Raw genomic sequence first — 72,089 nt, forward strand, 5'->3', positions numbered from 1 at the left:
ATCATGGTTTCCACAAAAACATTAAGCAGCTCAACTGTTTTCTACATTGATAATCTTAAGAAATGTTTCTTGAGCACCAAATCAGCCTCTAGAATGATTTGTAATATTAAAATTAGAATGATTTCTGAAGACTTCTGAAGACTTGAGTAATGTCTGCTGAACAAAATAAATTTTTAAAGATATTAAAATAAACAGTTTATTATTGTTTATTTATTTGATAGTTTTTACTGTATTTTTGATCAAATAAATGTAGCCTTGGTGAGCATAAGAGACTTTGATGTTCATATTCTTAATGTTTAATGTTCAAAAACATTCAGAAATCGTACTGACCCCAAACTCTTCAATGGTGATGTATGTGGCTGTAGTTTGCTTTGTGATCTTATTGTCTGAATGACTCCCATTTTCTTTGTGTTTCATTTTACGCCCACTGAAGGAGAACACAAACATTGAGGTGGCAGCTAAATGTCTGGTGGATCACATTTTAGCCCATGAGGAGAACATCACCAGCAACACAGACCCAGATGTGGTGGCCCTTCCCGGGTACAACAACAACACCACCAAAGAACGGGTCCGAGCCAGATGCAAGGCGTGTTCTAAATCTTGAATACAGGAGGATGAAAGTCAGTGAAAAAGAAATGAAAATATGTAGCAGTTTAAGGGGACTAAACCCAAAACAATGAGATTCATCTTCAAGATACAAGAAAAGCAACAAAATGGCGGGGACTGTGAAGAAGGATTGTGCTGAGTGTGAAATCTCACATCATTAGATGCATTGTGTTGGTGGTGCTTCAATTTTGAACGATTTCACTCATCAGTGTTCTGTTTACAGGTGCATGCTCTGCGATTTTAGCCAGGTACCAGCTTTTTTACGACACAAGTCCAGTTAAATAATATGCATTTCTTGCTGTTTTGTGTGCGGACTCTTTGAAAGCAATATTTAAGTAATATTTATTAAAAGTGGCCTCTGATTCAGTTATAAAAGACTAAAAAACTATTGTGCACACAAAATGCCTTAATACTTGCACAGCTACATTATCTAGGAATGTTATCCTGCAACCTCTTGCATTAAAAAATAAAGCATACAGTATTTTCCTCCATGTAAGCTCTTGAATGTGATATTGTAGTCCTGCGCAATTCAGGGCTGTGCTATGAAAAGAGGCAAGACGCCCCATTAAAGACTCTGAAATGGCCGTCTGATGCATTCTTATGTATGTACAGAGGGGGTTTAAAGCAGTGCGGAAATTCCACCTTAAGGTGCCCACCCCAGAAATTCTGACACAGGCCAATCGCCCCCCTCTCCAGTCACCTGATTCTGATACTGCCATTTTGCGCGGAGCGTCCGACCGTTAACTATAGGAAATTGGAATTGTTGCTTCATCAAAGATGTCATCAACGAGATGCTGAATTTTCACATTTAGGACCACTGCTGCAACTGTTTGACTGGGATAATATCCATATAATATTTCGTATTCTCAATAGCGCGTGCATTTATATAACACGTAAGGGCGCTGAAGGAATTTGGAAAATGATGCTTGGTATCAAATTCCGTGATGCACCGACTCCGCGCATGAAATGAAGCAGGGCGAGATTTTCCGCGGCTAGACGTCGAGAACGCAACGATTTTCTTTTTCGTTCGCTGAGATAGTTCGCTTCGTTCAAACAGCAATTACATGGTTAACCGGCAACACCGGAGGCTTGCGAGTAACATAGTGTCCTTTTTGCGCGTGCTGAACTGGTAGGCCTATTTAAATAACGGTCTGTCATTATATTGTCCTCGTTTCAGCGCGCGGTGATTGCTGTTATCTGAATGTCAGAGCATCCTCGCCCGTGTCCGCTTCGTATCAGGGTAGCGCTCTCCGCAAGACCGACTAAGCCCACGGAGCGGGCTCCCACACACCCCTGCAGCAAATAGATCTGTTTGAAAGACGATTTATTGAAAATCGTAATATGTCAGGACAGTCCATCACGGACCGGATCGCCGCGGCTCAGCACAGCATGACCGGATCTGCCATCAGCAAAGCCGTGTGCAAGGCCACGACGCACGAAGTCAGCGCGCCCAAGAAGAAGCACCTTGATTGTAGGTTAAAGCAGAAAAAACGCAGCGAAATGTCACCCGTTGTGTTTTGCACTGTGCTTCGGCTGTCATGTAGATTCACTCTTTGCCGGCCGCTCATTTGCTGCTATTTACAACCTAACCGAGGACATTCAGATGATAACAGTAGATGATTATTTCTGGACAACCATTATAGAGTTCATTTTATTCAATTAACTGAAGGTCACCGTGGCACGTTCACTCGAATGCGTGATTGACACACTGACCAATTTGCATACGACAGACCTCCTAACCATTTCACATGACGTTATTTATTTATTTAATCGAAATACATTCTAATCATTTTGATTCTATGCATGCCACATCGGAAATATCATAACTAGATGTTTATTAAATAAGTATGCTGATTCCTATGTAGACAACATGTACATGGCTGATTCCTATAGGAAACATACAACGTCAAGGGCATAGCATGATGAAGACTAGCTTGCGTGCGCAATGCAAGGTGCAAAAAGCTCGTGATTTTTGTACCTTAATTCCAGTTTTTAATGTTGGTGTTGCTGTTTGTATTTCTCCATTGTTGACCTACACAGTTTGCTATCCTAGTCTGAGTCATTGACGGTGGCAGCAGTATAATGCAGTGATGTTTGTAGCTTAGGTGTTTCATATGGGAACACTTTAACCTTAATCTGGTTTATCTGAACATAAATACTGCGTTGCGTTTCTTAAATTAGTTTTTTTTTGTATTCATTAAATATAGGTTAATGCAAGTAGCATAGTGTAGCTATTTATGTAAAAAAAAAAAAAATCCTGTTTACTGATCGAAATACCATCACTATCTTGGCAAGGTGATCGGTATGAATTCACTAATAATAACTAAGCGTAGCTGATTAATGAAGCGGGTTATCAATTAAGCTGTCAGTTAATGAGTCCAGAGCAGATGTCCTGTGGGGGACATAAAGAAAGCAGCCTGCAGATCTAATAAACTGTCATGCTTATTCAAAGTAATAAAGGTAGCAGGTGTTCTCTGAATATGTGCTAGCGTTCACTGATACAGGTTCTATTACCAGTTAATTAGAGAGAAATCAAGTGTAACTTTTGAGTAACCGCTATTCAAGCAATGTCATGTTAGATAACAGACCAGCATCAGTACAGATTGTTTTATTACAGTGAAACATCACATTTCTGGCAGTTTACTTTATATTATATAATTATGAACCGCTGGAGTAGACAACAGATAAATACTGTGCATGGAATGTCATTAGAATGAATATTTGCCAAATTCGTTGGTAGATTTGTACAAAGCTATGGAATTACATCTAGATTAACTATACATTTTATACCAAATATGTGGCTGAAAGAATGTGAACACCTGAACAAAACAACCTGATTATTAGACATTTGATTTCTAATAGTCAATTTGACAACTATGTTGTAGATTTTATGCACCTGTTAATAATGGGTGTAGCTGAAATAGCTAAACCTGTTCATTCCTGTTCAAGTGGTTGTTCTTACTTTTTTGACCATATAATGTTTCAAATGCATAAAATGTAAATTTTTCTGTTAGTACACTACTGTTCAGAAGTTTGGGGTCTGTAAGTTTTTGAAAGAAGTCACAAAGGTTGCATTTATTTGATAAAAAATTCAAACATATATATTTATGTAAAAAAAGAAATCCTATTTACTTGTAAGTCACAATAACAGAGATAGATTTGATTCTGAAATCGAAATACCATCACTATCATGGCAAGGTGATTTTTTTTTCATTGCACCTTTGTATGTGTCAGTATGGACACCTAACAGAAGACGTGAAGAATGAGGTTGTCAAAGGTTGCATTTATGTGATTAAAAAAAACTGTAAAAATGTGAAAAATTATTACAATTCAATATAATTTTTCTATTTTAATATATGCATGATTGTAGCTATTTATGTAAAAAAAAAAAAAATCCTGTTTACTGATCGAAATACCATCACTATCTTGGCAAGGTGATCGGTATGAATTCACTAATAATAACTAAGCGTAGCTGATTAATGAAGCGGGTTATCAATTAAGCTGTCAGTTAATGAGTCCAGAGCAGATGTCCTGTGGGGGACATAAAGAAAGCAGCCTGCAGATCTAATAAACTGTCATGCTTATTCAAAGTAATAAAGGTAGCAGGTGTTCTCTGAATATGTGCTAGCGTTCACTGATACAGGTTCTATTACCAGTTAATTAGAGAGAAATCAAGTGTAACTTTTGAGTAACCGCTATTCAAGCAATGTCATGTTAGATAACAGACCAGCATCAGTACAGATTGTTTTATTACAGTGAAACATCACATTTCTGGCAGTTTACTTTATATTATATAATTATGAACCGCTGGAGTAGACAACAGATAAATACTGTGCATGGAATGTCATTAGAATGAATATTTGCCAAATTCGTTGGTAGATTTGTACAAAGCTATGGAATTACATCTAGATTAACTATACATTTTATACCAAATATGTGGCTGAAAGAATGTGAACACCTGAACAAAACAACCTGATTATTAGACATTTGATTTCTAATAGTCAATTTGACAACTATGTTGTAGATTTTATGCACCTGTTAATAATGGGTGTAGCTGAAATAGCTAAACCTGTTCATTCCTGTTCAAGTGGTTGTTCTTACTTTTTTGACCATATAATGTTTCAAATGCATAAAATGTAAATTTTTCTGTTAGTACACTACTGTTCAGAAGTTTGGGGTCTGTAAGTTTTTGAAAGAAGTCACAAAGGTTGCATTTATTTGATAAAAAATTCAAACATATATATTTATGTAAAAAAAGAAATCCTATTTACTTGTAAGTCACAATAACAGAGATAGATTTGATTCTGAAATCGAAATACCATCACTATCATGGCAAGGTGATTTTTTTTTCATTGCACCTTTGTATGTGTCAGTATGGACACCTAACAGAAGACGTGAAGAATGAGGTTGTCAAAGGTTGCATTTATGTGATTAAAAAATGCAGGAAAACAGTAATATGGTGAAATATTATTACAATTTAAACATTTTAAACTTTTCTTTTTTAACATATTTTAAAATGTCATTTATCCCTGTGATGGCAAAGCTGAATTTTTAGCAGCCATTACTCCAGTCTTCAGTGTCACATGATCCTTCAGAAATCAATATGCTGATTTGGTGCTCAGGAAACATTTCTTATTATTATTATATTAATGTTGGAACCGGTTGTGCTGCTTCATATTTTTGTGGAAACGTGATACATTTTTTATTCAGGATTCTATCATGACTAAAACATAACAGCATTTAACTGATCACATTATAAATGGTTTTACTCTCACTTTTGATAAATTCAAAGGGATAGTTCTCATAAAAATGAAAATTCTGTCATCACTGACTCACCCTCCATACTATGGAAGTCTAAGGCTACAATCACCCATAGAAAGACACCCATACAGGTTTGGAACAACTTGATGGTGAGTAAATAATGACAGAATTTTCATTTTTGTGTGAACTATCCCTTTACTGCATCCTTGTTGAAACATATTCATTTCTTTAAAAAAGCCCAGACTTTTAAACAGTATTGTATATCAACTATTAAGTAGGTCCACCGACTTATTAAACCACAATATAATCGTCCTGGATCATGTACAGTCATTGTTTCTGCTCTGTTTTGCACAGATCTAATGCACTGCACCAATGAGCTGAACGTGAATATACCTCACTTGGCTGACACATTGTTTGAGAGGACAGCAAATCAAAGCTGGGTGGTGGTCTTTAAAGCTCTCATTACCACACACCACCTCATGATGTACGGCAATGAGGTATGAGTCGCTGCTTGAATTCTTGTTGTTCTTGTCAGTTTCTCAGTGAAATGTAGTGCGTCACAATATCAATGTAAAAGTACTTGCCAGGACAATCCTGACAGATTTTTGAAGTATTAAATCTTTCGGTTAGCTGTGAAACATAATATTTCTTGTTTTGATGTTTTTCAGAAGGTGTTTATTGTTATTATTCTGCTCAGTTTGCTCTACTGATAACCCTGCACTTGCTTTTTATCATCCAGAGGTTTATCCAGTACCTTGCATCAAGAAGCACACTCTTTAACTTGAATAATTTCATAGATAAAGGCGCATTACAAGGTACGTTTTATGGTTAATACTTCATAATAATTGTGTTTGTGAACCTACTCATCAGATTTATGCTGTATGTGAAGATTTAAGTGGTCTAAAGCACTGTATCATTGAACGTCTGTTCTAGGTTACGATATGTCCATCTACATTAGACGTTACAGCAGGTATCTGACCGAGAGGGCTCTGTCCTACAGACTCGTCGCAGCTGACTTCACCAAGATGAAGAGAGGGTGAGGCGTCTGTTCTGGGGAAATATGCCTTAATGAGCCAAATAAGACAAATGGCAGCATTACTGCAGAAAGAAGGCAGAAGGTGTACAGTTGTGGTCACACCTGTCAGTTTCATCTATGTGTAACCTCATACCATTAATGTGTCCTGCACAGGACGGATGGAGTAATGCGCACTATGAGCATAGAAAAGCTGATGAAGACTCTACCTATCATTCAGAATCAGCTGGACGCCCTTCTGGATTTTGAGGTACAGGATACAACATATTTCAGTTTCCAAAGCCAAAATTGTGTGTGAATAAAATTAAAATAATAATAATGATTTTTATTGGTACAATTGTGTAGTTATGACTACATAAATATCTTATCTTAAAACATTGCATGCTTTTGTACTGACGCTTTAGTCTCACCATTTCACACCTGCTCTTACATCGCTGCAGTTTTACACTGCAATTCAGAGACTGTAATTTCTTTCTTTTTTTTATTAATTACTGTGCATTATTTAACAAATATGGATCCAATAGCAGGGAATGTTGTCAAAGTATATTGGGTAAGTTGTCACAATGGGAAATATTGTCATTAAACAGCCTATTAAAGACGTTTAAACATTAAAATAATTTGACAAAAGTGATATATACTGTGTGTATATATATATATATATATATATATATATATATATATATATATATATATATATATATATATATATATATATATATATATATATATATATATATGAGCTAGCCAGGGGTGACCCCGAATAGTCGACGATTCGATGCTTCGATAGGAGGAGCCTGATTCGACTACCAATCTCACAGTCGAATATTCGCGGGTGGTCATGCCATTTTGGCTATATGGGGGTGCTCAATGTCTAATTTCACATAGAACTACTGTTTTTCTCCCACTAAGTTAATATACAGCCTATTAAGATAATGCTGTAAATAAGAATCTGAAAAGAAAGAAGCTTCAAATAAATATTTTAACGTGCGTGAATAAATCCAACCACCCTATAGATTCAAATTTCACTTCCCATAATCCGTGACCGACAGAGCATTTTGGTGGCAGGGATTTAAAACTTTAACAAGACTCAAATTGACACAGGCAGAGTGAAAGACTAGGTCGATCAGGTAGGGTACAAGTGATTTCACAACATTTCAGCCGGTTTATATATATCGTCTATATATTCTTTTTTAATCTCGTATAAGATATGCATTTGGTTGAGTTGAGCTGCAGTAAGGCGCTTCATTGTACGATGATTATCTCATCAGGACAAACAACAATGCAGAATATTAATAAACTATGACTGGGATAATGAGAACACTATTATAATAAAACGCTGTGAAATTTAAATTAGCGTTTAGTTGCCGTGTTTCTGCACGTTGTTGCGTGAAGAACGCGTCCACAAAAGGAGTTCATTCAGAGCCGTGCAGACAGACACGTTCATGTATTCGGGGCATTTTGTGCAGATAGCCTATAAGTCGTAATATTAACGTTATGTTGTATAAATAACGAAGCGTATTCTATATGAGATAAATGAGTTAAATCCCATAATCCCATTGCCTGCTGATTCATTCATCTTCAGCGCGCGCAGCTAGCTCAAAACAGAAATGCAGAACATTAATAATTAACTAATTAACAAGAATAAATTATAAATAATTAACGTTATAATGAGAGCACTATTGTAAAAAATGTTGTGAATTCTTAGGGTTTCACTGACGTTTAATGTTAACTATCTTTTAAGCAAAACAAAAAACATTATTAACCCGTCTGTATCTGCGAGGCGTCCGGTGTAGGGCATAATCTGGCAGGGGTGCAGATTTCGGCACAACACCTGGAGCGTTACACATTTTCCCTGTGTGTTAACGTAATTATGACTGTCGAATGTCTGACTTGACTCTTGTATTTTGCCCCGCCCCCAAAACATATGATTCGACTATCAGTCGAATATCGGCAAGATTCGAAAATTCCGATTCGACTACGAAAATCCTTAGTCGGGGACACCCCTAATATGAGCAATATCACACAAATAGCCATGTGATATCGCTCTATATCAGCATGGGTGTGATTCTGCCGTAGGTAATAACAGCCTTGTTGACATAGAGCGATACACATCATGGCTACTCGTGTGATAATTGCGTTTCAACAGACAGAAGTTCAACAGCAATTAAGTAAAAAACAAACACTGTCTTAAAAACCCTTTTGTGTGCGGAACTACTTCCTTGTGCCACGGATTCAAATCTCAAATTGACAGTTTAACAGATGAGCCCAAGCCTCTGTTACTAATTTGAAAACATCACTTTAGAACTAGTAATGAAGGAATGTTGCTTCGGTTGCTTCATTGGAGTATTATATATATATATATATATATATATATATATATATATATGAAGCATAAAAAATTAATTGCCTGCGTTAACATGCAAATTTTGACAGCGTATATATATATATATATATATACTGTATATATATCATGCCTACTGCAGAATCACAGCCGTACTGATATACAGCGATATCACATGGCTATTTGTGTGATATTGCTCATATTAGGGGTGTCCCCGACTAAGGATTTTCGTAGTCGAATCGGAATTTTCGAATCTTGCCGATATTCGACTGATAGTCGAATCATATGTTTTGGGGGCGGGGCAAAATACAAGAGTCAAGTCAGACATTCGACAGTCATAATTACGTTAACACACAGGGAAAATGTGTAACGCTCCAGGTGTTGTGCCGAAATCTGCACCCCTGCCAGATTATGCCCTACACCGGACGCCTCGCAGATACAGACGGGTTAATAATGTTTTTTGTTTTGCTTAAAAGATAGTTAACATTAAACGTCAGTGAAACCCTAAGAATTCACAACATTTTTTACAATAGTGCTCTCATTATAACGTTAATTATTTATAATTTATTAATTATAACTTGTTAATTATTAATGTTCTGCATTTCTGTTTTGAGCTAGCTGCGCGCGCTGAAGATGAATGAATCAGCAGGTTTTTAATCAATGGGATTTAACTCATTTATCTCATATAGAATACGCTTCGTTATTTATACAACATAACGTTAATATTACGACTTATAGGCTATCTGCACAAAATGCCCCGAATACATGAACGTGTCTGTCTGCACGGCTCTGAATGAACTCCTTTTGTGGACGCGTTCTTCACGCAACAACGTGCAGAAACACGGCAACTAAACGCTAATTTAAATTTCACAGCGTTTTATTATAATAGTGTTCTCATTATCCCAGTCATAGTTTATTAATATTCTGCATTGTTGTTTGTCCTGATGAGATAATCATCGTACAATGAAGCGCCTTACTGCAGCTCAACTCAACCAAATGCATATCTTATACGAGATTAAAAAAGAATATATAGACGATATATATAAACCGGCTGAAATGTTGTGAAATCACTTGTACCCTACCTGATCGACCTAGTCTTTCACTCTGCCTGTGTCAATTTGAGTCTTGTTAAAGTTTTAAATCCCTGCCACCAAAATGCTCTGTCGGTCACGGATTATGGGAAGTGAAATTTGAATCTATAGGGTGGTTGGATTTATTCACGCACGTTAAAATATTTATTTGAAGCTTCTTTCTTTTCAGATTCTTATTTACAGCATTATCTTAATAGGCTGTATATTAACTTAGTGGGAGAAAAACAGTAGTTCTATGTGAAATTAGACATTGAGCACCCCCATATAGCCAAAATGGCATGACCACCCGCGAATATTCGACTGTGAGATTGGTAGTCGAATCAGGCTCCTCCTATCGAAGCATCGAATCGTCGACTATTCGGGGTCACCCCTGGCTAGCTCATATATATATATATATATATATATATATATATATATATATATATATATATATATATATGAGCTAGCCAGGGGTGACCCCGAATAGTCGACGATTCGATGCTTCGATAGGAGGAGCCTGATTCGACTACCAATCTCACAGTCGAATATTCGCGGGTGGTCATGCCATTTTGGCTATATGGGGGTGCTCAATGTCTAATTTCACATAGAACTACTGTTTTTCTCCCACTAAGTTAATATACAGCCTATTAAGATAATGCTGTAAATAAGAATCTGAAAAGAAAGAAGCTTCAAATAAATATTTTAACGTGCGTGAATAAATCCAACCACCCTATAGATTCAAATTTCACTTCCCATAATCCGTGACCGACAGAGCATTTTGGTGGCAGGGATTTAAAACTTTAACAAGACTCAAATTGACACAGGCAGAGTGAAAGACTAGGTCGATCAGGTAGGGTACAAGTGATTTCACAACATTTCAGCCGGTTTATATATATCGTCTATATATTCTTTTTTAATCTCGTATAAGATATGCATTTGGTTGAGTTGAGCTGCAGTAAGGCGCTTCATTGTACGATGATTATCTCATCAGGACAAACAACAATGCAGAATATTAATAAACTATGACTGGGATAATGAGAACACTATTATAATAAAACGCTGTGAAATTTAAATTAGCGTTTAGTTGCCGTGTTTCTGCACGTTGTTGCGTGAAGAACGCGTCCACAAAAGGAGTTCATTCAGAGCCGTGCAGACAGACACGTTCATGTATTCGGGGCATTTTGTGCAGATAGCCTATAAGTCGTAATATTAACGTTATGTTGTATAAATAACGAAGCGTATTCTATATGAGATAAATGAGTTAAATCCCATTGATTAAAAACCTGCTGATTCATTCATCTTCAGCGCGCGCAGCTAGCTCAAAACAGAAATGCAGAACATTAATAATTAACAAGTTATAATTAATAAATTATAAATAATTAACGTTATAATGAGAGCACTATTGTAAAAAATGTTGTGAATTCTTAGGGTTTCACTGACGTTTAATGTTAACTATCTTTTAAGCAAAACAAAAAACATTATTAACCCGTCTGTATCTGCGAGGCGTCCGGTGTAGGGCATAATCTGGCAGGGGTGCAGATTTCGGCACAACACCTGGAGCGTTACACATTTTCCCTGTGTGTTAACGTAATTATGACTGTCGAATGTCTGACTTGACTCTTGTATTTTGCCCCGCCCCCAAAACATATGATTCGACTATCAGTCGAATATCGGCAAGATTCGAAAATTCCGATTCGACTACGAAAATCCTTAGTCGGGGACACCCCTAATATGAGCAATATCACACAAATAGCCATGTGATATCGCTCTATATCAGCATGGGTGTGATTCTGCCGTAGGTAATAACAGCCTTGTTGACATAGAGCGATACACATCATGGCTACTCGTGTGATAATTGCGTTTCAACAGACAGAAGTTCAACAGCAATTAAGTAAAAAACAAACACTGTCTTAAAAACCCTTTTGTGTGCGGAACTACTTCCTTGTGCCACGGATTCAAATCTCAAATTGACAGTTTAACAGATGAGCCCAAGCCTCTGTTACTAATTTGAAAACATCACTTTAGAACTAGTAATGAAGGAATGTTGCTTCGGTTGCTTCATTGGAGTATTATATATATATATATATATATATATATATATATATATAAAGCATAATTATATTATTATAACACATTAATGGTATATGCATAATGTGGCACATATATATATATACTGTATATATTATTTTATAATAATATTATAATTTACATAATAAATTGTACATATGTAAATATACACAGTATATAGATGACACATAGCCTATATACTGTAAATTATATTTATATTTTTATATGTATAAAACTACAGCAAAAATATCAAATAGAACATAGAGGAATAAAATACTTAACTGTTGTTTTAAAAATGTTAAAATAATATACATTACAAAATATAAAACACACAAAACAAAAACTCTCAGTCTTCCATGACGTTTATGAAAAATCTTCTTGAAAACATAGTTGAAGCTTTCACTTTCACAAACCATACTGTTACTGAGATACAACCCTTGTAGCAACTTACCCCTGTATGGCGCTTTATATGCGACTTTTGTACCAACACAAGGAGGAGTGGAAGTTTGATATTGCTTGATGATTTATAGATGCCTAGTAGGAATGCAGAAATACAGCAAGCCAATATTTATATGTTTTGATTACATTTGTGACTTTGTGCTTCCCTGTAGGCCAACTCTAATGAACTGACCAATGGGGTGATCAATTGTGCCTTCACGCTGCTCTTCAAGGACTCTATCCGCATCTTTGCTGCTTACAATGAGGGTGTCATTAATCTGCTAGGTAATGCATTCACCTCAAAGCAAAGATCCAATGTAATTCAGTAGTTTGTATTGAATGTGCAGCGCAAAAGTTGTTGGTCAAAGCAACTTTTATATATGAATATATTATATGTTTGAATCTTTTGTACTTCAAAGAGAAATGTAACTTGCTAAATTGACTTTTTTCTTCACTTCAAAGAGAAATATTTTAATATGAAGAAGAATCAATGCAAAGAGGCACTGGAAATATACAAGAGGTTTCTTATCAGGATGACCAAGCTCTCAGAGTTTCTCAAGGTGGCAGAGGTAAAACGTCTTCAGATATAATCCATGCATGGGATGGTTGGGCTCATCTTATTCAGGCCCTCTTTTGCTAAGTGTCCCTCTTGCCTTTTGGTCCAAGAACCTGTATCAGAGGTCTCCCCCTCATGCTGCCTGTTCTGGTGCCTGCAATGCATGCCTTAGCAGAAAGTCTCTCTATCTATCTGTCCCTCTCTACAACAGCAAGACCAGAGCTATGACACGACTGCAACCACAGTCCTTTAATATGCAAACGATGAGTTGAACCTTTGTTTTGCCGTTTGGATGCAGGCACAGTTGTCAATTTGGCCCCTAGGATCTATTGGATGAATAATTGCTTTAATGGCAAGATAAGATACGCTGCAAAGATAAAGCTTTGCTTCTGTATAGATGAATGAATACTGGGCACCTTGATAAAGGACATGATATTTTTGACAACTGTGCCAGTGTGATGGTTGGAATTTAGCTGTTTACTTTTGTCTGTAAAGCCCATTATTTTGATGTGTATGGAGGCATATATTGGGGAAAAATGCTAAGCACATCCTTCTTGAGTTTTTTGTTTGGTTTCTTCTCTTCTCTCTTTTGTTTTCTCCTTTCTTTTGCTTTTTGGCTGAATAATATGACTTCAGGAAAAGGGTGAAGTGCTATCCAAAAACTGACTAAAGTTGACTTTAAGAGCACATTTCTTTCTTTGTATAACAATGTGTGTATGCCATTTGTTTTTCTTGTCTTTTTTCCAAAGTCAACATTAGTTGTGTGTTTCTTTTGGATGTTTCTCACCTAGTCATGTAAATATCTCACCATTGACCTACAAGTGTCTTCTCACTCACCATCTCCGCCACAACCTCAATGTCTGTGTGTGTCCATCCATCCATCCAGTCGTCCATGCTTTCGTTTTTGGTTTTCATACACTGCATGGAGTAATGGCTCTTTTTCTTAATTCTTCTTTCTCCCTTCTCCACGTGCCTTGGTTTTCTCTTTTTACCGTTAGCAGAAAGTCTCTCTATCTATCTGTCCCTCTCTACAACAGCAAGACCAGAGCTATGACACGACTGCAACCACAGTCCTTTAATATGCAAACGATGAGTTGAACCTTTGTTTTGCCGTTTGGATGCAGGCACAGTTGTCAATTTGGCCCCTAGGATCTATTGGATGAATAATTGCTTTAATGGCAAGATAAGATACGCTGCAAAGATAAAGCTTTGCTTCTGTATAGATGAATGAATACTGGGCACCTTGATAAAGGACATGATATTTTTGACAACTGTGCCAGTGTGATGGTTGGAATTTAGCTGTTTACTTTTGTCTGTAAAGCCCATTATTTTGATGTGTATGGAGGCATATATTGGGGAAAAATGCTAAGCACATCCTTCTTGAGTTTTTTGTTTGGTTTCTTCTCTTCTCTCTTTTGTTTTCTCCTTTCTTTTGCTTTTTGGCTGAATAATATGACTTCAGGAAAAGGGTGAAGTGCTATCCAAAAACTGACTAAAGTTGACTTTAAGAGCACATTTCTTTCTTTGTATAACAATGTGTGTATGCCATTTGTTTTTCTTGTCTTTTTTCCAAAGTCAACATTAGTTGTGTGTTTCTTTTGGATGTTTCTCACCTAGTCATGTAAATATCTCACCATTGACCTACAAGTGTCTTCTCACTCACCATCTACGCCACCTCCACAACCTCAATGTCTGTGTGTGTCCATACTTTCGTTTTTGGTTCTCATACACTGCATGGAGTAATGGCTCTTTTTCTTAATTCTTCTTTCTCCCTTCTCCACGTGCCTTGGTTTTCTCTTTTTACCGTTTGGTTTCAAGTTTTGTTTTCCGTTCTCCCTCCCTTCCTTTTCTTTTGTGTCACAGCAAGTTGGAATTGATCAGGTTGACATCCCAGATCTCTCACAGGTTAGTGGTGCATTTCATCTCAGTTTCTCTCATGTGGCTTCACCCTGATCTCTCATTCACGTCTCACCCCATAGACCATCATCCCCAGCCCTGATTTCTTTTGACTTCCCCCTCATCTATCAGACTTTTAGGATAGGGGCCTCAAGAAACTTACTCCATACCCGCGCACTCCCAAGGAATCAGATGTGCTGTTTTGCATTTTCTGTTGTCGCCAGAGGTAAATGGGTACCAAAGCTAGTCTATGTGAATATTTACAGGTGCTATCTCTGATAGCTGTTGCCTTGATTATAACCACATTTGATTAGTAAAGAAAAGTCAATTAAGGTCTCATTAAAGCTTAGTGCTTGCCCCTCGAGCCACTATTTCTTACTGGCATATACCCATGAGAAATTTGACTGCTTGTAATTCTAAAGCTGCGTTTTCACCGTCTCCGACACTCGCATAGGGCTGCCGCACATTTGCATTTACCCTCCGCTTATTCACCAACACCACGGTAGGAAAGAATAACGAACGAATTAATATTTATTCACAAATGGCAGTTGGAGAAAATAACTGTTTAATAATTATTAAATGATTATTTCAGACTTCATTATTATAGCCACCAATTCTACAGAAGTGTTTAAAGATTAATGATTTAGCGGGGGAAAAAATGGCTAAACGTCACACTCACGGTTTATAGATTGGAATACATAACATCTGTCGCATGTGGTCTAGTCACGGAAGTTGAAATATTTCAACTCAACCAAAGCTCAAATCCAGTCCGCAAATTTCAAAATGCGTGATTCTCCATTGGAAATTAATGACTTCTGGTCTGTCGTTTGTCAGAGACAGCGAAAAGGCGGCTTTACATGGATTGATATATGGCTAAACGGTGCTTGTGCGATCTCTGCCACGCTGTACGTGGCCAGTCTGACGTTGTGGGCACAGGCTCGCTAAATAAAGTGCTCTCCTAACCTGTAAGCACTCACCTTTGCCATATATCTCTGTACTGGTAGGGTATTCTGCTTGGATAGCTTTTTGGGGAGAAAAGTGAATGTGCACTTAACTAAAAGAATGCCTTAAAACTGGAGCTGGGGACTAAATTCTGCCTGGAACCTCATGAAGTTTTATAGTAAGCAGCGCTGCCAAATATAGACCTGCTTTTCCGGCGTCTATTGACAATTCTGCCGAGGTGCCGGGCATTGATGTCCCCCTTCAGTTTGCCACCATTTGGCATTTTTGACATTTTCATTTACATTGGACAGGGACTCCTGAAGGTGTTGGGCTGGCACACTACAGAGTGGTACTTTAATGTCAACAAAACATTTTATTGGAAGGAGTGCCTTGTTTTCTTAAGCTGAAGCAGTATTCAGAAGGCCTGCATTCTATTCTCAAGTACTCTATCATTAGCACCATTGATTAGGCTTATTTCATAAGTCCTATTTAAGTGCCTTTTCTTGTCTGTAAGCTAGATATTCATCACGGCCTTTTGTATACTCCTGCTCCTGTAGTACCCTTGTCTTAACTTTTCTTCCTTTTTTATCTCTCCTTTAATAGTGTGTTGTTTCGTTGCATATGTTTCAGATTTCTCAGTAGAATGCTCCCTCTATTGTGTCTTCCTTAAAATTACCCGTCTGAGAAATCTGCTCTTTTGTTATTCATGAAATTTCCTCCTCTGAATTGGCATGCACACCGGACACAGCTCGTGGCCCAAAGGCAAACGTTGTGTAAGAGCACACGAATCCTTTCGGCCGACATTTCGATTTCAATTGACGTTGCTCTTTTTGGACGAAAGTGCAATACATGCATAAAATACTGGCGGTGTGTGCTCACTCAATGTTTGCCTTTCTTTGGTTAACCTGCTTTGGCTTCCAAGTGTTTGGGATTCTGTCAAAATGGCGATGCAGACATTACAATCAGCCCGAAAAGCGGCACAGCTACAATTTTACTCCTGATTTATTTCCAAGAAATCCAAGTGGAATCCAAAGATTAGCAGGTTCTGCTGTGGCCTTTGATACCTGTGCAGTATGTGAGTTTATATCCTGTGCATGATTAGAAAAACCCCCTTGTAGGTCAGTCTGCTTTCTGTTTTTCATGGTTTTAACTCTTCTTGAGTGATCTCAGCTGATCTCGCAGGTCTTAAAGGGCCTGTCGGAGAACTTGCATGGGAAACAGATATTGTTTTGCATGTGTAGCTTTTAAGCTGAAGTCCTTTCCACTTGAATTACTTCAGTTGTGTTTCCCCTTTGTTTTCAGAATCTCATAACCACTATTAGGTTCTCTTAGTTACGCAGCCTTTGTGTGTGTGAAGGTATGAGTGTGTGTGAGAAAGAATACAAGACAGAACAGTAAAATATACATGTCGTTTTTGCATTAATTCCTTATTTTATGATTCATAAATAGAAGTATGTTAGGTGCAAATGTTTGTGTGTTTGTGTATGTATGTGTGTTTTGATCATTGCTGCTACTGCTTTTAACCAATAAGTTGCCTAAAACCTGTGCTGCCTCATCCCTTCTCAACCTCACCACCAGGCTCCCAGCAGTCTCTTAGAAGCTCTGGAACAACATCTGGCTTCTCTGGAGGGCAAGAAAATTAAAGAGGCCTCTACTGTTAGCAGGTACTTGAATTTATGTTGGGATTCTGTATAAGGGTTAGTGACAAATACGAATGTCAGGAATGATGACTAGGATGAAAAATGATCTAAATTTTAGTTTATATGCAACTGCCAAGTTATTGGAATTGTACCCTTTTTATTCATGCTGATTTAATACAATTAAAAAATGTTCATACAACCAACATTTTGATTTAATCACTTGAAATCAATGTTTCTCAACCTTTTTTACTCCAAGGTGTTCCCTCTTTTCCCACAACAATACTTAAAAAATATTTTACTCACAATTTCTACATAATTAGAAAAATCTGTATTCTTTAAAAAAAAAAGGCCAGTGGCGTTTTAAGATTTTATTCATTTACATGACATTTCCAGGTCTAGAAATCACACTTTGTAAATTAAAGTAAAATTTTAATAATTGTAAGTCATCTTGAGGCCCCTTTGAAAGTGGTTGGGAACCATTGCTCTTGATATAACTTGTAAAAATACTTCCCTTCACCATGAATACCCTTCAGTTTACACATCTTAATCATTATTTGATTTTATTTTTTACTTTATTTTTATTGGAGTTATCTGTATGACCTGAACCAAACATGCCTTTTATAAAGATCACAAAATATCTCATATAGTTTTTAAAAACGTACAGACCTTGACACGTAAACATGAGGGTCTTTTATAATTTTCTTGTCACATGACATTTTTTAAAAAGAAATAATAATAAAATATAATGCCATGTTACTTTTAAATTTTTTTCTTCTAAAATGTTATTCTTTGAATGAGATATTTTCTTTGCCAATGAAAAAAAAATCTCCTGATGCTACCTAGATATTTTAGATTTACCACAGAAAAAAAAAATCTCAAAATCAATTTTTAATCAGAAATTTAAGATTTATTCATTTCTGCCACAAAGCGTAGACAAACACTTTTTTATCACCTGGAATAATCATGCAACTTTATCAAACGTACAAATACTTTTTTCTGGAAGTTGCATTCAAAATCCACTTGGCCCAAAATTAGGTGCCAGTTTGAATGCTCTGTTCAGCTCATAATCATGTTGTTATGGTGATTCTGGTTCCCACAGTAAGGTTTTTACAGATCCTCATAATGTACACACTGAAATTTTCCTAAATAACGCAGATGATTTGTTTGTTTATGTATCTGCTGCTATCAGACGTTCCAGTAAACCATTCTGTATTTGCATTCATAGGGAGGTGGAGGGTGACAGACTACAGCCTGCAAAGGTAAAAAAATCTAATTCATTTATCGCTTCATATTTCTGTCAAATTGCTAATAAGTGCTGACTTCACATCAGCATGAAACATATTTTCAAAGTCCTTCCCTTTCGCATATTTTTATCCAAACAATTATGTGTTCTCGGAAACATTCGGCATCAATGTCATCAGTTTCTGCTGTTGTTTCTGTTCTGCAGGCTGTTCAGCTCAAAGACATAGGCATGCAGACCCCAACAATATCTCCCAGCGGGCAGTCTGTGGGCAGTGCCAACAGTAGCTGCACCAGCAGCGGAGCCACCGAGCTTCTGTCCAGTCCACCTGATCTAACCATCACAAACGGGTACATGAGGCTGGTTTTTCTGGAGTGTTTCTAGTGTAGTGGCACTTTAATATGAAATAGCATCACTCTGTATTACTATATTTGCATTTATTCACTTAGCAGTCACATTTATCCAAAGACAAATGAGACCAAAGTTGCAGAAGTGATTGTGCTTCCATTACAAGGTTTAATTGTATTTTCCTGATTATCCCAAACAGTGTGCACAACTTCACCAATGAACATTTTGATCTCCAACATAATTCCAGCACCCCTGCTCTGACGACTACCCTACCAGCCAGTAACAACAGCTGGGGAGGTAATTGAACTGGCACAAAACTGTTTCTCTTCATTTTCTATATTCTGAGTGTTGTGGCACTCTTCATTAATACAATGTTAATTTTGCTCTTTCTTCATTTCTTTGTTATATGGCACATTCTCTACTTGTTTGGGACTCAATCGAGTGAGTATTTTACACATTTTTATTATACGTTTAATAGCTTTTAAAAGGGAAGTGTGTCACTTTCCGAACGATTGCAAAAATAATATTTTTCAAGGTTCCCCTCCGTCTTCCATTGGTCAGACAAACAGATAATTCATACTCAAAAACACACCAGTGCTTCTGTTATGCTGTTATTGTAGGCATGATTAGTGTAGTCTGATTTGTGAAACAAATTCTTTTTATGAACCAGTTTATTTTTTAGTAAATGAAAAACAAAATGACCAGTGTAGCCCAACTCATGAAGGAATGACTCTACTGAACAAGTCCTTTTTAGAGAATCAAAACCATATAGCATGACCAGTGTAGTCCGATTCACAAATAAATGACTCTTATGAACCAGTTATTTTTAGTAAATCAGAAACATGCAGCAAAACCGGTGTAGTCTGTTAAAAGAAATTTTTTTTTTTGAACAAGCTGTTTTTAGTGAATCAAAAGCAACAGCATGACCAGTTATGTCTGATTCAGGAACAAAGGACTCTTATAAACAAGATAATTTTGGAGAACTAGAAATATACAGCACAATCAGATCTCATGAACCAGATCTGTTTAGTGAATCAAAAACATACAGCGCAACCAGTGTAGTCAGATACACAAAAAAATAACTCTTGATGAACCAATTATTTTGAGTTAATCAAAAACATAAAGCATGACCATTGTAGTTTGATTCACAGAAATAACTCTCATGAACCAGTTATATTTTAGTAAATCAAAAACATACAGCATGACCAGTGTTGTCCAATTCAGGAACAAATGACTTTTATGAATAAGCTATTTTTAGTGAATCAAAACCATACAGTGTGACCAGTGTAGTCTGATTCAAACAAATAACTCTATTGAACAGTTCTGTCATGACAACTCTCAGAGAGTTTAGCATGGTAATAAACATGGCAATGATAATGTGTTTGGTCTTGGCGGAATACAGTAGTCAACATTTGAAGTGGATCAAAAAAGTTAATCAAAGTTGTCCTAAGACAAGAACGCATTTTGGTTTTAGGTTTTAGGGCAACTTTGATGAAAGGTTTTGATCCACTTAAAATGTTGACTACTATAGATCTGCTATGCTGCTGCTGCTGCAGCAGAGCAAGTACCACAGACATGCTGCTGTGAGCATGTGAGAAATACTGCTGCTGCACATATAACACATTAAATAATCCTTGTGTATAACATACATGAAATTACCCCATAGCAGATCTATACAGGTGGAGCTGGGGAAGGTGGAGGGTTTCTGAAGCGTGCTGCAACTGCTACAGCAAGCACTAGCCAAGTATTTGAATGTTGAGTAGCAAGCTCATTGGCTGCTGATGCAAAAAGAAACCCATCAGCTGTGCCATGTGAATGATGATGTAATTATATCAGATTGAGTTAGAACCTATAGGCCTGCGCTATCTAGAGTTTCATGACAGAATTTTGTATTTATTTTTAGAGAATCAGAAACATATAGCACAACCAGCGTGGTCTGGTTCACGAACAAATTACTCTTATAAACCAGCTATTTTGAGTTAATCAAAACCATACAGCATGACCAGTGTAGTTCGATTCATGAACAAATGACTCTTATGAACCAGTTCTAGTTGAAAAAGACGAGTTACCAAATCAATATCTGAATTCAACTGAATCGAGAAATTGATATGCAACCCTTAATATTTGTCTCTGCATATTGAGCTAGTATTTTGTCAGCTTTAATATTGAAAAATAATTGACTTGTTTCCTCTTTTTTATCTTCTAGATTGGTTTTCACATAGGAGCACTTTTGAAGCCCACCTTCTCCTCGCAGGTCCAAAGTCAAGGCACACAGCTCTACAATGGAGGAAAATTACTTACTAATGACCTGGACTCATCCTTGGCCAATCTTGTGGGCAGTGAGTCTTTCAGCTGTCTCATTTATTTTGTTTCTATGGCAATTTAACATAACACTACAGACTGTAATAAATGTATTGATAATGTGCATGTTGTATTTGTCATAGATTTACATTTTGGAGGACCCCCAGCCAAAAAGTAAGGCTTTTACCATGTAAAGCAAATTATATTTTAGGTTTATTGGCAACATAAACTATTATTTTTGCTATATGAAGTACAGCTATAACAGTCTGACATAGAAAACCTTTGTTTTCAGGCCAGAAGTTCAGTGGACTCACTTTGAGAAGAAATCATCTGGAGGTTCCCACTGGCAGTCTAAAGCCATGAATGGCACAGTACCCTGGAGCCACACGCACCTGGCCCCTGCTCCCATACCGATGCCACAGATGGTATGGAAATTGATTCATTGCTCAAGGCATGCTCTTGTTAGGAAATTTCAGTCTCCTTCTTCAGTTTGAAATGTTTGAATACAATATGTATGCGATTCAAGAGCCAAGCAACTTGGCCTGTGCACTATATAGAACACAAAACAAGTTCTTGGTTTTGTGTGATTGTCAGTAATGTCTTTGTCTTTCTCTCTTCTGCATGTTTTTGTAATGAAACAGAATGGAATGATTTATACTGGCTATGTAAGTCCTGCTTGTACACAAACATGAACGAATCTGCTAAATTCAAAGAACTATCAAAATGAACCATTTACAATTATTTCTATACACTTAATTCTTACTTCTTCAATGTTTGTCTTTCTCAGGCACCAGCTCCAGTTGCATTTCCGATGACAACCCCCCAAGTGCCTGTGTATGGGATGGTAAGTGTTTCTCATGTTAGCTTGATAATCTTGGCTTAAAGGGGTCATATGGTGTGATTTCAAGTTTTCCTTTCTCTTTGGAGTGTTACAAGCTGTTCATGAATAGATAAGATCCCTAAAGTTGCAAAGACTAAAGTCTCAAACCCAAAGAGATATTCTTTATAAAAGTTAAACGCCTCGTTTAAACACGCCCCCACATGTCTACGTCACTGTGTGGGAAGATTTGCATAACGCCGCCCAAATGTTCATGCAAAGAAAGAAGGCGTAACTTTATTGTTGCTGCCACCACCGCCACCATGTTGTGAAGACGTGTGTGAATTGTGTGTTTTGTTGCAAAAGCGAAAACACTTTGTTTGGCCTTCCAAAAAAGGACACGACTAGAAATCAGTGGTTAAGTTGTATTTACAACACTGCTTCAGAACAGTTCAACCCAAATATTCAGATGTGTGCAGCACATTTTATGAAGGACTGTTTCCTGATCCTGGAAGAGTAGACTACAATGCCGGCAGTTCTGACTCACAGCCTGTAAGTATGTTTTCATTTTAAGGATTTGCCACTGATGATTCAAATGCGAAGTATGTTTTCATTTTAAGGATTTGCCACTGATGATTCAAATGCGAGTTTTGAGCAGTGTAGAGTAGCACTTGTTGTTTGTCATTTCTCCAATCACAAATGCAGACATGGTTTTATTTTACACGGCGCGATGCAACGCAACGCGTAAAAAGACAGTATAAGTCATTATAATCCATAATTATGTCCCCACTGGATGCTACAAATGCCTCGTTTATAATGGGTTTTAATGTTTTTGTCTCGTCGCTCCGGGACACGGCATCACAGTATGGTAAGGGGCGTAACATTTCCGTCACACGCTTGAGGTATTCGGCCAATCACAACGCACTGGATAGCTGACCAATCAGAGCACACCTCGCTTTTCAGACCGATGAGCTTGATGAGACCGATGTTTATGCACACCAAGGCTGTATTTATTTTTTTCAAAAATAAATTAACTGTTTTCTATTTTACAGTGTAATTTATTTCTGTCATGGCAAAGCTGAATTTTCAGCAGCCATTACTCCAGTCTTCAGTGTCACATGATCCTTTAGAAATCATTCTAATAAGCTTGTTTGGTGCTCAAGAAACATTTCTTCTTATTATTTTGTGGAAACCCTGGTACTTTATACTGTACCATTATATATGTTTTTATTGTCACTTTTGATTAATATAATACACCATTAGTGAATATTAGTATTCATTTTTTTTTTATAAAATAGAACTTTTGGAATTAGTTCCAAGTATACATTTTTGTGTCGCCATCCTCAAGTATCCACGTTCAAGTAATGTAGGAAAGAATGGATTTTCTTGTCAAACACATACAGTGGGTACGGAAAGTATTCAGACCCCCTTAAATTTTTCACTCTTTGTTATATTGCAGCCATTTGCTAAAATCATTTAAGTTAATTTTTTTTCCTCATTAATGTACACACAGCACCCCATATTGACAGAAAAACACAAATACTTTCCGTACCCACTGTATATAAAGATGAAAGAGATCCGCACTACTCCAAATGCAGCTAAAAAAGCTTATTCCATTTATTGTTCAGAGGTCACAAAAATATGTAGAAAGAAGTGCAAAAGTGCAAGTGCAGAACGTTTTCGGGTATTAACCCTTCCTCAGTGCCATGTGGTACCAAGCAACACGTGCGCTCATTAAAACATGTATTACCATAATACCCCTAGTATCACGAAGATCTTTTAAACAAATACACACATATATCTCAAATCTATAACAAAATACAGTAAATACATTCATAAGTCATCCCAAATTCATATACAACTATATCAACAAAATATATAAACAAAATATACATATACACCAAATAATAATCTCATGACTCCAACAATAATTCTTAACATCAGTTTTTATGTATACAGTCAATAAACATCATACCCAAGTACTCTTCGAGTTCCCCATATATATCATTAAATTATTTTAAAAAACAATTCAAAAGACAAACCTTAATTCATACCCAGAGGGTGTAGACTTTTAAGATCAAAAATCCACCTACATTCCTTTTGCAAAAGTCTACATTGTAAATTCCCTCCTCTACGAGTCTGTGTCTACTTTTCAATAGCTATAAAATTTAGGTCTAAGACTGAATGAGACATCTCAACAAAATGGCGAGCCACAGGCGATTTGAAATCTTTCCTCCTAAAAGCGCTCATATGCTCAATGATCCGAGTTCTAATTTGTCTGTTTGTCTTACCCACATACTGTTTTATACACGGACAAGATAACAGATAAATCACATTAGTGGAAGCACATGATACCAGTTGTTTAATTTTATATGTGCAATCTCCACAACAACTCCGAAACTCAAAGCATCTTTTGTGTACATTTTTACATGCAGCGCATTTGAGACAAAGATAAAAACCAACATCCCTATTTACGCGCCCATCAATACCATCCTTGACACAAGTATCCGATCTGACTAAAAAGTCCCTGATATTCCTCGCTCTGTAATGAGAAAAAAGGGGCAGATCTGCAAAAATCGTTTTGCCAACCGAATCACTAGATAGTAAATATGAAATGTTTCTTAATGATATCTTTAATGGCATTACTATAATTAGAATATGTGGTAGTGCATACTATATAAGTAAGATTTATGTTTAGCCGGTTTACAAACTGCCTTTCTTACCCTCTCCAAAGCATCATCTAGCCACTTACTTGAATAACCCCTAAGTCGAAAACGCTTATACATCTCAACCACTTTTTTTTCAAAATCAGATTCAACACTACAAATGCGATTTAAGCGTAGGAACTGAGAGTAAGGTAACCCCTTCTTTAAATAAGATGGGTGGGCACTCGACGCATGCAAGATACTATTTTTATCAGTTGGTTTAGAATACAAGGTTGACGATAATTTTCCAGATTCCAAAAGGACTCTTGTATCAAAAAAATCAACTGAGTGGGTGTTGATTTCTACATTAAATTTAATGGACTCAACCATATTATTCAACAGCCATTAATCATTAAGTAGATCTTCCGAGCCCCTAAAAATGCAGAACACATCATCCTCATATCTCTTCCACATAACAATATTTTTAAAAAAAGGGTTATTATTCCAAATATATCTTTCTTCTAAAAATCCCATGAATAAACACGCATAGTCTGGGGAAAATTTCGAACCCATAGCGGCACCTTGTTTTTGTAGAAAAAAATCATTTTCAAAAAGAAAATAATTATTTTCCAACAGCAACGTGATCATATCGATAACAAAGTTCGATGGTGGGGATTTTTCAACCCTTTTGTCCAGAAAGTATTTTATCGCCACTAACCCTTTATTATACGGAATATTTGTATATAATGAGACCACATCCATCGTAGATAAAAAGATCTCAGACTCCTCATTATCCACAAAATTGATATCCGACAGTTGTTTCAAAAAATCAGCAGTATCTTTCAAATATGAAGGGAGAGCCTCCACCAAAGGTCTAAGGATGCGATCCACATATTGTGAAATAGGTTCCATTAGGCAATCGTTCGAAGCTACAATAGGACGCCCTGGTGGTTTCTGCGCTGATTTGTGAACTTTAGGCTGAGCATGCATCACAGGAATTACTGGAAAATCTTTAGTCAAAAATCTCAACTCTGATTGATTTATCAAACCCTTTTGATGCGAGTCCTGTAAAAATGCATCAACGTCCATTTTAAAGGCAATGGTAGGATTCTTATCCAGTTTCATATAAAACGCATCATCCAATAATTGAGATTTAACTTCAAAAACATAGTCCGATTTGTCCATAAAAACCAAGCCACCACCCTTAGCCGCTGGCTTCCAGATTACATTTGGCCGTTTTGATAGTTCCATTAAAGTCAGACGTTCCTTAGATCCAAAATCTTTCATAGGATTTTTTAAAAGATCATCAATCTCTTTATCCACAATATTACAGAATGTATCAGTTGCTGGATTATTAACCACGGGACAAAAAGCACTCTGAGGACATAAAACCTGTTTATAATCAACCGAAGTGTATTGTCTTTGTATACCGTCCCTTTGAAAAAAGTACTTTAATTTGATCGATCTGTAAAATTTAAACATCTCAACTTTAAGCTGAAATGGATCAATAGGTGTAAGGGGAACGTAAAACAGACCTTTGTTCATCAGCTGCTCCTCATTAGATGATAAAGGAGTGATGGATAGGTTGAACACTAGGCTGTGATCTTGTGAGTTCTTTTCTTCCTTGTGGGACGAACGCCCGTACCGTCCTCCTCTTCTCCCTCGACGTGTCCTGCACTTCGGGTATTGTAATTCAGTCTTCACAGGAAATGCATATCGTTGGATCTTTGTCCCAAAAAATCTAGGTCAGAGTCGGTTTGATATTCCGAGCTGGAGCCAGAAGTGTTAAAGTATCTATCCCTGAAGCAAACTTGCTTTCTTTCTCTGTGAGGTTCGCGAGATGACCATCGCCATGGTTACACAAGTCTTAGACCTACATTTTTAGAGGAGGGAATTTAGAACGTAGACTTTTGCAAAAGGAATGTAGGTGGATTTTTGATCTTAAAAGTCTACACCCTCGGGGTATGAATGAAGATTTGTCTTTGAATTGTTTTAAAAAATAATTTAATGATATATATGGGGGACTCAAAGAGTAATTGGGTATGATGTTTATTGATTGTATACATAAAAATTGATGTTAAGAATTATTGTTAGAGTCATGAGATTATTATTTGGTGTATATGTATATTTTGTTTATATATTTTGTTGATATAGTTGTATATGAATTTGGGATGACTTATGAGTGTATTTACTGAATTTTGTTATGCAGGTGCATCTCGATAAATTAGAATGTCGTGGAAAAGTTCATTTATTTCAGTAATTAAACTCAAATTGTGAAACTCGTGTATTAAATAAATTCAATGCACACAGACTGAAGTAGTTTAAGTCTTTGGTTCTTTTAATTGTGATGATTTTGGCTCACATTTAACAAAAACCCACCAATTCACTATCTCAACAAATTAGAATTCTTCATAAGACCAATAAAAAAAAGCATCTTTAGTGAATTGTTGGCCTTCTAGAAAGTATGTTAATTTACTGTACATGTACTCAGTACTTGGTAGGGTCTCCTTTTGCTTTAATTACTTTCTCAATTCGGCGTGGCATGGAGGTGATCAGTTTGTGGCACTGCTGAGGTGGTATGGAAGCCCAGGTTTCTTTGACAGTGGCCTTCAGCTCATTTGCTAATGTTAAGCTTGCATGAACACACTTCACATTTAACTTGCCTTATTTGCAATTCCAAAGATGACTTTTTACATTTTCATGCAAATATCTAAGATCAAAGATCAATAATACCTCACTATCTACATTTAAAATGACACTGTGATAGTTAAATGTGATAGTTCGGAGCTTCATTGAAGGGCACAAGCTCCACTGGGAAGAAAGTCTTCAGCATAGCTAGCCACTGCTTTAGAAAGGTAGGTCATGCTGCCAAAACGGCCACTGGGGGCACTGTCGTACATCAGCCTGCAGATGCCAGTCATGTGATCTTTCTCAAGGAGACTCATCAGCACCCAGTTCTTTCTGCACAAACAGATTTCAGTCATTAGTGCTAATGACTCCGTGAAATCTCTTGACCATTGCAGTTTCCTTTGCCACTGCTAGTCAGTTGCATGTGGGAGGAATGTTCTTAGTCTAGACTAGAGAGTATTTTATTGGACAAAAATCTATATAGCGCATAATGAGTAAAAAACATAAAATTTTCTCGGAATGGAAAGATATTTTAAATCAAAATTTTGGAGCATATACAGTAGTAGCTTCAATGCTAATAACAGGCTACTGTGCTCAGAAAATATTGATATATGCATGATTAATTAAATGGCATTTAATTGAGTCTTAATTTAATTGCAGGAATGTGCCAGCTGCAGATTGTGCTTCATGTGGTTTTATTTTTAACATAAGAGTGTGTAACTTGAATGTGCAAGGATAACCGCTTTCAGTTATTTTAGCTACACAAAGACAGTATGTTATGCTGCTTGATATTACACACATAAATCATAAACACACTGGTTAGTAGCACAAATAGCTTTACTGTTTACTGCACCTTGTTATTCTTCTATTTACCTATAATGGCTAATGAATCGGAAGTCTCGCACATTCGCAGAAAACAGTTTACTTTCACATTGCAAAATAAGGTGTATAAAGGACCCATGAACCTCTTCAAGAAGCTAACCTGATCATTGTAGACATGTGGCTGGCCATTTGTACAATCCTCTCCACCTGAATGACCCCACCCAAACTCTGGATGTCCACCTCAGCCAACATGGTCAGGACCAGGATGGCCTCCACCAACAACTGCCGGTATTCAGGCTGAGATATGCGGTTCAGGACTGTTTCCACATGCAAGGCAAACTTTATTTCACCGGGAGTCATCTGAAATTTGCACCTTATTATCATTCTGTGAAATTAAAACTACATTTCTGTCATGACAACTCTCGGAAAGATTGGCATGGTAATATACATGACAATGTTAATGTATTTGGTCTTGGCGGAACAGATCTGCTACGCTGCTGCTGCTGCGGCAGAGCAAGTACCGAGACTTGCTACTGCCAATACATCCACAACATGCTGCTGTGAGCATGTAAGAAATATTGCAGCTGCAAATATAACATACATGAAATAACCCCCATATAGCATACATGAATCACCTCGTAGCAGATCTATACAGGTGGAGCTGGGGAAGGTAGAGGGTTTCTGAAGCAAGCTGCAACTGCTACAACAAGCACTAGCCATATATTTGAATGTTGAGCAGCGAGCTCATTGGCTACCAATACAGGAGAGAACCAATCAGCTGTGCCATGTGATAATGATGTCATTAGGTCAGATTGAGTTAGACCTATCAGACTGCACCATCTAGAGTTTCATGCCAGAACTCTGTATTTCATTTCATTTTATCTCTTAAGGTTATTTACCTCTCTTGTGGTTGAGGATGGAAGCTCTCAATGGACAGCCCATGACACTAAATTACAAGAAAGGGAAGCCATTTTGAAGCACAACCTTGATGAATAACCTAGCTTCGACACTCAATGTAAAGTGTCCTACTCACCTTCTGCAGAATCTTCCAGACATTCTGATAGAGACCAACAGGGATTCTGTTGCTGTCACGCACCAACATGGCTCCTAATGATCCCTGAAATGACTCAATGGATGGAAGTCTGTATCTCTGTAAAACAATCAGATTAATTACACCTACAAAGAAAAAGCTCAAGCTTGGAAAAGAAGTTAAGGTTTGTTTGTTTTTGGTCCACTTACCCCTGATTCAATATTTCCAATATCCAGCAAATGAAGGACACAGAAAAGGACATGGTCTTTATCTACTGCCATTATACTGAGACATAACTGTCCTAAATCCAAGCATTTTCTCACCAGTTTGATATCACCACCCTGTTTACTTGCAACTTTCACTTCGGTTCTGGTGGAGCTGGATTTGCTCTTGTCTTGGATATTGACAGCAGAGCTGACCACATTTTCTGCTGAGTGCACTGGCCCAAAAATAAAACTCATAAATATACAAATTCACAGAATTTATGGGTGAATATGATGCTTGCAATGGATTAATATATTTACCACTTTTTTGAACTCCAAACTCTTTGCCACTGAGAATGTGAACTAGCAGGTTCTTCATCTCAGATGGGCTCATGTTCATTAAACTCTCTGTAGCCTCCTCACCTAAAAAGACCAGAGTACTAAAATAATATTAACTAGGTTTGTCAATTGATTAAAAAATTCATTGATTTAATATAACTTTTTCCAATCTTATATACAATACCGTTCAAAGTTTTGAGTTCAGAAAATAATGGATGCATTGCATTAATCATTAATCAAAAGTGACATTTATGTTACAAAAGATTTCTATTGTCAAATAAATCCTGAAAAAAGAAAATGATCATAGTTTCCACAAAAAATATTAAGCAGCACAACTGATTTCAACATTGGTAATAAGAAATGCACCAAATCAGCATATTAGAATGATTTCTGAAAAACTGCAAAACTGAAGACTGGAGTAATGGATGCTGAAAATTCAGCTTTGCCATCACATGAATAAATTACATTTTAAAATATATTTAAAAAGACAAAAGTGTTTTTTTTAATTGTTATAATATTTCACAATACACTCTAAAAAAAAATGCTGGGTTAAAAAGGGACAAACCCAGCGGTTTGTGTTGTTTTGAACCCAACCGCTGGGTCAAAACAAACCAATAGCTGGGTTTGTCCTTTTTAACCCAGTGCTGGGTTATATTTAACCCAGCATTTTTTAGAGTGTATTACTATTTTGTGTATTTTTGATTAAGAAGCTTCTTTCAAAAACATAAAAAAATCTTACCAACCCCAGACTTCTGAAAGGTAGTGTATATCAATATTTGTTGAGAAATCCCTCAAATGAAGATAATTCAAAGATAATGTTACAGCAGATGAGTAAATCATTGAACAAAGTGACTTTAGAAGTCAATGTTGGTTTTTGTTGATTTTTTTTCATATCAATGACCATTTATAAGCTGATCACTGACTTCTTTTAATTACAATATTTTTTAAGTTAATTGTAATAACTTGCAGTCCTAATAAAACAGAATAAACAAAATAGTTTACTGCATGTTAAAAAATGTTAAACATTTAATAAATGAGTTTAATGAAACAGCAACTGAGATACCTGAACAGTTGAGGGATTGTCACATTGGACTAACATAAGGTGTCTGAGGTGGGTCTCAAACCCAGGTCTCCCAGTCAAGGAAAGCTAGTTCTCTACCACCGGTCTACTGGGGAAGACAGTTTCTTAGAAGACCCATGTGCAGAAGGAAAGGCAAACTCGGAGGCTCAGCTAACTCAAAAGCAGGCAGTCTTTACTCTATCTCAGTATTCAAATATAAACAAAAAATCAGTTATAGCTTTACAAAACAAAACATAATGTAGGCCGAATGGCAACAGGAAAACATCACTTAACTGTTCTAGAACTCAGGTAATCCATACTGGGTAGGCTCAAGACTGAAACTGCCAAACATAAATAGGACAAAATACAGGTGGAACAAATTAACTTGATGAGCAGTCTTAACTAAAGAGTTCACAGCAGGTGGTGCCGCCTAGTGGCTCACAGTAAAGGGAGAGTAGGGCTGGGAGAGTCATTGCATGAGGGAGCAGACAACGCTCCCTAGTGGCTTGGAGAGTCATTACAGGAGGAGTCTTACAGGAGCCCCTCTCTCAGGAATGGCTCCTGACGTTCCGCTGTCTACGGTTGGAGTCATGATGGTGGAACTCTCTGATAAGGCCTGGATCTAAAATGTTTCTGCTGCCGTTGTGATGCTCTCACTAAGGCTGTACGTGCTTTCCGCCAGGCCTGACGGCACCTCTTTACTAATTGGGTTGCAGCTGGTACCTGGACCTCCAGTTCCTGCTCAGGAAACAAAGATGGGGGAAACCCAAATTGATATTCAAATGGAGTCATGCCCAAGGATGAATGGTGTAGGGTGTTATGAGCAAATTCAGCCCAGATCAGACGGGAGCTCCAGGTGCTTTGATTATTGGACACCAGGCACCTGAGGGTCTTCTCAATCTCCTGGTTGACCCATTCTGTCTGACCATTAGACTGAGGGTGGAACCCAGAAGACAGACTGATGGATGCTCCAATCAGACGCCAAAAGCCTTCCAAAACCGAGAAGTGAATTGTGACCTTCGATCAGAGACCATGTCCTGAGGAAACCCGTGGATCCTGAAGACATGCTGCATCATGAGGTCTGCCGTCTGACAAGCTGTGGGGATCTTAGGCAGAGGTATCAGATGACATGCTTTTGAGAGTCTGTCTACCACCACCAAGATGGCTGTGTTACCTTGTGATTTAGGAAGTCCAGTAACAAAGTCCAAGGAGATGTGAGACCATGGACGTCTTGGGATGGGTAAAGGATGAAGTAGACCTTGAGGGTGGACTTTAGATTCTTTAGTTTGGGCGCATACAAAACAGCCAGACAAATTATCGGACATCCGCCTGAATACTGGGCCACCAAAACCATGTCTGGATACGCTTCAAAGTTCTTGTAACTCCAGGGTGACACGAAAGAAGAGATGCATGTCCCCACTGCAACACACCAGATCGTACAACATTAGGAACAAAAATGCAGCCTGGGGGCCATTACCTGGGTCGGGCTGTTGTCGTTGAGCCTTCATTACTGCCATTTCTATTCCCCACTGAACCCCTGCCACCACCTTGGAGCTGGGAATGATGGGCTCAGGTCTGTCCTCCACATCTGGCATGTCAAATTGTCTCGAAAGGGCATTGGGCTTGGAGTTCTTAGAGCCTGGTCGATAAGAGAGAATAAACTCAAAGCGGTTAAAAAAAGAGAGCCCATCGGGCCTGGCGTGGATTACGCCTTTTAGCCTCCAGGATGTATGTGAGGTTCCTGTGGTCTGTCCAAATGACAAATGGGTGTTTGGGCCCTTCTAGCAAGTGTCTCCATTCCTGCAGTGCCAGCTTCACCACCAGCAACTCCCGGTTACCTATATCATAGTTATTTTGTGCTTGGGTGAGTCGATGTGAAAAAAAAAACCACAAGGATGAAGCTTATTGTCCCTCTTGGCATTTTGAGACAAAACAGCTCCCACTCCAACATCTGACACATCCACTTCTACTACAAAAGGCAACTCTGGATCGGGGAGGGTCAGGATGGGTGCAGAGGTGAATCAGCGCTTGAGCAGCTCAAATGCTTGATTAGCCCTTTCTGTCCATTGGAATGGCCTTGAGGTCTTTTTGGTAAGGTTAGTTATTTAAAAATTAACAAAACCAAGAAAGCGCTGTACCTGTTTGACAGAGCAAGGCTGAGGCCAGTTCAGAACTGCATGGGTCTTGCCAGGATCCATCTGAATACTGCCATTGGAGACAATGAACCCAAGGAAGGAGACAATTGGTACATGAAACTCACTTTTCTCCAGCTTCACAAAGAGCTTGTTCTTTAACAGTTGAGACAAAACCTGCCGGACATTCTGGACATGATCTAGGTAACAACGGGAGAAGATTAAGATGTCATCAAGATAAACAAATACAAACTGGTTAAGCATCTCTCGTAGAACATCATTATTGAATGCCTGGAAGACAGCTGGGGCATTGACTAGCCCAAAGCGCATTACCTGATACTCATAATGGCCAGTTGGGGTGTTGAATGCAGTCTTACACTCATCCCCGGCACGGATCCTAACCAGGTGGTAGGCATTTCTAAGATCCAGTTTGGTGAATATAGTTGCACCTTGTAGGAGTTCAAAGGCTGAAGTTATCAATGGCAGTGAGTAAAGATTTTTTACAGTGATACGATTTAGCCCCCTGTTGTCAATACATGGTCGGAGACTGCTGCCATGTATTTTCTTCCCCACAAAGAAAAAACCCAGCTCCTGCCGGTGAGGTTGAAGGGCGGATGAATCCACTGTCAACAGCCTTGTTGATATATTCCTCCATAGAGTCTCTTTCTGTGGCAGACAGAGAGAATAGTCTCCCTCGAGGTGGACAAGTGCCAGGATGCAGTTCAGTGGCACAGTCATAAGGTCTATGGGGTGGAAGAAAGGCAGCACGTTCCTTGCTGAACACTTCACAGAGGTGTGCATACTCCTGGGGGACACAGGATAACTCGGGAGAGGCAGAAAGATCTGTGGAAGCCACTTGTCTCAGCCCAGAAATAGCCAGCATCTCTGTGGATGGGACTGGTGACTCAAGTAGTTTAGGGAAGGTTGCCTGTGGCTCAACAGAATGACAGAGAGACAAGCCAGACACACAGCAGTTAGGCCCCCACTCACTTATCTGGTTGGAAGACCAATCAATTTGTGGATTATGCAGAGCTAGCCAAGGATACCCAAGGATCAAAGGGAACTCAGGAGAATTAATAAAAAAAACTGTATCTCTTCTCTATGAGAACCTACTTGAAAATGGAGGAATGTGGTGCACTGGCTAACCTGGCCAGAACCTAGGTGCCTTCCGTCCAATGCGGTAACTGTAAGAGTGTAATGGAGAGCATTGGGCTGAATCTTTAACTGTGCCAATGTAGAGTCCATGAAATTCCCATTTTCAGCACCAGAATCTATGAAAGCCATGAGCTCATGAAGTTCATTGCCCAGGAGATTGAGACATCAATCGAAAGGCCTGAAGCTGCTGGTCGGGGGTAAGTCAAGTTCTTGGGCGAGAGCTGCCTTTTCCCACCAGTTCAGGGCAGTTGCCCCGAAAGTGACCTGACTCACCACAGTACAGGCAACACTTATCTCTCATGCGTCTCTCCCTCTCGGCCTGTGATAACCGGGTTCTCCCCAGCTGCATTGGCTCCTCAGAACACCTGATCAGTGAGGAAGGTTCCACAAAACCAGTGGAGGTGTGGATCTCGGGCAGTTGAGTCTCACGATGACGTTCACCTTGGCAATCTCAAATGCGGTTGTCCAGTCTGATGGCAACATCGATCAGAGACTCCAAATCAGGGGCCGGGTCTCTGTAGGCCAGCTCATCCTTTAACTCATGTGATAGGGCACGATGGAATGCAGCTTTCAGGGCTCGCTGATCCCACTCACTTTCTGCAGCCAGGGTGCGGAAATCGATAGCAAACTCTGCAACACTGCGTGTTCCTTGTGTGAGTTGAAGAAGTCGATGATCAACCTCTGCTCCACTAACAGGGTGGTGGAAGACCTTCCTCATCTCTGCTATGAAGAGATCACTGCTGGACGTGAGAGGAGACTGCCACTCCCAGAGAGCTGTAGCCCAATCCAGCGCTTTTCCTACAAGAAGGGTTGCCATATATGCCACTCTGCTGCTCTCTGTAGGGAAACTGTTAGGCTGCAGATGGAAAGCAAGAGTACACTGTGTAATAAATCCTCGACACCTCTCTGGATTCCCATCATACCTCTCAGGGGCTGGAAGCCTAGGCTCAAGCAGGAGACCAGCTGATGGAGGGGTAGTTCTCACTAGATTTATCGATCAGCCTTGCCAGCTTATCTGGGGGCATAGGGCTATACGTAGACAAAGATTGCAGTATGAACAGATAAACGTAAATGTGAACATATGCGTGTGTACTCACGCTGAAATAGTTTTCTCTCTTGGTTCAGGAGGAAGGCCAACTATTAGATGCTTCTGATGAATAAGCAAATCTGAGCAGGCCTGTTAATGGAAAAATATCTAATAACCACATTCAGAGAAAATGTAGTTTAATTTACATGCAGATACAGGAAATCTGCTACTCACAGCATCCAGCTCTTCTACTTTCTTGCATAGCATCCCACAGATCATCCGGATGAGGCCCCAGTGTTTTAGGTTTTCTGCCCTTTCATACAAATCACTCAGTAGTTGTCTTACCATCCAACCACCCGTGCAGCTTGGTGTCCAAATCCATTCCCCTTATAAAATAAATCCCAACATCATTCCATTTCAAAACAATCCTCATCCTCCACAGTCACAGTACAGCTCTCTTCAAGGACACAGATCTAACAAAACTCATGAAATGGTTTCGGCAGTACTGACTTGTCTTTGAACAGGATATAGTGAATATCAGCATGATCCTGCAAATTTTGACTTTGTTTCAGCATCTGCACTGAGGCCGGGTAGTCAATCCCACCATTGACATCTCTGGGCAGGTTCACAGGTTGAGGCGCCTGTGTCTCAGAAAAAGTAATTACAGCTCTTTGTTAGATGTGGACACCTGCAATAGAGCCATTTTTAACAGTTCCAGAAAGCAATTTTCCCATTCATTTTCTCAATATAGAGAATCTCCAGGAAACATTCAATAAAAAGATCTCTCTGAAATGAATCACAACAATTACAAACAGTGTTTTGAAGTAAAACAGTGTTTGATAATATGAACAAAGGCAAAGGTACATAACTGTCCACCTGAATCCTTGGCAGCTTTGAGGATGTCATCAAATGGTACATGTTTTTGAATTAAGTCTCTTATGCTCACCCAGGCTTTATTTGATCAAAAATACAGTGAAAACAGTAATACTGTGAATATTATTACAATTTAAAATATAAATATAATATATTTTAAAATGTCCTTATTGACTGTAAAAACTGTTTCTCTGTGTAGAAATGAATATGATTGTTACTTCTGGAGCCTGACATTTTTTAAAGCAGAGACAGCCAGATGGTTATTCTAATTATTGCTTAAATGTTCACAGAATGAAAGCCTGTAATTTTGTGTTATCTACCTTTTCTTTGTTATTCAGCAAATTAAGGTTTGGTGCCGAAGAATGGAAAAGTTTTGTTGGAAGGTACATGTGCACATCTGCAGGGAGGTCAAAATAAGATCATGAATTATTTCTGAGCATTTGCAAAGGCGCCTGTACTCTGAACAGTGTCAAAATGACTGTCTAAAAACTCACTGTGTATATTGAGCTCTCTGGCTTTTTGCACCAGAGACACCATCTCCTGAGTCTTTTTGGCTGCTGCCCTGAAGCGGTTTAGGCCTTCATTAGTGGCACTAATGGGACTCTGCTGAGGAACTGCCAGTAGCTGGTCCAGATACACAGCCAGGTCATCCACCTCTGCACACACACACACACACACACACACACACACACACACACACAATTAAATAAAAACTTCAGAGGACTGAGCACGTTTCTCATCCACCTCTGCACACACACACACACACACACACACACACACAATTAAATAAAAACTTCAGAGGACTGAGCACGTTTTCTGTCACTTTTGAGAAGTAATTGAGTATTGCACCACATGTGTCAATATATAAAACTGTCACAGCAGTTACTACCCCATCACAAAATTGCCTCTCAAACCTCTATTTGCCCATGCAGCTAAGCAAACTGTCTGACAGAGTGACTGTCAACCACAGACCAAACATTTCAACATAAAATGTCATGCAGAAAAGGCAAAAACTGCAAGTTAACAGCCAACAAACCCCTGGCAGCTGACTAAACATCCAAACAAAAATGTTTGTCGATAACATTCCAATAAAATAAGAAAATTATTAAATCTTTAAAATTAAAGTCTTTATCAGACTAGTGGATTTTATCATTGTTTCAGAGGTTCTTTATGAATGAGACACTTCAACGAATTGGGATCCATTATTAACACAGGCAAGGCACATGCAAAGTATAATGAAAAAGAGTAAAAATAAACAATTTAGCAATTTTTTAAAAGAGTATTTATTATTAGTCATATATATTAACTGCAAGTACAGTTTTAAAAAATGTGTTTTCAGGATGAACACTACAAGTGAACATTCAAGATGATTAAGTGCACTTCTTTTTTACTGTTCACCCAAAACTATCCCCTTTGTGGTTTTTGACTTTTCAAGTGAAAAGCTCATTATATGTGCTGCTGACTGGTGGCTCACTCACCACAATTCATAAATGTAAGATGGGCACAACAGGAGGTGTCAAGAAAAGCAGAAAGTTTCCCAGTCTTAACCCTTGAAATGTAAAACTGATTTGATTGTGGGCTGCTTTAGGTATGTAACAAATATTGAATGTGCTGACTGCTTTAAATACGTTACCTTGCTCCTCCAAAGTAACTGTCCTGTAGTTTTTTTTTCAAGGTTGCCAAGACAGCAGGATCAATGTGCTTGTGATAATCAGCTACAAAGGACAAAAACTAAATGAATCTCAGCTTTCAGAATGAGAAAGCTGCTGTCTGCATATGGTGATGAGGACACTCACTGAGCATGCCGTGTGAAATTAGGAACGTTTCTGTGGGTCGGCCGGTCATCCTCCTGCGAGAGCAGAGGTAGGAGAGGTCGATACGGAGCATTTCCACAATCATGTGATTGTCCAGGGCCAGATAGAACTCATGATGGTCTACAAACTGGACATTCGATTAGGACCAAAACCAGCAAGTGAGAGGATACTGAATATTCAAGTAGATTCCAACAGCAAATTTGAATTCATACACTGACATACTTGAGGTGTGAAGGTAAATATGGTGTTGCGAATAATGTAGAATTTGGATGTTCCCAGCACACCAATTCGCCGGTATGGCTGTCCAGTCAGTCCCAGCCTTTGGTTACGCCCTGAAAAACAGACAAAAATATAGTAAAATCCTTCAGTCTATGTCTGTATTTTGTATCTCCATCACTTAAAATGAGAATTAATTGAAAAAATTAAGTTAATTGTGAAAAAAGCAATAATAGTTGTGCCCTATATTCCAAGTCTTCTGAAAATCTTTCTGTAGTTACCATTCACTTTCACTGTAGGTTTCAAAAAAGTGTTAAAAACTTCATCTTCCACAAAAGTTTAGAAAGAGATGAATGCGAGTATTTTTATTTTTGTGTGAACTTTTTTTTTTCTAAAGGCACTTAATATTCAGCAATATTATCAATTTGACTGCACTGTTGCTACTGGATATGAACAAAACTTGAACTGATGATGACACTTGTCTTCTGTAGAGCTGCTTTATATATCTGAAACAACATAATTTCAAAACTGATATCAACACTGTTACCGAACCGAACTAAATCAACACAGAACTCACTCAAGCTATATAACGACTCTGTTGCCTTCTGTAGAGCTGCTTATAGCTGAACTGAACTTATTTAATAATTGATTAACTTTTTACAGTTCCGGAACTCAACTCAATCAACACTGAACTGACATGAACTGAATAATGACACAACTGTCTTTTTTAGAGCTGATTTAGAGCAGAATGTGTCTGAATAAGTTTGCATCAATGTTTTTTTTTCTGTTTATTTCTGTGAAGCTGCTTTGAAACAATCTTCATTCTATAAAGTGCTATATAAATTAAGGTGACTTGACTTCTCCTCTTGAATTCTACCCTGAGCTCACCTAGTCTGGCATAGATGTGACTGAGGACTCTGGAGGGCTGAACTCGGATTGGGTGAACATCCTCCGGGGTTTCTGCGTCAATGCCATGGCTCTGCAGGAGCTGTTTAATCTCATCGCTTTCTGCCAGGATAGACACTGAAAGCACCAAAATGGAAAATGGCCAGTTTAAATATGGTGAGATGGAATACTTATGTAATATGCAACATCAAACAAGTTTCTAAATTGATTAACCCAGATTAAGCTACTGTCAAACATAGGTCTTACTTTGAACCACAACATCAGGCTTGCAGTAAAGAGGCGTCTATTGAGAGGATCAATTTCTCCAGCTGCTAAAAAAACCCAATAAAATAAAAAACTAATATTATTTTACATATACAGGAACACATTCTTTAGATGATCATGATATGTTTTTCTCAGTTTCATAGCCGCAAAGTGGTTGATGCATATTGTCAGTGTAGTGTTTCATTCATTTGTAGTTATTTATTTACTAAACAGTTTTAGTCAAATCAATCTACCCCCCCCAAAGAAAAATAAAATCACAAACAATAATAATAGTGCCATAATACCTTCAAAAGCTTGAGTTTTGATTAAGAATTAACTGAATTTATTTAATAAAAAATGCAGTAAAAATCGTGTGGAATATTATTACAATTTTAAAAAACACTTTTCTGTTTTAAATTTGTTAAAATAGTTATGCTGCATAATATTTTTGTGGAAACCGTGATTTTCTAGGGTTCTTTGTTAAAATAGTAAGTTCAAAACAACATCATTTATTTGAAACAGAAATTTTGAAAAACGTGAAAAATGTGCATGTATGTATAATCAATGCAAAAAGTGTCATTTGCACTGGTTATGTTAAAGAGTTATTTCTACCTGATCTTACCCTTAAATTTAGTTTTGTTGGCATAACCTAATATATTTAGGTTGATGCAGCAACATTTTTTATTTGAATAAAATCAATTAATTTAGATGTTACCACATGATTTTTTAGGTTACCATTTTTTCATTATTCAGTATATATGGTTTTGTTGAAGAGTATTCCCTGATTTAAATAATTGCATTGAACTGTATGAGTGGAAACAGGTGTGTTTCATAAGGGAGACATAAAGTGCAGTGGCCTCCAGAAACAGATTGAGAAACACTACAGTACAGCATTACCATAGAGCATTTTTTTGTGGAATTTACCGTACCTCTGCCAGCAGGTTACCCAATATGTACAGAGACTGGCCCCATTTCAGTGGACACTTGCCTACTGGCACTCTATACGGTGTGAGGATTAACATACTCTTCATCAACCCAGTTGAAATGATACATACAGCACTGAAAAAAAAGTTTCATTCATCCAATTAAAAAAATGTAGGGTAATGATTCACATCTATATTTTTTAACTTGAGCCAATGAAAAATAAATAACTTGCCCTTAGAGCAACTCAATGCATTTAGGCATCTAGATGTGGTGAAGACGACTTGCTGAAGTTCAAACCGAGCATCAGAATGGGGAAGAAAGGGGATTTGAGTTACTTTGAACGTGGAATGGTTGTTGGTGCCAGATGGGCTGGTCTGAGTATTTCAAAAACTGCTGATCTACTGGGATTTTCACGCACAACCATCTCTAGGGTTCACAGAGAATGGTCCAAAAAAGAGAAAATATCCAGTGAGTGGCAGTTGTGTGGACGAAAATGCCTTGTTGATGTCAGAGGTCAGAGAAGAATGGGCAGACTGGTTAGAGGTGATAGAAAGGCAACAGTAACTCAAATAACCACTCGTTACAACCAAGGTATGCAGAATACCATCTCTGAACGCACAACACGTCGAACCCTGAAGCAGATGGGCTACAGCAGCAGAAGACCACACCGGCTGCCACTCCTGTCAGCTAAGAACAGGAAACAAACCTACAATTCGCACAGGCTCACCAAAATTGAACAATAGAAGATTGGAAAAATGTTGCCTGGTCTGATGAGTCTCGATTTCTCCTGCAACATTCAGATGGTAGGGTCAGAATTTGGCGTAAAGAACATGAAATCATGGATCCATCCTGCCTTGTCTCAATGGTTCAGGCTGGTAGTGGTGGTGGTGTAATGGTGTGGGGGATATTTTCTTTCTTAGTGCCAATTGAGCATCGTGTAAACACCACAGCCTACCTGAGTATTGTTGCTGACCATGTCCATCCCTTTATGTCTACAGCACAATGTTACAAAACAATTATATTTTAAATAAATGCTGTTCTTGCTAACTTTGTTGATCAAATAATCCTGAACAATTGGGAGTACTGGCTGCTGAAAATGGAGCTTTGCCATCACTGGAAAAAATATCATTTAAAAATATATTAAAACAGAAATAGAAATGTAAGTCATTTTTATTTCACAGTATTTTTACTGTATTTTTGAAAAAATAATTGAAAATGAAGAACACAATGGACTTCTTACTAACCCCAAACTTTTGATCAGTAGTGTATGTTCTGCTTCAAAGCAATTGCAATTGAAAAGTGCTTTTGAAATGACCATAATGTTGACTTAGTATTTAAAGCAAAAAATGATCTACACTGTGCTTTAGATTTGCTGAGCAAAATAAGCAGGGTTAGGCAGATTCAATCAGAATGTGTTCTGACAAGTATGGACAATTAACCAATAAGAAGTGTGGGGAAGCATTGGGTTAATATTTATTTCTAAATATTTATTTCAATATAACAGAATGATATATGCTGTTTATCCCTACCTGTCTCATCATACACTGCAGTAATCCTCGCATGAGTTTGATCACACTCTACAGGATGAGAAGAGACAGAGAACAAGAGAGAGAGAGAAAGAGAGCAGTGAGCCTTGACCGTGACCTTATCCTCTCCATCTGCCATGACCATGAAAGAAACATGAGCCAAATGATTTGCCCTCCGGCATTTTACATGGTCTCCCAGACACAAACACTAATGAGCAGAAAATATTAAACGTCTGGGACATGGTCAGACACGGTCTATGATGCCCTTTGACAAAATTGTATGGTTTTGTTTGTATCTTATTTCACTACATATGCATGAACCAACCTGCCCCAGTTCATAGGCTTTGTCTTTGTCTTCATCTCTGTCTGCATTCTTCCTGTAGACCAGACCCAGAGCCCACACAGACAGGATGCTGTACACATTGTCTCTAACCAAGGCGTGAAGTAACATCTCATCTCCTGGGAGTAACCCTGTACTAAGTAATGTCTGTGTTTCAGTCTATAAAATATTCTCAAATGCTCAAAAACCAAAGTCAAACTCTAAACTCCCTTGAGAAAAAGAAGTTTGTTTAATTGTATTGAATGTGCACTTGTACTGTACTTCAAATCTTAAAAATATATATATTTTTAAATGTACTTGGAGATCATTTAATATTACTGAAATGCAAGGCCACTTACTTAAAGTGTACTTAAAGAAATGCACTTTCATGACTATTCTTCTTAACAGATTAAAAGAACATTCCCCCCAAATATAAAAATACTGTCATTATTTACTCACCATCATGTTGTATCTTCTGCAGAAGAGCAGAGAAAATAAAAGCATTCAGGTTTGGAACGACTTGAGGGTGTGTACATGATGACAACATTTTAGTGAACTGTCCCTTTAAGTGCACTTAATAAACTCTGAATTATAAGTATGACGTTTATGTACATTTTAGTTTAGTAGTTTTAATAATCTTTTGTCATGCTTTGAGGAAGTACACTTATTTTCTGACTAAATACTAAAGCACACTGTAGAGTGTATTAAAGTTAATATATTTTGAATGTGCAAAATTGCAACTTCATCATTACAAGTTTCAATAAATATAACATTGAAGTATATTTTAGTTTGCCATCAATGTTTGTCAGTATATTCAGCAGTACACTTTAATCTCATTTTAAAGATAGCAGAATTATAAAATTACATATAAAATGTATTTAAGACCTACTTAAGTGGCCAAAAGCAGTCTTAAATTCAACTAATTGTGTTTAATATTAATAACCAAAAACCATTTTGCAAAAATATGCAATTAAATGCCTGAAAATATTATATTCTGTTTGCACTTTAAGTGTGTTATTTTTAAGTGTATTATTTGCGTACTTAAAAGCATGCTAAAGTGTAGGCCTACTTTTTCACAAGGCTGTTACACTGCCATTTCAATAGATGTCAACACAGCAAGAATATGTGTGTTTGTTTGTAATGTTTATGTTTGTTCGGGCTGTTCCCTTATAATCAGTGAAAATGAGATGATTTAGGCTCACCTGGTGACAGAGGATTGTCTGTTGCAACATTTTGGCAGAGTTGTTGAGTTTCACTCCGGAATTACTGCGGCTTCTCATTTTGGTTGCTTTCTAAATGCAGTTTCGCTCTACAATCTCACTTGCAGTGTGAACTTGGCTTAGCTGCCGGTGGTCAAGTATCAAGTACCATACATGTGAGGCAGGCAAATGTCAAAGCCTTAAAGGGTTAGTTCACCCAAAAATGAAAATTCTGTCATTAATTACTCACCCTCATGTCGTTCCAAACCCGTAAGACCTCCGTTCATCTTCGGAACACAAATTAAGATATTTTTGATGGAATCAGGGGTTCATCCGCAATTATACGAAGCTACGAGAATACTTTTTGTGCGCAAAAGAAAAGAAAAAAAAGACTTTATCCAACAATTCGTCTCCTCCACATCACCCTGGTGCCATTTTCACAACAGATTTGTTTCCTACATTGTTGTGATTTGATCAGAACGGAAACAGCGTATCCGTGTGACGCAACTGACACAGAACAGCATACGCAGTTTACGTCCAGCGGATATTCTCCAAAATGGCACCAGGGTGATGCAGAGGAGACGAATTATTGAATAAAGTCGTTTTTTTCTTCTTTCTTTTGCGCACAAAAAGTATTCTCGTAGCTTTGTATAATTGCAGTTGAACCACTGATGTAACATGGATTATTTTAGAGATCTCCTTGCTACGTCTCTGGACTTGGGAACATTTCAGTTGTGTTGCTGTCTATGCAGGGTCAGACAGCTCTCAGATTCCATCAAAAATATCTTAATTTGTGTTCCGAAGATGAACGAAGGTCTTACGGGTTTGAAACGACACGAGGGTGAGTAATTAATGACAGAATTTTAATTTTTTTGTGTGAACTATCCCTTTAAGGACGAGTTGTTCAGTAGTATATATTACATCAAATGATATAACTGCTGTTGAGGCGCACCCTATCTTGTATTTACAGGTGCAGTTTCCATCCATTATTAAAATAAAAGCAATCATATAAAGAATAGAAAACATTTTTGAAAATAACATAACATATACCTATAATGCAGCACACTGAGCAAAATGATGCCATATCCGCATCTTGTCACAATGCTTGTTATTTACAAAATTAATCAGTCTATTTAGCCAACAACACGATTGCAAATCTGATATTTATACAATACGTCAATAAACAACAAGTTATAATAAGCAACTTATTTTAGACTCTATTGACTTGCAGTCTTAGTGGAATCCACCATTGGTCATCTCTGTGCAATACTCAACAATGGTGTTTGAATTGGTGTTTGTTTGAACAATTCAATGATTAAACAGACACAGTCACTTGTTGCCACCTTCTGGCAATGTAACATGCAAAAGCGTGAAAAGACTAAATATGGTGAACTATATATCAGCATACTATATGTGATAATACATTATGTTCACTGTAAAAATCATACTTTTTGATGTGGGCATTTTTGTTTATATTTGTACAAACATTTGTCTATGCATTGTATAAATATAATATTTTATAAATAGTATAAATAAAAAAAAATGTGTTAAGGATTCCAAAAAAATGCACATTGAAGTATGAACATTTCTTAAATGGATACCGTATCACAAATAAACAAATAAGAATCGTAACTTGAAATAATGAAACTGTTAGTGATTTATTTGATTAACTTAAACTTTGCTCTCGTGTCAGAAAAGGAACATGCATTCTGGGTCCATTTGGAGGTCGTTCACAGTACAATGACATCAGTCTGTTACAGTACATTCTTGTGCAAATACTCCTCTCACTAACATGTGGATACTGAGGGACTTCAGGGCCCTTGCCATTAGAACTGGGTTTCTCAGAACACAGAACATCCTGAGAAAGATATGTGTGGCTGTGCACGTTCTCTTACTGGCCCTGTGCCTATAGATTTTAATTGACACTACTGAGGCCTTCTGTATGCCCTCAATCATAGCTTATCTAATACAGTACTTTATATCAAATATCACATGAATATAATTATTTCATACATATATAGATCTTAAAATAGACATTTTAGCCACAATACCTCTGGCAAGTCCACATTCTAAACAGTAACAAATGCACTTTTACAGCATTGTGATTCTTAATAATGCATTACAGAAATTAAAAATCAGGCTCATACAGATTAATACAGCCCGCTAAGTATCTTTACAATGCACTTACAGTTTTGTTAATTGTGTATTGTTAAGGGTAAGTCTAATATAAAACCAAAGAGTCTGGTTTAACATCATTGTTAATAAACAATAATGTTTTAAAATGGCTTGAACATAAAACATATACAGTGAAACCAATGTAACTTTTCAAGTCAGATTTCTCCACATACTCTACACATTTTGTACTGTGCTAGATACAGTTCAGAAATTAAAGTGCTTGAAGCATAGCCTATGGCCATAAAATTTATATATATATATATATATTGGGTTGACTCATAAATGACTATTTTTCAGACTTCCACTCCGCTAAGAATCAACAGGCTCATTAAACGAACAATGACCGTTCCTGGGAGTAGAAAATATAATCAGTTTTCAGATTCAAGGCAGTTTTAGGACTTTAAATAAAAGGAAATGATGACAGCGGTGACTTACCTGCATAAACCTGTAGTACATTCTATGTTGTCATGGCAATAGGCTCCATATGGTTTGAACCCCATGATTCGCCAAAGGGGGGACATTCGTATCTTGCGGTGAAGTATATGTGATGACTGAAGATCTGATCGCACCTCAGAAGTCACTACTGGCACAGTAGATACCTAACATACATTACTCAGTCAGTAGTGGACATATATGCATGCTGCTAACATATGTAATAATAATAATATACAATATAATAATTTATTAATTGTAACTATTATTATTATTATTAACTTGATTAATAGCATAACACTTTATAATAAGATCATTTATAAATCTTTTTTAAAGTTAGCTCCTAAAAATACAGTAGTTCCTTGATCATGTTACTTCACAGTGCATTAACTATTTTGATTTTAAGAAATGTGTTGAAATTAGCATCAACTAAGACTAAGTATTGTTCAGTGTTAGTTCAGGTAAACTAATGCAACTAATGTTAAGAAATGGAACTGTAAAGTGCTACCAAGTAATTATGATAAATGTATAAGCAGTTTTTTTTTACATCCTGGTATAACGTGTTCTTAATAACTGTGACAAAAAAAGTTGTTGGAAAGTGGTGTAAACTCACCTGGTACATCAGCATTAGGAAGATTAATGTGCAAAATCCAAATTTGACCAGGTTAAAGTGATGCAGATGCATTTTGGTAATGCTATTTCCTAAAACTGCAGTATGTCAGTGTGTCCAGAAGATTACTTAAGCTTTGCGAAGATCTTGTGTATTTATAACCCTCCAACATTGATCTTACCTCCCCACCCTCTCTGTCTATCCGTCTCTTCTGCTCTCTTACTCTGCTCAAGGCCATGGCCAAGATAAAATCACGTGTTTAGTAAATATTTGAGAGTTTACGTAAGCTTAAACTGGCATTAATGTGTAGTTGTCTAGCTTCTGGGATTGATAGGAGTAAAAAATTATAGTCTCTCAGAAGTGCTGCCCTAAATGTTTTAGACATTTACAGTAGCCTACATTTAAATTAATTTAAAAAAGAAATAAATATTAATTTTGAAAATTATACATAAAAGCTGTCTAACAAATTAGTTTATACATAATGTGGGTGGTGCTGCAATATAAAAATGAAAACATTACATGCACCAAACTGTTAAAAAAATATAATAATAAAAATACATGTACCACTTAAATCTGTGAAATTTACTGTAAAAATGGCAGCTGTGGTTGCTAGAACTTTACTATTAAAATATCATTTAAAAAATGTATGGATTTGACTTAAATTTACTGTAAAAATTATACTTCCTTAATTGAAATAATGTTAATATTCCAATGTACTAAAATCAGTTTTGTACCTTCATAATATACTGACAATCACCATAAAAACACAGGTGCAGTGACAGATGTGATGAATCAAAGTTGATCACAAATAGCTTTTCCACAAGCTGAGGTAAATATAAAAGGTAAAATAATAAAATGAATATACATTTAACAACATACAAAGTAACAATATACATAACTGATAGCATAATAACTAAGAAGAAATATAATGATTAAAATGAAAAACCATCAAATGTAAGCTGTCACATGGAATTCTGGCAATGTACTTTTCCCCCCACTGACTTGATCTTTTCACTTCCAAAAACTGTACATTTAGCAGTATTTTACTTTAAAATGGCATGAAATATCTCGTTAAGTTTATTACAATTTTCACCATCTAGTAATGGAACTTACAAGTTTTAACCATTAACAGTCTTTTACTGTTAAAATTGCAGTCATTTTATAGTGCAGATTTAATATTGGGATTTTGAAGGGAAGCTATTTGACAACAGATAATACAAAGATGATGCTTATCTCTTTTTCAGAATTTTTAAATAACTTTAAAGAGAAAAGTTTGTCCTCATCTCTCTAAATCAATAGGTAATCAAGTTCACTCAGATAACATATGGCCTGTTCATACCAAGAATCTTGCACGCCATTGCATCAGTCCTTTCAAGTATGAATAAAATTAATATAATGAATATATGAATATAAAACATGGCACAGGCAGAATAATGTAACAGATACTATAAGATTGCAACATTAATTTGCTTGGTCTTGTAATTAATTATTTATTATGCATGCCGTTTTTATTTGTCACAAACAGGACCATTAATGAACTTAATGGTGGGAAAATTACAAGAAGTGGTGATCAGTAATAGGACAGATAAACATTTTAAACATTCATATAGGCTTCATTTTAAATTGAACTCTAAATTAATTTAATAATTTTAAGAACTCGTAGGCCTATGTAATGCATCATGCTGAAAGACTCTCCATGCTGTATGTGCTCCAAATGACAGAACAGTGTGATCCAGTCCCACAATTTGTTTAAATATTTGTTTTGAAAATCTGTGGACTATCACTTTTTTGTTATGATTTCATGTTTTTATAGGGAACAGTCTTGATGCCGTTTAAAGAGATAAAACAAAGTCCATACGGTTCGTGACAACACAAAGTCCATTAGGTTCAGGACAACACAAAGTCCATTAGGTTCAGGACAACACAAAGTCCATTAAGTTCAGCAGCACGTAATTGTGGTAACAAATGTACAGGTGCATCTCAATAAATGAGAATGTTGTGGAAAAGTTAATTTATTTCAATAATTCAACTCAAATTGTGAAACTCGTGTATTAAATAAATTAAATCCACACAGACTGAAGTAGTTTAAGTCTTTGGTTCTTTTAATTGTGATGATTTTGGCTCACATTTAACAAAAGCCCACAAATTCACTATCTCAACCAATTAGAATATGGTGACATGCCAATAAGCTAATCAACTCAAAACACCTGCAAAGGTTTCCTGAGCCTTCAAAATGGTCTCTCAGTTTGGTGGTTCAGGACAACACAAAGTCGGTAAAGTTCAGCAGCACGTAATTGTGGTAACAAATGTACAGGTACATCTCAATAAATGAGAATGTTGTGGAAAAGTTAATTTATTTCAATAATTCAACTCAAATTGTGAAACTCGTGTATTAAATAAATTAAATCCACACAGACTGAAGTAGTTTAAGTCTTTGGTTCTTTTAATTGTGATGATTTTGGCTCACATTTAACAAAAACCCACCAATTCACTATCTCAACAAATTAGAATATGGTGACATGCCAATCAGCTAATCAACTCAAAACACCTACAAAGGTTTCCTGAGCCTTCAAAATGGTCTCTCAGTTTGGTTCACTAGGCTACACAATCATGGGGAAGACTGCTGATCTGACAGTTGTCCAGAAGACAATCATTGACACCCTTCACAAGGAGGGTAAGCCACAAACATTCATTGCCAAAGAAGCTGGCTGTTCACAGAGTGCTGTATCCAAGCATGTTAACAGAAAGTTGAGTGGAAGGAAAAAGTGTGGAAGAAAAAGATGCACAACCAACCGAGAGAACCGCAGCCTTATGAGGATTGTCAAGCAAAATCGATTCAAGAATTTGAGTGAACTTCACAAGGAATGGACTGAGGCTGGAGTCAAGGCATCAAGAGCCACCACACACAGACATGTCAAGGAATTTGGCTACAGTTGTCATATTCCTCTTGTTAAGCCACTCCTGAACCACAGACAAAGCTCATAGCCCAAGTTGCTTGAAGTCTAGTGTTAAGTTTCCACAGTCTGTGATGATTTGGGGTGCAATGTCATCTGCTGGTGTTGGTCCATTGTGTTTTTTGAAAACCAACGTCACTGCACCCGTTTACCAAGAAATTTTGGAGCATTTCATGCTTCCTTCTGCTGACCAGCTTTTTGCAGATGCTGATTTCATTTTCCAGCAGGATTTGATACCTGCCCACACTGTTAAAAGCACCAAAAGTTGGTTAAATGACCCTGGTGTTGGTGTGCTTGACTGGCCAGCAAACTCACCAGACCTGAATTCTCTATGGGGTATTGTCAAGAGGAAAATTAGAAACAAGAGACCAAAAAATGCAGATGAACTGAAGGCCACTGTCAAAGAAACCTGGGCTTCCATACCACCTCAGCAGTGCCACAAACTGATCACCTCCATGCCACGCCGAATTGAGGCAGTAATTAAAGCAAAAGGAGCCCCTACCAAGTACTGAGTACATGTACAGTAAATTAACATACTTTCCAGAAGGCCAACAATTCACTAAAAATGCTTTTTTTATTGGTCTTATGAAGTATTCTAATTTGTTGAGATAGTGAATTGGTGGGTTTTTGTTAAATGTGAGCCAAAATCATCACAATTAAAAGAACCAAAGACTTAAACTACTTCAGTCTGTGTGCATTGAATTTATTTAATACACTAGTTTCACAATTTGAGTTGAATTACTGAAATAAATGAACTTTTCCACGACATTCTAATTTATTGAGATGCACCTGTAATCACGCTGCGTGATCACTGTAGGCTCAAATTGTTTCCACTGTCACCTATAGATGGCAACATTGAGCCACTTCAAGATCGCTTGTGTAGAACTTTCATGCTTAAGGCACAAAATATAGATTGAAACTATTAAAACAAGTAGTACTTTTTTTTCTTTTTCAATAAATGGTCAGTGAAAGGATGTGCTGCTAATGAGCTGTTTATTTTTCTCTGGTATGACACACCAACCAACCAACTGTGAGAGACATTCTTAATCGAATACTGAAGTCTAATCTTGTGTATCGGCACTCGGCTATGCATGTCGAACGGAGATCGTACGTCATTGGCATCGGCGCTTGAGTGACACAAACAAGGTAAATGTTTAGTAGTTTCACTTTAATCTAAGTACAGGTAATGTACGGCATGTTAACCTTATAGATATGTTTTGGAACAGTACCTTTTGATGCCATTAAGCCACGGCTCTTAAGTTTATGAAAATTACAGCTGGTTTGCATGCAACCCTTTAGCTATCCTGCTAACCAGCCCCATGAGTATTTTTGTGAATTTGTCATAATAGTTCCTCATTGCTGACAGCTTGAAGCAGGTTAGGAAGTGTGTTATAAGCGCTTTTTCTGCGCCATTCGACGCAATCGAATATATAATTTGGCTCTTATTTTTTGCAAGCTAATTGGCTAAGCTAAAATGACCCATATCTGAAGTTAGCTGATGCCATTAGCTTTGGTTTAGTAACTCGGATGGTAAACCTTAAATCTAAGCTGCTACTTTTATTAGCTAAATATAGTACACACAAATGTAAATATTGGGGGAGATACGTTTTTTTTTTTTTTTACTTTAAAGGCAAATTTGCAAAATAAGAGAGCTATACATACCTTGTGAACATTTTAGTGTTTTAATTTTTGTTTTTGTTTATTTATTTGTTTTTCTTTATTATTATTTTTAATCCTAATTTTTCCTCTGGCTGTATTTGTAAATCTTTAAAACCAATGATAAAAAATAATTTAAAAAGATAAACCTTTAATAAATTATATTACAGTTAGAACGCTTTTTTTTCTGCTGTTCATATTAAATTCTTACTATTAAATTTAAAGTTCATCTGCTTTATGTTATTTGTAATCCAGAATCATAATATATGCCATTAAAAAGCCATGGTGTAAATCATAGCTAGGTTGCTATTCAATCTGCATTCAAAAGTGCATGGTAAACATTAATAGTTGGGTGGATCCTGTCAAGCTTGAACTCAAATGGAGTCTCTTGTACTCAGGTCAAAGGACATTTCCATGTCCTCCACATTCTGGAGGAAAAATGGACAACACGGGCTATTGCAGCGAGAGCTTCAACAGCCTGCAGAGCGGAACCAGCGATGAGGACATGGTGGAGATCGCAGGAGCAACGCTGGACTTCTCCAGCACTGATGACGTGCCTCCTCTGGACCGGGACTATGGCTCAGGTGAGTGCCAGATCTGCATTTATAGTGAGATGAGACAAAGGCGATGGAAAATCGCCCCAGTGGTAACAATTATGACATGGAGAGTTAACGATATAAGTCATATTATTTCCCCAGAGTAGCTGCCACCCAGTTTTATCCTTATTCAATTGTGTTCTTTTCTTCTTGTTTAGTGTCATTCACAAGATTCCCATAGTTTTTTTTTCTTTCTCTCATCATATGATATAGGTTTGGGGGCAAATGTGTAATGTATAGGTCTCTGGTGTTTGTGTGTCTGTGAGAAAATAGTGGTGAGAATTCGCTGAGGTCACAACTTTGGTATTTGCCGCCCCCCTAACATAAATCCTTTTATCAGTGAGATCAAAGTGTCCCCTCTAGTTATTTCTGTTGTAGCTAGTTTCATTTTTTGAGTGGTGTCAGGTTTTCCACATCCATCTGTTTCCCTTGAACTTCCTCAGTGTTTGATATCAATTGCTTTGAAGGGTGTTTGCTGTGTGATTTGGTACTTCCACACAGTATATGGGTTATTTTTTGCTTAATATGCAAACATTTTGTGATAGTTTATTCATAAACAACTTTTACATTGTATGCTTTGAATCATTATGAACACTATATGGCGCAGTAAATAATATATAATTAAGCTTGGCAATTATTAACCATAGCTAGTTTTATTGCTGGTTTTGTTTTGTTTTTTGTGTGGTGTAATTTATTTCCTGTTCTTGGTACTAATAAAATCTTTCTATGAAAGTCATGTGAAGAACTGTGAACACTGGAACAGGAATGTGCACTACCATAAATGACAACCTTTATCCCCTTTCCACTAAAAGCCCACAAGAAGTATATATGAAGCATTGAAATGTAATATATAATGCTTATTATTTAATGCTGTTATATATTTAATAGTAATAATAATTCAAATAAATAATAACTTATAAATACTTATTTATTAATTAAATAGGCTACTTAAATATACAGCTAAAATAAAGTGACTGGAGCAACTGTTCAAAAGTCTGTAAGAATTTTTTAAAGTGCCGCTATTGTGCCATCTCAAATATTGCCTTTCGTGCAGTGTGTAATGTAGCTGTATGTGAATGTAAATGATCTGCAAAGTTGGAAAGCCAAAAGTGCATGATAAATAGAGTTATTGTCTCCCAAAAGAAAGAATCGACTCTGAACAGTAAACGAGTCGTCAGTAATTTGAATCCGACGGCTACACTTCCCTGGGTAACACATTTGCATAATGCCCACCTATGTTCTACGTTAGTCGGCCGCAAGCAACTTACGGAAAAATACGGAAGTATGGCATAGGTGTATCGTTTCCGATACGCGCTGTACGCGGTAGACCAATCACAACAGACTGAGCCATCTGACCAGTCAGAGCAGAGTAGGCTCAAGGAAAGGAGGGGTTTAGAGAGACTGAATCTTAGAACTGCTTTGAATGAATCGTTTGAGAATTGTTGGAAGATGAGGGGATATTAAATGGCATATTTTGAGAAAACAAAAGCGTTTTTTGACTTTGTATGCACGTAAACCTATTGTAGGAGACACCCAAAACAATATTAGGAACCTAAAAAATGGCGCTACACTAGTAGGGGCACTTTAAATAAATAATACTTTTATTCAGCAAAATTGATCAAAAGTGCAAAGACATTTATCATTTCAAATAAATGCTGTTCTTTTGAACTTTCTATTTATCATAGTCATAGAATCCTGAAAACAAATATATCACACTTTCCACAAAAACATTAAGCAGCTGAACTTTTTTCAACATTACGACCGGCTCGTTTAAGGTGGCAACATAAGAGCGATCAGACAACAAAGTCTAATGAAAGCAAATAGTTTTATTAAATTAAACTATTACAACAACAATTAAAGGGTTAGTTCACCCAAAAATGATAATGAGTCCATAAATTACTCACCCTCAAGTCATCCTAGGTGTATATGACTTTCTTCTTTCAGACGAATCCAGTCGGAGTTATATTAAAAAATGTCTTTGATCTTTCAAGCTGTTTAATGGCACTCAGCGGGTGTTGCAGTGCATCAGTCCAAAAGAAGTAAAATAAAAAAGCGACCATCCATAAAAAAAAGTGCCTCACACGGCTCCAGGGGGTGAACAAAGGCCTCCTGTAGTGAATTGATGTGTTTTTGTAAGAAAAATATCCATATTCAAAACGTAATAATCACTTTAATCTAGCTTGCGCCAACAGTTGTACACGGAAGCAGCTCCAGGAGGATGATGTAAGATGTCGGCGTTGCGCATGCGCTGGTGAGTCTTGTGAAAACCAACGTTTGTTTACAGGAGCAAAGGAAGCAAAGTTTCCTTACTTTAGCAAAGGAAAACCAGTCTCCTCTTGGCTTATATCGAAATCCTGTGACATTCTTCTTTACAAATCCTTGTTTTGTACTTCTAATTAGTGACCATTGTTTTGTTTTGATCTCTCCCCTGCGCTTCCGCGTTCGTCACTTCTGAGCGGCGCATGCACAACGTTATCCGCCCGGAGCTTCTTCCGTGTACAACAGTGAGCGCAAGCTAGATTAAATTGATTATTACGTTTTAAATATTACAAAAACGCATCGATTCGCTACAGGAGGACTTTGTTCACCCCCCGGAGCTGTGTGAGACAATTTTTATTAAGGATGGGCGCTTTTTATTTCACTTCTTTTGGACTGATGCACTACAACACCTACTGAGTGCCATTAAACAGCTTTGAAAGATCAAAGACAGTTTTTAATATAACTTCGACTGGATTCATCTGAAAGAAGAAAGTCATATACACCTAGGATGACTTGAGGGTGAGTAATTTATGAGGTAATTTTCATTTTTGGTTGAACTAACCCTTTAATAGTGACAATAAATGGAAGTCTAGGGGTATCAAAGAAAATAATTAAATTAGTAACAGCAAAACTTTAACTACATAATATAAGAAATGCCAAAAGGAACAAACAAGAAAAGAGTCAGAAAGAGACACTCCTGAGAGAACTATCCCACCGGGAGTGCCTACCCCAAATAACTCAGAACACTCTTAAATACTCAAACTAATGATCAATTAACAGGTTGACAGCCAATCAAAATCTTCCACTCTCTGCTCCAACTGGATCAGGAGACTCCGGGTCGTCACAACATTGATAATAAATGTTTCTTAACAAATGTTTCTTGAGCACCAAATCAGCATATTAGAATGATTTCTGATGGATCATGTGACACTAAAGACTGGGGTAATGATCCTTTAGAATAAAAACCATCACAGCAATAAATATATTTTTGAATATATTAAAATAGAAAACAGTCATTTTAAATTGTAATAATATTTCATAATGTTACTGTTTTACTATAAAATACTAAAATACTATTTAAAATAAATGCAGCCGAGCGCACACTGTGAAATTTATAATAGTCCTTTACAATTGTTGCTTGTCAGACTGTACGAGCATGATCCTCATGTCACACTGTAGGATCTCAGCTGTCATTAATGTCAGACTGTACGACAGTCAAGACATGTTAAAAACAGACCTGTGCAAGAAAAATCAACCCATGACACGTTCGGTGAAGGTGAGCTGCATTACACACAGGAATGAAATGGTGGCTAGCGGTGCGTGTCGCGGAGCAGAGCGAGTGTTTTCAGTTCATTCCTATGAAAGTTTAGCTTCACGCTTGCACGTGAGCGAGAAGCTCAGCTTCTATATACAGGTGCATCTCAATAAATTAGAATGTCGTGGAAAAGTTCATTTAATTCAGTAATTCAACTCAAATTGTGAAACTCGTGTATTAAATAAATTCAATGCACACAGACTGAAGTAGTTTAAGTCTTTCGTTCTTTAAATTGTGATGATTTTGGCTCACATTTAACAAAAACCCACCAATTCACTATCTCAACAATTTACTGAGATGCACCTGTAAATGAATTAAAAGCGCTCGCTCTGCTACGCTCCAGTGGACACGCACCATAACAACGAAAACTCCAGTGTTCATTTTGATCATGGCTTGTCTTTAAAAACAAAGACAAAGATGTTCGCACTGCAGGACTATGCGCCAAATCTTCTGACACTGCCAGGATTTCGTCGGAGGTCAAATTTGATCGCAATGGTCATTAATCAGCGGTGAACATGTCAAACTAATGACCAAAGACTTCAGATTTTAGTCTTTTTATTCTTTAGATTTTGTCTCAGACGGCCAAATCATGCGGTATAGTGTGTACCCGGCTCTTTAAAAAAAAATGCTGACTTCAGTCTTCTGAATGGTAGTTGATGTACAGTTGATTTTGATGAGGTTATCCCACCCTTTGACTTCTGACATTAGTGGTTCCGAGTTCAAGGAAAACAAGTTTAAAGGACTAGGTCAAATTGCTGGCCTTTTTGCTTGAAACTGTACCAGATTGGTTGAAACATCCTGTCGGTGGAAAAAGGGCTCTTCTGATAATTTTGGTATTCCACCTTAGGCCTTTAACTGTCACATCCGGTTATTTATTTTGTACTTTTGACCTGCATCTGTGCAGGAGGTTCATATGGAGCTGGAGATGGGTCCAATGGTGTTCCTAAACTGATGGATTTGCTAGATGAGCCAGTGCCTGGGGTTGGCACATATGAAGACTTCAACACCATCGACTGGGTCCGAGAAAAATCTAAGGACCGGGATCGCCACCGGGAGGTGACTGTACAATCGAATCTTGTTGGGTTTTAAACATCTTCTATGCTCAGAAAGAAATGAATCATGCATGTGGTGCAATTCACGCTTGTGTTTATTTGTGATCTTCCATTTCCCTTCATGTTAGATTGCTACCAAGAGTAAAGAGTCAGCCTTGGCTTTGATGAAGAGTATCAGTGATGCCTTCTCTGGCTGGCTTCTCATGCTGCTTGTGGGACTGATGTCAGGTTGGTTTGTTTCTATAATATTAAAGCATAAGTATCATGAAGAATGATTATAGAGCACCAAATTAAAAAGAGCTTTTGAATTTCCTATGAAATACCATCTGGCCTCACCGTGACGTTTTATAACATGTGCTGTTCTGTTTGATTTCAGGTGCCCTGGCTGGTGGCATTGACATCTCTGCCCATTGGATGACAGATCTGAAGGAGGGAGTTTGTCTGAACGGCTTCTGGTTTAATCATGAGCACTGCTGCTGGAATTCCAATGAGACGACCTTCCAGGAGAGAGACAAATGCCCTAACTGGAAAAGCTGGGCAGAGCTCATTGTCGGTACTAATGAAGGTCCTTTCGCCTACATCATGAATTACCTGATGTATGTGTGCTGGGCGCTGCTTTTCTCCTTCCTTGCTGTGTCTTTAGTCAGGGCCTTTGCCCCGTATGCCTGTGGCTCTGGAATACCTGAGGTAAACAAAAAATTGTAGTACCAATATAATATTTAATATTACGTTTTGACACACAGGTTTTTAAATTGCTATATAACAAAGTATAGGCAACTGTTAAAATTTCCTAATTCTTGTTTGTCACTCTAGATCAAGACTATCCTGAGTGGGTTTATTATCAGGGGCTACCTGGGTAAATGGACTCTTATGATTAAAACCATCACCCTGGTGTTGGCAGTGTCATCTGGACTCAGTCTGGGCAAAGAAGGGCCTCTGGTCCATGTGGCCTGTTGCTGTGGCAACATCCTATGCCACCTGTTCACCAAGTACCGCAAGAATGAGGCAAAGAGACGAGAGGTATGATGAGTAGATTAAATTAATAAATGTGAAAAAAAAGATAATGCTTTTTTTACTCACAGTAAATCCACCTTACAATGTTAATGCATTTTTGGCTCAAAAAATGTAATTTGCACATTAGAATGAATCAGCATTTTAGAATGATTACTAAAGTATCATGAGCCACTGAAGTAATGGCTGCTGAGAATTCAGTTTTGCTGACACAGGAATAAATTACATTTTGAAATATATTCATATTGAAAACAGTTATTTTAACTCAGAATAATATTACTGTTTTGCTGTATTTTTTTTTTAAATAAATGCAGCCTTGGTGAACATAAGAGACCTCTTTCAAAAATATTAAAAACCGACCCCAAGCATTTGATCAGTGTTTTTAAGGATCAAGGCACTAACTTCTATCTCCCATCTCTCTCTCTCTAAAACAACAGTGACATTTGTTACATTTTTGCGGCTTTCCTCTAAGGACATTCTGGTTGCCTGTTTTTGTGGTTTTATGTTTCAAATTTACTCATTGTGAGAATGTTTTTTATTGACATCATGAAGACGAGACCAAACATAAGATCGCATTTTATTTTTACATTTGAGGTCTTTGTTGATCCAAGCTTTTTGTGTGATAAGCTTGGCTTACTGTTTCAGTTCTGCCTTTCTTCTTTTTGTATGTTGATTAGGTATTGTCTGCCGCAGCAGCTGTTGGTGTGTCAGTAGCTTTTGGAGCACCGATTGGTGGAGTTCTGTTCAGTCTGGAAGAGGCAAGAATACTCTTTAACATACAGTACTTATGTTTGCATACTCACAGCATTATCTAGTGTAATTTTAATAACTAGAATCACTCTCTCTTTATCCTGTAGGTGAGTTATTATTTCCCCCTGAAGACGCTGTGGCGCTCTTTCTTTGCTGCGTTGGTGGCGGCTTTCACCCTTCGGTCCATCAACCCGTTTGGTAACAGCAGGCTGGTTCTCTTCTACGTGGAGTTCCACTCCCCTTGGCACTTGCTGGAGCTCATACCCTTTGTCCTGTTGGGTATTTTTGGGGGAATCTGGGGAGCTTTCTTCATCCGTGCAAACATTGCATGGTGTCGCCGACGTAAGACCACGCGGCTGGGTCACTACCCTGTTCTGGAGGTGCTATTTGTTACGGCTGTCACGGCTCTGCTGGCATTCCCCAACAGCTACACGCGTATGAGCACCAGCGAGCTGATCTCTGAGCTGTTCAACGATTGCGGCTTGCTGGATTCCTCACAGCTGTGTAACTATGCCAATGTGAGCGTCACCAAGAGCAGCAGTGATGCTCTGCCTGATAGACCAGCAGGACAAGATGTCTACACTGCCATGTGGCAGCTCTCACTGGCCCTGGTCTTTAAGATGCTCATCACAGTGGTGACCTTCGGCATGAAGGTACAGGGTCAAATCCATCCGTCAATCCATCTTTCCTTCTTTTAATTTTTCCATCATCCATCCATCTACCTCTCCCTTCATCTATCCAAACTTCCATCCTTCTTGCCAACCATCATCCATCCTTTCTTCTATCCACCCATCCCTCCCTCTATAAATCAACCTTTCCACCCTTTTTTCCATCCATTCATCCCTCCACCTATCCATCCTTTCTTCCATTTGTCCGTCTGTCCATCCATTCATTTTTTGTTCCTTTTTCCATCCATTCATTTTTTGTTCCTTTTTCCATCCATTCTTTCATTTTCTTTCCATCCATCTTTTAACTCAACTCACATTTATTGTCAAATAAAATTTCCACCATTCATACATTTCTTTCTTTGTCTGTCTTTTTTTCCATTCATCCTTCTTTCCTTCCATCGATTCTACTTTCCCTTCTTTCTTCATCCATCCATCCATCCTTCCTGTCTTCCTTCATTTTATCCGTTCATCATTTCTTCCATCTATCCATCTTCCTTATTCTGTCATCCATCCATCCTTTCTTTGTTATTTTAATCCATTTCTTTATTTCTGTTGTTCTTTTTCCTTTCTACCTTCCTTTAAACATGCATCCTTCCTTCATTTGGCATCTATCCATCCATTTATTTTTCTCTTTCTTTCTTTCTTTTCCATTATTTCTTCCTTTCATCATCAATCCATCCATCCTTTCATTCATTCATATCTTCCTTTCTTCCATATATCCATGCATTCTATTTGACTTTCTTCCATCTCTCTTTCCGTCTTAGAAAGTGTCAACACACTGTCTATTTCAAAGAATTTCGTTTTTAAATAGGCTGTTTTCTGTACTGTTGTGTCCTGTGTCTGTATGTTCCTCCAGGTGCCCTCTGGCCTCTTCATCCCCAGTATGGCTGTGGGAGCGATTGCAGGTAGGCTGCTTGGTGTGGGTATGGAGCAACTGGCATATTACCACCATGACTGGGTAATCTTCAGAGGCTGGTGCTCACCTGGAGCAGACTGCATCACCCCCGGCCTCTATGCTATGGTGGGCGCTACTGCCTGTCTGGGTAAGAGTTTATTCAAATTGTCTTCTGTTAAAAATATGCCGTTAGTGGCTTGTCCTGGTACTTTTATCCAGGCCTGTCTTTTTTTCGTAGGCGGTGTAACTCGTATGACAGTCTCTCTGGTGGTCATTATGTTTGAGCTAACGGGCGGCCTGGAATACATTGTGCCTCTCATGGCTGCCACCATGACTAGTAAATGGGTGGCAGATGCTCTGGGTCGAGAAGGTATTTATGAGGCTCACATCCGTCTCAATGGTTACCCCTTCCTGGAGTCTAAGGAGGAGTTCAGCCACAAGACGCTGGCCATGGACGTGATGCGACCCCGCCGTAGTGACCCCCCGCTCTCCGTGATCACGCAGGACGGGATGAGCGTGGAGGAAGTCGAGTCGCTCATTGCTGAAACCTCATACAGCGGTTTCCCTGTGGTGGTCTCACATGAGTCACAGAGACTTGTGGGCTTTGTGCAGCGCAGGGATCTGGTCATCTCTATTGGTAAGAGATTACAACTCTATATAGGACTTTTTTTTAATCTATATCACCTTTCTTAGATCTTGGACTATGATTGCTGGTGATGAACATCTTGGTGGACTGAAGAAGTAGCTCAGCCAAAAATTTTAATTCTGACCTCATGTCATTTCGAATCTGTAAGACTTCTGTGAAGCAGAGTTTTTTTTTGTCCATACAGTAAAAGTCAATGGAGTTCAAAGGTAATTTGGACCCCATTTACTTTCATGAAAAATTTAAAATTCTTTAGAAGATTTTCTTCAGAAGTGTAACAGTAGAAAGTCATACATGTTTGGACCGAAATGAGTCAGTGACATCATTTTCAATTTTGAGTGAACTTTTCCATTAATTACTTTATTATAGGGATCATGTGAATTATACTGTAGGTCAATCATAAGAAGGTTTATTATTCTCCATTTCACTCTGGCAGAAAATGCTCGTCAGCGTCAGGAAGGTGTGGTTAGTGCCTCCAGAATCTTCTTCACTGAATACACACCTCCACAGCCACCCAACAGTCCTCCTCCATTGAAGCTTCGTGGTATCATGGATCTCAGCCCATTTACCGTTACTGACCACACTGCCATGGACATCGTGGTGGACATCTTCCGCAAGCTGGGCCTGCGCCAGTGTCTCGTCACTCACAATGGGTAAAACCTTAGTTTGCTTAGCTTAGCATGTCAGTTTTCAAGTTCTCAACTAGAGTGTGTCCGTCATTTACATATATCAGAATTATTACACATCACATATATTTAGGTAAGCTCAATATAATTTATCTTGTTCCTTTTTTTTCTCCCCACAGGCGTTTACTGGGCATCATCACCAAAAAGGACATTCTTAAACATATGGCCCAGATGGCCAACCGAGACCCTGACTCTATTCTCTTCAACTAAAGTGCCAAACTGGCTGTTATGAAACACCAGTCAGTTTGAAACCACCCATTGGGCAGAAAACAGCAGTCTGGCCAAATTATTTGCACTACAGAACTGTCAGAACTGGGTTAGCGTCCATTCACACTGTGAATCCATTTGTAGAGCCTTATTGGTGCAGGCGCTACAACTGCAGCATGGAGGACCTTCGGCAGCGTTTTATGCACTCCAGCAGCTAGCTTAAAAGGTGGGAATGAGTGCAACCAAGTGTTGGTGTTTGCAAGTAGTCGACCTATCATAACATATCAATGCATCAAAACATATCAGAGTATATTCCACACAAGGAAAGCAGTTGCAATTATAACATTTTGTAGCATAAATCTAAATATAGACATTCACCTACCCGGCCTCTGTTGGATTGTATTACTCAAACCCAAACACCTCTGGTGAAAAGACCACATCCACATCTTTCAGAATTTAAGAGACTTTCTTATGTAAGTCAAGAGGAAGTCACAAGCAATCAGTATCAGATGTGCATTGCATATTTCCCTAGAGTTCTCCTGACTTCAACTACAGAATGGATGTTAATCATAAGTTAAAACCATTATTTGTTGTTTACATGTTCATCTACATTTTTTGTCTTTTTTATTTTTACTTTAAACGAGCACTTGCAAGTATTCCAGCATCTGAAAGCTCTCGGGACGAGTCTGTACCACATTTCCAGACTTTGTAATCAGTCATAAGCAGCACTGTGTAGTTTCTGCCAAGAAATTACACATTAAAATGACTCATTCTGTATCTATTTTCACACTACCATTTTACACTACCTTTCAAAAGTTTGGGTTCAGTAACATAAGCCTCTTCTGCTCACCAAGGGTGCATTTATTTGATCAAAAACAGTAAAACACTAATATTGTGAAATAATATTACAATTTAAAATGTTTTTATTTTAATATATTTTGACATTTAATTTATTACTGTGATGCAAAGCTGAATTTCCAGCATCATTACTCCAGTCTTCAGTATCACATGATCTTTCAGAAATCATTCTGATATTCTGATTTGGTGCTCAAGAAACATCTCTTTTCAGGTTTCAATGCTGAATATAAAGTTCAAAAGAACTAAATGTCTTTACTGATTAATGCATCCTTGTTGAATAAAAGTGTTGATTTCTAAAGAAAAATTTTTATAATAATGAATTTACTAACCCGAAAACCTTTGATCAGAAGTCTATGTGGTTATCAAATGTTGTAATACCACTGTTAAAACCACACATTATGTAGCATTTCCCTATGCAAGTTAGGTTGCCATTATTTTTGGACAATATGTATGCAATCAATGCAAAATAACATTACACTATACTGTTAGTACAAGTCAGATTTTGCCTTTTAATTCTGAATACCTTCTCTTATCACAATCTCTTAATTATCCTATAACATTTTCTGAAGCTTGACTTAATGGTACACAAGTTTTCTCCATTAACAAATGCTGCTTTTATGCATTGCCTGTATCACTTATATTCCTATCACATGCATGTCCAAATGTAAGCTGAGCATGCAATTTGTAGTCATCTGAATTGTCATTTTATTGTATGCATATCAACCCAGATGTTTCCATTGTAATGTTTAAAGCCTGCATCTATCTGGCTCAACCTCTTTTAATAATTTGCGTTTCTCTGCTAGCATACCACTCCATTCTACGTTTATGAAACTCACAGTGGGACACAGAGTGAACGCTAAGCTCTTTGTAAGCAGTGCTTGAAACTTCTCCGATGGCACATTTGCTTGGCTGGTTCTCAGTCCTCAGCTAACTTTTACAGTATTTCCATTTTTTATCAAAATGTCACTCGTTTTGATAAATAAAGGGCCACTTTATTAAAAACATCTTAGAGCATCGTGAACTAATTGTTGAGAAAATATGTAATGGTTGTGTGCAATCATTTGTTGGGTTCTTTGTACTCCATGTTTAAATTGTGTAAACTTTTTTTTTTTTTTAACATATCAATGCATCAAAACATATCAGAGTATATTCCACACAAGGAAAGCAGTTGCAATTATAACATTTTGTAGCATAAATCTAAATATAGACATTCACCTACCCGGCCTCTGTTGGATTGTATTACTCAAACCCAAACACCTCTGGTGAAAAGACCACATCCACATCTTTCAGAATTTAAGAGACTTTCTTATGTAAGTCAAGAGGAAGTCACAAGCAATCAGTATCAGATGTGCATTGCATATTTCCCTAGAGTTCTCCTGACTTCAACTACAGAATGGATGTTAATCATAAGTTAAAACCATTATTTGTTGTTTACATGTTCATCTACATTTTTTGTCTTTTTTATTTTTACTTTAAACGAGCACTTGCAAGTATTCCAGCATCTGAAAGCTCTCGGGACGAGTCTGTACCACATTTCCAGACTTTGTAATCAGTCATAAGCAGCACTGTGTAGTTTCTGCCAAGAAATTACACATTAAAATGACTCATTCTGTATCTATTTTCACACTACCATTTTACACTACCTTTCAAAAGTTTGGGTTCAGTAACATAAGCCTCTTCTGCTCACCAAGGGTGCATTTATTTGATCAAAAACAGTAAAACACTAATATTGTGAAATAATATTACAATTTAAAATGTTTTTATTTTAATATATTTTGACATTTAATTTATTACTGTGATGCAAAGCTGAATTTCCAGCATCATTACTCCAGTCTTCAGTATCACATGATCTTTCAGAAATCATTCTGATATTCTGATTTGGTGCTCAAGAAACATCTCTTTTCAGGTTTCAATGCTGAATATAAAGTTCAAAAGAACTAAATGTCTTTACTGATTAATGCATCCTTGTTGAATAAAAGTGTTGATTTCTAAAGAAAAATTTTTATAATAATGAATTTACTAACCCGAAAACCTTTGATCAGAAGTCTATGTGGTTATCAAATGTTGTAATACCACTGTTAAAACCACACATTATGTAGCATTTCCCTATGCAAGTTAGGTTGCCATTATTTTTGGACAATATGTATGCAATCAATGCAAAATAACATTACACTATACTGTTAGTACAAGTCAGATTTTGCCTTTTAATTCTGAATACCTTCTCTTATCACAATCTCTTAATTATCCTATAACATTTTCTGAAGCTTGACTTAATGGTACACAAGTTTTCTCCATTAACAAATGCTGCTTTTATGCATTGCCTGTATCACTTATATTCCTATCACATGCATGTCCAAATGTAAGCTGAGCATGCAATTTGTAGTCATCTGAATTGTGTCATTTTATTGTATGCATATCAACCCAGATGTTTCCATTGTAATGTTTAAAGCCTGCATCTATCTGGCTCAACCTCTTTTAATAATTTGCGTTTCTCTGCTAGCATACCACTCCATTCTACGTTTATGAAACTCACAGTGGGACACAGAGTGAACGCTAAGCTCTTTGTAAGCAGTGCTTGAAACTTCTCCGATGGCACATTAGCTTGGCTGGTTCTCAGTCCTCAGCTAACTTTTACAGTATTTCCATTTTTTATCAAAAGGTCACTCGTCTTGATAAATAAAGGGCCACTTTATTAAAAACATCTTAGAGCATCGTGAACTAATTGTTGAGAAAATATGTAATGGTTGTGTGCAATCATTTGTTGGGTTCTTTGTACTCCATGTTTAAATTGTGTAAACTTTTTTTTTTTTTTATGTCAGCATTATCCATTAGCGTTAAATATGAATGTCACATTATCATTGTAATTTATTCATAAGCATTACATGAAATATAATAACCTGTAACATGCTCTTCTGTGTTTTTTTTTTCCAGTGTGGATTGTGATATTTGGTGATGTTCTTCATGTTTCTCAAAATTATTTCAAGATATGTGTCTGTCCTGGATATTTAAATTAAGAGCTTCAGGAAAATTGCAGCAACAGGAAAAAGCCATTATTTTCAAAATGTTAGTTTAACTTTGGATTGTTTTGGTAAATTTGAGTCATGCGGAGTCTCACTCTTCATCTTACCCTGTTTTTGGCTCTAGATTATTTGCTAGACTTCAGACATCAGTGAATGACACCGGTTTGACTCATAATGCAAAATAACTTCTTTTAATTAACTGGAGACTTCTGGGCCATGATTGGCCACACTGTCCCAGACAGTCTTTTTTAGGAAAGAATGAACAGTATAAACAGTATAACATTAAAATTATTATTAATCTGGCATGGTTTGCGTGCAGCTAGTTTTGTGCATTTGTTGAAGGTTACAATCTTACTTTTAAAGAATTATTTTGGCTTTTTATGTGGTTAAATAATGAAGGTCATTGTCCTCATTTTCAGGTTTTCCATCTTTCTAAGAAACATCTTTACAAAGCCTTCACAGATATGCTCATGATCTGCCCATTCAGATGGGAGTCCAGAGTTTATCACTCTACTGAATCGTAAAATTTAGCCTATGAAGGTCAAATGGCCCTCAGACCACAATAACTAGATGAGTTGTTTGGTGTTTTGAACCCATCAGATGGTGGAGTATCTGTGCTTCCCTCTTTTCAAGGTTCCCAAGTGGGGCCTTCCCACAGGAACTATTTCCTTTCCCTTAGAATGAGACCACAAGCCCCAACTGGGTCCCTCAGAGGTCAAACAGGAAGGCCCCAAAGTAGCTGGAGGAGTCTTCTGCATACACAGCTGTGGGAGAAGACACGGAGATGAAGATCTCATCACCTGCACGAAGTTCAAACAGGCCTCCCTGGTAGATGGAGTGAAGGGCGTTCTCGCTGTCTGGAGACCAGCATTTGGTGCCCACACCCTTCAGGAGCTGAATTGGGCGGGCATAGGCGGTCTTCTTGTAGACGCACTGCACCACCTGGTGGCTGTCGGAGCCCGAGTGGTAATCGTCGATGGAGAGGGTGAGATAACGGAAGTAGACTTGGCCGTACAGGTAGTAGCGGCCTGCGCGAGGGATACGCAGGCGTCCATTGGACACGGTCATGTTGTGCAGGTGGGAGCCAAAACTCTGGTTCCCCCAGGAACGAACGGGATGGCGGCAGGACTGGTGAAGGTCAGTCTGGGGGGTTAAGGATGTCGTACCTGGTATAACAAGAAAGGTGCAACAAACCTTGATCACCTCAGTGTACAGCAGAATTGATCAATCCTGCTTCAGTTCAGCCCTGCTCCAACACTCCTCCATATCATTTTAATGTGAAACTCAGGTTCATTCTGAGGAATTGTTGCCATTTTGCCAGGATTTGCTACTGATTTACTGTAATAAACGTTAATTTTAAAATGTACATTTTAAGTTAGTTATGCAAAAGAACTCTTCGAATAAAAAAGGAAAATAAGTGAGACTAAAATATTAATTATTATTACAAATATTATATATTACACTTATTATATTAATATTAAATATTATTATAAATTAATATGTACTGTTATTAGTAATAAAATTGAACAGATTTAAAATAAAATGCTGATATAATTATTATTTATAATATGAATAACAACAACAATAATAATAATAATAATAAACATTTTCTGATTTTAAAACATAAATTGCACCAATTACTAGGAACAGACCTGACACTCTACAGGACTTCCCATCTCTGGGGTTCAGAATATCTGTATAATCTTAAAATAATAAACTGTTCATTCCATGTCAATGTAGTTTTTTCACTATGAGTTAAAAAATATAATAATAATCTGGTAATACTTTAGTGTTAGGGTCTCATATTTTAACATTGTCTAGTTATAAGCAATATATTTTTACGGCATTTATTAACCTTTGTTGATGTTAGTTAATAAAAATATACAGTTTAGCCATGAAACTCTAGATGGCGCAGACTGATGTTTTGTTAATGTAACTGATGATATTCAGAGAGTTAAACAACCAAGCAATCAGTATCAGATGTGCATTGCATATTTCCCTAGAGTTCTCCTGACTTCAACTACAGAATGGATGTTAATCATAAGTTAAAACCATTATTTGTTGTTTACATGTTCATCTACATTTTTTGTCTTTTTTATTTTTACTTTAAACGAGCACTTGCAAGTATTCCAGCATCTGAAAGCTCTCGGGACGAGTCTGTACCACATTTCCAGACTTTGTAATCAGTCATAAGCAGCACTGTGTAGTTTCTGCCAAGAAATTACACATTAAAATGACTCATTCTGTATCTATTTTCACACTACCATTTTACACTACCTTTCAAAAGTTTGGGTTCAGTAACATAAGCCTCTTCTGCTCACCAAGGGTGCATTTATTTGATCAAAAACAGTAAAACACTAATATTGTGAAATAATATTACAATTTAAAATGTTTTTATTTTAATATATTTTGACATTTAATTTATTACTGTGATGCAAAGCTGAATTTCCAGCATCATTACTCCAGTCTTCAGTATCACATGATCTTTCAGAAATCATTCTGATATTCTGATTTGGTGCTCAAGAAACATCTCTTTTCAGGTTTCAATGCTGAATATAAAGTTCAAAAGAACTAAATGTCTTTACTGATTAATGCATCCTTGTTGAATAAAAGTGTTGATTTCTAAAGAAAAATTTTTATAATAATGAATTTACTAACCCGAAAACCTTTGATCAGAAGTCTATGTGGTTATCAAATGTTGTAATACCACTGTTAAAACCACACATTATGTAGCATTTCCCTATGCAAGTTAGGTTGCCATTATTTTTGGACAATATGTATGCAATCAATGCAAAATAACATTACACTATACTGTTAGTACAAGTCAGATTTTGCCTTTTAATTCTGAATACCTTCTCTTATCACAATCTCTTAATTATCCTATAACATTTTCTGAAGCTTGACTTAATGGTACACAAGTTTTCTCCATTAACAAATGCTGCTTTTATGCATTGCCTGTATCACTTATATTCCTATCACATGCATGTCCAAATGTAAGCTGAGCATGCAATTTGTAGTCATCTGAATTGTGTCATTTTATTGTATGCATATCAACCCAGATGTTTCCATTGTAATGTTTAAAGCCTGCATCTATCTGGCTCAACCTCTTTTAATAATTTGCGTTTCTCTGCTAGCATACCACTCCATTCTACGTTTATGAAACTCACAGTGGGACACAGAGTGAACGCTAAGCTCTTTGTAAGCAGTGCTTGAAACTTCTCCGATGGCACATTTGCTTGGCTGGTTCTCAGTCCTCAGCTAACTTTTACAGTATTTCCATTTTTTATCAAAATGTCACTCGTTTTGATAAATAAAGGGCCACTTTATTAAAAACATCTTAGAGCATCGTGAACTAATTGTTGAGAAAATATGTAATGGTTGTGTGCAATCATTTGTTGGGTTCTTTGTACTCCATGTTTAAATTGTGTAAACTTTTTTTTTTTTTTATGTCAGCATTATCCATTAGCGTTAAATATGAATGTCACATTATCATTGTAATTTATTCATAAGCATTACATGAAATATAATAACCTGTAACATGCTCTTCTGTGTTTTTTTTTTTCCAGTGTGGATTGTGATATTTGGTGATGTTCTTCATGTTTCTCAAAATTATTTCAAGATATGTGTCTGTCCTGGATATTTAAATTAAGAGCTTCAGGAAAATTGCAGCAACAGGAAAAAGCCATTATTTTCAAAATGTTAGTTTAACTTTGGATTGTTTTGGTAAATTTGAGTCATGCGGAGTCTCACTCTTCATCTTACCCTGTTTTTGGCTCTAGATTATTTGCTAGACTTCAGACATCAGTGAATGACACCGGTTTGACTCATAATGCAAAATAACTTCTTTTAATTAACTGGAGACTTCTGGGCCATGATTGGCCACACTGTCCCAGACAGTCTTTTTTAGGAAAGAATGAACAGTATAAACAGTATAACATTAAAATTATTATTAATCTGGCATGGTTTGCGTGCAGCTAGTTTTGTGCATTTGTTGAAGGTTACAATCTTACTTTTAAAGAATTATTTTGGCTTTTTATGTGGTTAAATAATGAAGGTCATTGTCCTCATTTTCAGGTTTTCCATCTTTCTAAGAAACATCTTTACAAAGCCTTCACAGATATGCTCATGATCTGCCCATTCAGATGGGAGTCCAGAGTTTATCACTCTACTGAATCGTAAAATTTAGCCTATGAAGGTCAAATGGCCCTCAGACCACAATAACTAGATGAGTTGTTTGGTGTTTTGAACCCATCAGATGGTGGAGTATCTGTGCTTCCCTCTTTTCAAGGTTCCCAAGTGGGGCCTTCCCACAGGAACTATTTCCTTTCCCTTAGAATGAGACCACAAGCCCCAACTGGGTCCCTCAGAGGTCAAACAGGAAGGCCCCAAAGTAGCTGGAGGAGTCTTCTGCATACACAGCTGTGGGAGAAGACACGGAGATGAAGATCTCATCACCTGCACGAAGTTCAAACAGGCCTCCCTGGTAGATGGAGTGAAGGGCGTTCTCGCTGTCTGGAGACCAGCATTTGGTGCCCACACCCTTCAGGAGCTGAATTGGGCGGGCATAGGCGGTCTTCTTGTAGACGCACTGCACCACCTGGTGGCTGTCGGAGCCCGAGTGGTAATCGTCGATGGAGAGGGTGAGATAACGGAAGTAGACTTGGCCGTACAGGTAGTAGCGGCCTGCGCGAGGGATACGCAGGCGTCCATTGGACACGGTCATGTTGTGCAGGTGGGAGCCAAAACTCTGGTTCCCCCAGGAACGAACGGGATGGCGGCAGGACTGGTGAAGGTCAGTCTGGGGGGTTAAGGATGTCGTACCTGGTATAACAAGAAAGGTGCAACAAACCTTGATCACCTCAGTGTACAGCAGAATTGATCAATCCTGCTTCAGTTCAGCCCTGCTCCAACACTCCTCCATATCATTTTAATGTGAAACTCAGGTTCATTCTGAGGAATTGTTGCCATTTTGCCAGGATTTGCTACTGATTTACTGTAATAAACGTTAATTTTAAAATGTACATTTTAAGTTAGTTATGCAAAAGAACTCTTCGAATAAAAAAGGAAAATAAGTGAGACTAAAATATTAATTATTATTACAAATATTATATATTACACTTATTATATTAATATTAAATATTATTATAAATTAATATGTACTGTTATTAGTAATAAAATTGAACAGATTTAAAATAAAATGCTGATATAATTATTATTTATAATATGAATAACAACAACAATAATAATAATAATAATAAACATTTTCTGATTTTAAAACATAAATTGCACCAATTACTAGGAACAGACCTGACACTCTACAGGACTTCCCATCTCTGGGGTTCAGAATATCTGTATAATCTTAAAATAATAAACTGTTCATTCCATGTCAATGTAGTTTTTTCACTATGAGTTAAAAAATATAATAATAATCTGGTAATACTTTAGTGTTAGGGTCTCATATTTTAACATTGTCTAGTTATAAGCAATATATTTTTACGGCATTTATTAACCTTTGTTGATGTTAGTTAATAAAAATATACAGTTTAGCCATGAAACTCTAGATGGCGCAGACTGATGTTTTGTTAATGTAACTGATGATATTCAGAGAGTTAAACAACGTGGCACAAGCTGATTGGTTCATGCTGCATATGGAGCCAATGAGCTAACTGCCTTGCATTTATATAGCTGGCTAGCATTCACTAGAGATTCCTGCAGCGTGCTTTCAGAGTTCTCTGAAACCCTACACCTTCCCCAGCTCCACCTTTATAGATCTGCTACGGGGTTATTTTATATGCTATTTGTGCAGCAGCAGTATATCTTAAATACTCATGGCACCATATCGCCATATGCATTGGCAGTAGCAAGTTCCTGCACTTGCTTGCAGCAGCAGCAATAATCTACAACTACAGCAATAACCAACAGCAGCAGCATAGCAGATCTGTTCCGCCAAGACCAAATACATTAACATTGTCATATCCATCACCATGCTAAAATGTTCAGAGAGTTGTCATGATTAAAATACATTTATTGTTTGTTCGTATGTTCACTGTACATTAATAACAGAACAGAAAATATACAACTTTTAAAAATGTATTAGTAAATGTTGAAATGAACATTAGCCAAGCATTAATTAATAAATGCTGTAGAAGTATTGTTAGTATTGTTAGTTACCATGTTAACTTAAATAGTTTGGTAATATTAACAAATCTAACCTTATTCTAAAGTGTTACCAATGATCTTTATGCTATTATTTTAGTTTAACTTTATTGTTAAACTATGCAAAGCTTGTTTTCCATGACAAAACATGGTCCATTAAAATCATTCACATAGCCCTTTTTGGTAATGTGGGGAGATCTACTGAGATTTGTTTTGTGACTACAAAGCATTTGTTGAACTCATTTTTTTCCCCATATACAGTGGTGTGAAAAAGTGTTGGCCCCCTTCCTGATTTCTTATTTTTTTGCATGTTTGTCACACTTTAATGTTTCAGATCATCAAACAAATTTAAATATTAGTCAAAGATAACACAAGTAAACACTACATGCAGTTTTTAAATGAAGGTTTTTATTATTAAAGGAAAACAAAATCCAAAACTACATGGCCCTGTGTGAAGAAGTGTTTGCCCCCCTGTTAAAACTGTGGTTTATCACACCTGAGTTCAATCACAGCACACCAGGCCTGATTACTGCCACACCTGTTCGCAATCAAGAAATCTCTTAAATAGGACCTGCCTGACAAAGTGAAGTAGACCAAAAGATCCTCAAAAGCTAGACATCATGCCGAGATCCAAAGAAATTCAGAAACAAATGAGAAAGAAAGTAATTGAGATCTATCAGTCTGGAAAAGATTATAAAGCCATTTCAGCGCTGTAACAGACTCATTGCAAGTTATCGCAAACGCTTGATTGCAGTTGTTACTGCTAAGGGTGGCCCAACCAGTTATTAGGTTTAGGGGGCAAACACTTTTTCACACAGGGCCATGTAGTTTTGGATTTTGTTTTCCCTTAATAATAAAAACCTTCATTTAAAAACTGCATGTTGTGTTAACTTGTGTTATCTTTTACTGATATTTACATTTGTTTGATGATCTGAAACATTAAAGTGCGACAAACATGCAAAAAAATAAGAAATCAGGAAGGGGGCCAACACGTTTTCACACCACTGTATATCACTTCAGTATGAATCA

The 72,089-nt window shown here is 37.3% G+C and overlaps 3 protein-coding genes and 1 pseudogene across 4 annotated transcripts in view; 2 read left to right on the forward strand and 2 right to left on the reverse strand.

Annotated features, from left to right (window-relative positions):
- The first annotated feature begins 1,299 nt into the window (after window positions 1-1,299).
- On the forward strand, window positions 1,300-32,347 carry LOC107557033 (phosphatidylinositol-binding clathrin assembly protein-like). Its single transcript, XM_016240331.1, has 18 exons — window positions 1,300-2,077; window positions 5,722-5,864; window positions 6,107-6,182; window positions 6,301-6,403; window positions 6,557-6,650; window positions 12,490-12,601; window positions 12,779-12,885; window positions 14,736-14,777; window positions 17,289-17,374; window positions 18,576-18,609; window positions 18,798-18,940; window positions 19,138-19,235; window positions 21,161-21,277; window positions 21,383-21,413; window positions 21,532-21,664; window positions 21,881-21,904; window positions 22,027-22,098; window positions 32,246-32,347. The coding sequence occupies exons 1-18, from the start codon at window positions 1,948-1,950 to the stop codon at window positions 32,345-32,347; spliced, it is 1,647 nt and encodes a 548-aa protein (XP_016095817.1). The 5' UTR covers window positions 1,300-1,947.
- A 17,916-nt stretch (window positions 32,348-50,263) lies between these two features.
- On the forward strand, window positions 50,264-61,870 carry clcn5a (chloride channel, voltage-sensitive 5a). Of its 2 annotated transcripts, XM_016240398.1 has the most exons (12): window positions 50,264-50,434; window positions 51,343-51,528; window positions 56,019-56,170; window positions 56,295-56,394; window positions 56,543-56,853; window positions 56,980-57,186; window positions 57,855-57,935; window positions 58,035-58,580; window positions 59,452-59,638; window positions 59,729-60,127; window positions 60,570-60,786; window positions 60,939-61,870. In XM_016240398.1, the coding sequence occupies exons 2-12, from the start codon at window positions 51,384-51,386 to the stop codon at window positions 61,027-61,029; spliced, it is 2,436 nt and encodes an 811-aa protein (XP_016095884.1). In that variant the 5' UTR covers window positions 50,264-50,434; window positions 51,343-51,383; the 3' UTR covers window positions 61,030-61,870. The 2 variants fall into 2 exon arrangements, with proteins under 2 accessions (XP_016095884.1, XP_016095886.1); XM_016240400.1 differs by lacking the exons at window positions 50,264-50,434; window positions 51,343-51,528 and adding an exon at window positions 55,025-55,075.
- Window positions 61,871-64,965: 3,095 nt separating this feature from the next.
- On the reverse strand, window positions 64,966-68,661 carry LOC107557034 (tumor necrosis factor ligand superfamily member 10 pseudogene; annotated as a pseudogene).
- Window positions 68,621-72,089, reverse strand: part of LOC107557081 (tumor necrosis factor ligand superfamily member 10-like) — an 8,855-nt gene continuing 5,386 nt past the window's right edge. The window contains exon 5 of the mRNA XM_016240401.1: window positions 68,621-69,725. Within this exon, the coding sequence (XP_016095887.1) occupies window positions 69,268-69,725 (458 nt within the window). The 3' untranslated portion in view covers window positions 68,621-69,267. The remainder of the gene's footprint in view (window positions 69,726-72,089) is intronic.

The sequence above is a fragment of the Sinocyclocheilus grahami genome, unplaced genomic scaffold, assembly GCF_001515645.1.
Source record: "Sinocyclocheilus grahami isolate Dianchi unplaced genomic scaffold, SAMN03320097.WGS_v1.1 scaffold588.1, whole genome shotgun sequence".
NCBI classification, from domain to species: domain Eukaryota; kingdom Metazoa; phylum Chordata; class Actinopteri; order Cypriniformes; family Cyprinidae; genus Sinocyclocheilus; species Sinocyclocheilus grahami.

Excerpts from the sequence above, each read along its gene's own strand:
- clcn5a (XM_016240398.1), top strand. The coding sequence starts at position 51,384 with ATGGACAACACGGGCTATTGCAGCGAGAGCTTCAACAGCCTGCAGAGC. Across the intron at positions 51,529-56,018 it reads GGACCGGGACTATGGCTCAG|GAGGTTCATATGGAGCTGGA; the intron begins GTGAGTGCCAGA and ends GCATCTGTGCAG. Across the intron at positions 56,854-56,979 it reads GTGGCTCTGGAATACCTGAG|ATCAAGACTATCCTGAGTGG; the intron begins GTAAACAAAAAA and ends TTGTCACTCTAG.
- LOC107557033 (XM_016240331.1), top strand. The coding sequence starts at position 1,948 with ATGTCAGGACAGTCCATCACGGACCGGATCGCCGCGGCTCAGCACAGC. Across the intron at positions 2,078-5,721 it reads CAAGAAGAAGCACCTTGATT|ATCTAATGCACTGCACCAAT; the intron begins GTAGGTTAAAGC and ends TGTTTTGCACAG. Across the intron at positions 6,651-12,489 it reads ACGCCCTTCTGGATTTTGAG|GCCAACTCTAATGAACTGAC; the intron begins GTACAGGATACA and ends GCTTCCCTGTAG.